Source organism: Rhineura floridana, chromosome 3 (genome assembly GCF_030035675.1).
Source record: "Rhineura floridana isolate rRhiFlo1 chromosome 3, rRhiFlo1.hap2, whole genome shotgun sequence".
NCBI classification, from domain to species: Eukaryota; Metazoa; Chordata; class Lepidosauria; order Squamata; family Rhineuridae; genus Rhineura; species Rhineura floridana.
This window is the reverse complement of record NC_084482.1, coordinates 203454149-203511478: the sequence shown is the minus strand read 5'-3', so window position 1 is coordinate 203511478 and position 57330 is coordinate 203454149. Positions and strand designations below refer to the sequence as shown.

Below are 57330 nucleotides of genomic sequence, written 5' to 3'. Positions count from 1 at the left end.
CCGGGACCTGGTGCGAGATGTAAGTGTTGTTGAACCGATTGGGAGCAGTGACCACAGTGCTATTAAATTAAACATACATGTAACTGGCCAATTGCCAAGAAAATCCAACACGGTCACATTTGACTTCAAAAGAGGAAACTTCACAAAAATGAGGGGATTGGTCAAAAGAAAGCTGAAAAACAAAGTCCAGAGGGTCACATCACTCGAAAATGCTTGGAAGTTGTTTAAAAACACTATATTAGAAGCTCAACTGGAGTGCATACCGCAGATCAGAAAAGGTACCGCCAGGGCCAAGAAGATGCCAGCATGGTTAACGAGCAAAGTCAAGGAAGCTCTTAGAGGCAAAAAGTCTTCCTTCAAAAAATGGAAGTCTTGTCCGAATGAAGAAAATAAAAAAGAACACAAACTCTGGCAAAAGAAATGCAAGAAGACAATAAGGGATGCTAAAAAAGAATTTGAGGAGCACATTGCTAAGAACATAAAAACCAACAACAAAAAATTTATAAATACATTCAAAGCAGGAGACCATCTAGGGAGACAATTGGACCCTTGAATGATAAGGGAGTCAAAGGTGTACTAAAGAACAATAAGGAGATTGCAGAGAAGCTAAATGAATTCTTTGCATCTGTCTTCACAGTGGAAGATATAGGGCAGATCCCTGAACCTGAACTAACATTTGCAGGAAGGGATTCTAAGGAACTGAGACAAATAGTGGTAACGAGAGAGGAAGTTCTAAGCTTAATGGACAATATAAAAACTGACAAATCACCGGGCCCGGATGGCATCCACCCGAGAGTTCTCAAAGAACTCAAAGGTGAAATTGCTGATCTGCTAACTAAAATATGTAACTTGTCCCTCGGGTCCTCCTCCGTGCCTGAGGACTGGAAAGTGGCAAATGTAACGCCAATCTTCAAAAAGGGATCCAGAGGGGATCCCGGAAATTACAGGCCAGTTAGCTTAACTTCTGTCCCTGGAAAACTGGTAGAAAGTATTATTAAAGCTAGATTAACTAAGCACATAGAAGAACAAGCCTTGCTGAAGCAGAGCCAGCATGGCTTCTGCAAGGGAAAGTCCTGTCTCAGTAACCTATTAGAATTCTTTGAGAGTGTCAACAAGCATATAGATAGAGGTGATCCAGTGGACATAGTGTACTTAGACTTTCAAAAAGCTTTTGACAAGGTACCTCACCAAAGGCTTCTGAGGAAGCTTAGCAGTCATGGAATAAGAGGAGAGGTCCTCTTGTGGATAAGGAATTGGTTAAGAAGCAGAAAGCAGAGAGTAGGAATAAACGGACAGTTCTCCCAATGGAGGGCTGTAGAAAGTGGAGTCCCTCAAGGATCAGTATTGGGACCTGTACTTTTCAACTTGTTCATTAATGACCTAGAATTAGGAGTGAGCAGTGAAGTGGCCAAGTTTGCTGATGACACTAAATTGTTCAGGGTTGTTAAAACAAAAAGGGATTGCGAAGAGCTCCAAAAAGACCTCTCCAAACTGAGTGAATGGGCAGAAAAATGGCAAATGCAATTCAATATAAACAAGTGTAAAATTATGCATATTGGAGCAAAGAATCTGAATTTCACATATACGCTCATGGGGTCTGAACTGGCGGTGACCGACCAGAAGAGAGACCTCGAGGTTGTAGTGGACAGCACGATGAAAATGTCAACCCAGTGTGCGGCAGCTGTGAAAAAGGCAAATTCCATGCTAGCGATAATTAGGAAAGGTATTGAAAATAAAACAGCCGATATCATAATGCCGTTGTATAAATCTATGGTGCGGCCGCATTTGGAATACTGTGTACAGTTCTGGTCGCCTCATCTCAAAAAGGATATTATAGAGTTGGAAAAGGTTCAGAAGAGGGCAACCAGAATGATCAAGGGGATGGAGCGACTCCCTTACGAGGAAAGGTTGCAGCATTTGGGGCTTTTTAGTTTAGAAAAAAGGCGGGTCAGAGGAGACATGATAGAAGTGTATAAAATTATGCATGGCATTGAGAAAGTGGATAGAGAAAAGTTCTTCTCCCTCTCTCATAATACTAGAACTCGTGGACATTCAAAGAAGCTGAATGTTGGAAGATTCAGGACAGACAAAAGGAAGTACTTCTTTACTCAGCGCATAGTTAAACTATGGAATTTGCTCCCACAAGATGCAGTAATGGCCACCAGCTTGGACGGCTTTAAAAGAAGACTAGACAAATTCATGGAGGACAGGGCTATCAATGGCTACTAGCCATGATGGCTGTGCTCTGCCACCCTAGTCAGAGGCAGCATGCTTCTGAAAACCAGTTGCCGGAAGCCTCAGGAGGGGAGAGTGTTCTTGCACTCGGGTCCTGCTTGCGGGCTTCCCCCAGGCACCTGGTTGGCCACTGTGAGAACAGGATGCTGGACTAGATGGGCCACTGGCCTGATCCAGCAGGCTCTTCTTATGTTCTTAACCCTGCTTTTAGACTGGAATTCTGGCACAAGCCGAATATACCTTGTCTCTCTTTTGCAAAAGATATATTGGTAATCAATAAAGGTGTTGTTTTATATTTCCTGGTTTCCCATCTGGTGTTATTGGAGTTTCCTCCAGATGTAAAGAGCCTTTTGGTGTAACACGTGCAGCTAGCAGTGTTGGGTGCCCTTCATGAGTCTCCCTGTACCCTGATCAAGCTTGGAACCCCTAAAACAATGGGAAACTGTTCCTTTAGGTCTTTGTCCCATGAGCTCTCATATACCAATATAGAACCACATTTTTAGTGAGAGCAAGTGGGGTGAGAGAAAAGGACAAACAAAGGATTCAGAATATTTGGGGTGTCATCAAGGGTCAAAAAGAGACTGCACTCCAGGTTGGGGCACTCCAGATTGGGGTACTTGTTGCCCTTTTTGCTCTCTCCTTTGCTTAATTATTGCTTTTGCTTAGCTCCTAGTCCTCCGAAGAGATTTTTGCTTCTTCTGGGGGTTTTGGAGCCCAGTTTTTTGTCTTTTTGCCTTCTCTTTTAAGCGAGGACGTATCTTGCTTTGAATCTGTCCCTTCAGTTTTGAAGCTGTTTGGAGGCCTTTTTCTCTAAGCTAGTCTTTCCTGCGAACCCACAGAAACTGGGTTCTTTGAATCGCTGCCTGGATCGGTAGCTATTATGTATTTCCCCCCTTTTTCTCCTTTCTTAATATCTAGGGATGTTATTATAGAACTGAAACAGCAAAACTGGTTTGAGCTGTCGGAAGTTGTGGGTTGGCAGTAGAAATAGTTACACAAATAGTGAAATATATTACTAGTTTTGCATGCCATAACTATTGTTTATAAAAGTTGTTGCATATTGTTTCTTTGAACAGAGGTAAGTTGCAAAAGTTACTCATATCAGATTTTGTCTCTCCATATAACCACTATTAGTGCCTTATTTCTCCCTTCCCCAATATTCATTTGTGTATAGTCTACTTCTGATGTCTGTTTTAATCATCATCACATTCTTCTTTCATTGATTGTAATGTGTTCTCTGGTCTTCAGCTGATGTCTTTAAGATAAATCATTCCATACAGATTTTGGCTTCTTGAGCCTTGCCTGGTTATCACTCTCTCGCCAGTTGAGAAATTTAAGAACCTCATTTTCACTGGTGCCAAAACCCAGGAGAGGTAGCATGACCCATATTCTGCCCTGCCATAAAAAGCAACTTCCTTTGTCTGAAGGAACATCTTCATATGATATCAAGACTGAGATGTTTCCATCCTCTAAAGCCAGTGTGGTGTAGTGGTTAAGGTGTTGGACTATGACCTGGGAGACCAGGGTTCGAATCCCCACACAGCTACGAAGCTTACTGGGTGACCTTGGGCCAGTCACTGCCTCTCAGCCTTAGAGGGAGGCAATGGTAAACCCCCTCTGAATACCGCTTACCATGAAAACCCTATTCATAGGGTTGCCATAAGTCGGGATCAACTTGAAGGCAGTCCATTTCCATTTTTCAAAGCCGGAATGGGGAACATCATGTGGGGCCGCCAGTTGTTGGATTACAGTTCCCATCATTCTTGAGTACTGGCCAGGGCTGATGAGAGCTGTAGTCCAGCAGCACCCTCATCCTTGTGCTAAGGCAGGTGTGGGGAACCTTCAGCCCTCCAGATGTTGAAGGAGTACAGCTGTCACCATCATCCTTGGCCATTGGCCATGCTTGCTGGGGCTGATGGGAGTTGCAGTTCAGCAACATCTGGAGGGTCAAAGGTTCCTCACATCTGTTCCAAGGTTAGGTGGGTGGAGACTACCAGTGACAAGGCCTTTTCTGTTGTAGTGCCTCAATTGGCCGGCCCTCCCCCTATTAACCTGGAATCTCCTGCAATTTGTTGAAGCCACCAAGTAAAAATGGTTTTATTTACTAAAGCAGGCTTTAACTAAGATGTTTAACAAACCGCAAAACTACACTATTGTTATGAAATTGTAAATTTCTGTGCATTTGTTAACCTGTGTGCATTTGTTAACCTGGGTTTGTGTATCATGGCTCAGTTACAAGGAACTCTGGGAGTACATCTTGGAAGGAGACAGGCCTCTGTGAGAGGAAAATTTTAAGTTTCATTCCAGCTGCAAGCAGTTGGGGAGGCCTGAACAGAAACACCTGTTTAACTCTGCTAGTCAGTAGGAGCCTGGTACTCAAGGCCATGCAGGCTTGAGAAGGTTGAGATCAGAGATGGGAGGGGGGCCTGCAAGGCGCAAAAAAGTGAAGAAGCTTCGGGAAGAGGGTTACATCAGAAAGCCCCTGATTGGTTAATTCATCCTGGATCGATAGGGTTCTTTTTCCTTAAGTATAGGGTCTGAGCCCCATAGCCTTTGATCCCTTGGGTGTCCATCTTGCTGGTGGTTACCTATGTGGGGTTCCATTGCTTCTTGTTTCCTGATACCATTCTCTCTGAGGAGAGATGAGACTGACCAACAACTACCTCTAAGCGAGTAGATGAGGTTAGATAGCTTATTTTTCTGTTGTGTGTTGAACTCTCTTATGTTATACCTGAACCCCTGGTCGGGTGTGTGGTTTTGAGGAATTGTGTTGCTGCTATAGATTAATGTGCACTTATATTTTTAATAAAGCTACTTCTACTTAACCTGGTGTGTTCATTGAGGGGGAAGGGTGGTTCTGAATCCAGCACCTTGATCATTTGACCACAGGTCTACCAAAGACGTTAAGCCTAAGTATATTTTGGGGTTTTACCAGAGGTTTCTGGACAAGGAGTGTAAGTTTGGCTCTTGTCTTACTGAACCTTGGTTTACCTATTTCTGGGCTCTGAGTTCCCCTAGCTCAGAGTTGAACCAGTGAAGGGGTGGTGGCAGCCTATCTTCTACCTTGCAGGGTTGGTGTTAGTTGCACAGCCTTGGCAAGGGGAATTTGGTGATTGGGTTCCAGATCAATTGCCGTAAGGGTGGGAATTGGGTCTGAAGCATGCACTCCGTAGCCTGTGGGGCCTGAAGGGCATGACAACTATGGAATCTGATCCCACAAGATGCAGTAATAGCCACCAACTTGGATGGCTTTAAAAAGAGTTTAAACAAATTCCTGAAGGATAAGGCTGTCAAATGGCCATGTTCTGCCTCTGCAGGACATGCTTCTGAATGCTAGTGATTGGGAAGTGCAAGCAGGAAGTATCGTTGTACAAGTCCTGCTTGTAGGCTTGCCGTTGGAGCATCGGCTTGGCCGCTGTGAGAACAGGGTTGAAGTTGTATGTGTATAGCATTTTAACCGTTTTATTCTTAGTTGTGTCTTGGCTTTTCATTTTTACAAGCCACCTTGAACTTCAGTTTGATGAAGAGGGTTTAAAAAAACATTTAGAATTCATTGATAGGAGTGCAAAGGATTGCAGTCTCAAGTCTTTACAACTAAGTTTCCAAAATATTCTAACATAGCAGCAGTAGTAAAGAAAAAAAGATTCATTAGATTTTAAAATTGAAAAATTCTTTATTGATGAGAATTTATGTCCACACATTCGTCCACAGCTGCCACAATTTATACAAGCAACGTGGCGCTGCAGGCCTCCCAAGTTTAAAAGTTTTGCATTTCTTTCTAGCATAGACATACAACCCCTCCCCCCGAATATATAGCTACGGTACTTCCCAACTCCCCTGCACTTATGCCTTCAACAGCACCAGGACACAAATAAAATTATACAACACTTTTCCCCCCACCCCCATATCTTCCTGCCATCCCTGAATATTTCTATGAAACTGGCTATCGAGGACTATTAGCCAGGCAAGCTAAATAGAACCTCCATGTTCAGAGGCAGAACACCTCTGAATAACAGCTGCTAACAAGGCAGCTGCAGGGGGAGGACTATTGTCCATGTCTTGCTTACGGGCTTCTGAAACAGGATGCTAACCTACGTGGATCTTGGGTCAAATCCATTTGTTCTTATGTCTACAACCTACTAAAAGAGAGCATATAAACTAACTGGGGCCCTTGCCTACAAGCCTAGAATATTAAAAAGAGTAGTCATGAGGCAAAAGGAGAAGTGGAGATTCAGGAAAGCTGAAGGGAAAGAGGTAGGAAGAGAGCGAGGGGTATTATGTTACAAGTGTGAAGTCCAAGACAAGGTCGTCAGCTGATCAGGACCTATACAGCCTCGCTTGCTACTGAGCCTTTAACCCACCATTGAAGTACAGAGAATGACCATTTCTACCTGAAAATATCTGCAGACACTGAAAGCAGAGGAGCAAGGGCCAGTAAAAAAGATGGCAATCATACTTAAAACCACCACCATGCCCACCACTCCCAAAAGGGTTGCAGAACAAAGATTTTTGACTTCTTAATTTCTCATGCCACTCCCTTTTAGAGACTAAGAGAGAGGACTGCAAATAATTTCAATGCTTGCGGTGGTGCAGCCTGGTCCTATCCATGCTTACTCAGAAGTAAGCCTCAACTCAGTGCAGTTCTCTGTGACCTGTGCTCACAACAGCACCCTAAATATATACTTACCACAGCTGTCAGCAGGTCTTGCTTCTGAGTTACGCCTCCTTAGGACAGGACAGTTCATGGTTGAGGAACAGGTGGCCTTCCTGAGGCTGCTGAACTCCAATTCCCATCAGTCTCAGCCAGTTTGGCCAACAACCAGGGATCATGGGAGTTGAAGTCCAACAAAATCTGGAGGGCCCCTGGTTCCAAATCCCTGGGATAGTCAGTGGGACAACTTGGGGCAAAGTCTCACAACTAGATTGGAGGTGGATTGCTTTTCTTTCCTGTGTGTTTCAGCCATCCATCCCATCTCTCCAACTGACACCTCACCCGCACCCAGCGGCATTAGTTAAGCATCTTGTTCTGTGTGCGTTTGCTCTTGCCTCCTGAGCAGATCTCCCTCGTCAAAGCGCTTACTGCACTCAAAGCCATGGGTTTTCTGGTGGGCTGCCAAGAACTCTTTCCGAAAGAAATCTTTCCCACACTCAGAGCAATGATATGGTTTCACCTCCGTGTGAATGCTCTCATAGGAAAGCACCTTGTCCTTCAACGGAACACACTGCCCAGACTCGTGGCTCTCGTTTGGCCTCTCCTCCGCGTGAGTATTCTGATGGTCATCAAAGTGTTGTTTGCTGTCAAAGCATTTCCCACAAACAGAACACAAACAACAAGGAGACTTCTCTCCCACCTCGGCCGTTTGACTGGCATTTAGCTCCGACTGACTGTGATTTGACTCCCCACTTTTGGAATATGCAAACCTTCCCAACATTGCGCGGACTGCCGCTTCTTTCTCTGCGACATCTTTTGCACTGTTGATGGAGCCGTCTGTTGTACCTTCAGCAGAAGCATGTTCTGCACCTTTGGCGGGCCTGTCCTTGGCACCTTCGGCGGGCCTGTCCTTGGCACCTTCGGCGGGGCTGTCCTTGGCACCTTCGGCGGGGCTGTCCTTGGCACCTTCGGCGGGGCTGTCCTTGGCACCTTCGGCAGGGCTGTCCTTGGCACCTTCAGCGGAAGCACTGCAGCTTTCTCCTTGTTTCGCCCTTTGCTGCTGTTTGGAAAGGCGCCATCGCTCACGGAGCGCCGTCAACACAGAATCATCTATATGGGTTATTGTTGGGGGAGCATTGCCCATTTTAATCACCAGAGGTTTCATTGTCATCATCTTACTTGGCTCCACAATGCCTGCAGGGACAGAGGGAGAAACAATCCAGGCATGAGATCACCCCATTTCAAGGAAAGGAGGAAAAGAAAGGAGGAAAGAACTCCACGGGCATTAAGACTTGCCAATGAAGCCCTGCTCTGGGTTCCAGCAAACGGGGACGAGAGGTGGCCCTTGATAAGGAGCATGGCCTTGTTCACAGTGGTCTCTCTTCTTTGGAACCTATTGGAGATCCAGCAAGCAGTCTTTCCGCCCTTTTTGGAGGGAGTAAAGACGGGACTTTTCACTTTAGTCTTCTGTGAGATTTTGAAAAGTGACTTGCACTATATATACCTATATCTAAATTGTTTTCTAGCACTCAAGAATGACCACCACACAGGTTTTATTTTTATTTTTTGTTTTGGTGATACTTTTCTATTATCTCTTTGCTGCTGCTAGGATAGGCATTTTGCCTATTGGTTTAAAGGTCCTGTTCCTGCTTTGATATCCTGTGATAAACTGTGGTTTGAACAAAACAGCATTTGCCAAGTTTGGACACCTACAACAAACTGTGGTTTGTTCCTCACCAAGAACAGAAGTGTTAAAAATCTCTTCTATTCCATACAAGATGGGGGGTGGGTGGGTTATGTAACACAAAATGTTTTAAGCATTTATCTTCACAGTCACAATGGCTATGTACCTGGACGCCACTATTCTGAGAATAAAGAATCCTGGGTGCACACAGCTGTCCCTTCAAGGGAAAGGAACAGGGAGGCTTAACTATATATGAGTCCCTTGTGGTCACAGCAACATACAAAGAGCCAGACAGTTATGCTGGAGGCAGCTAATAGAGGAGCTGGGCTTTATGTCTTTGTTTTTAGAGTTCAAAGTGGACAGTTGAATAATCGTTGCATATAGTGTATCTCAGTGGCTCCCAAACTCTTTTTCCTCTCCACAGACCACTGGAAAATTGCTGATGGTCTTGGCGGAACCACTTAAAATGACTTTTGTGCCTGTTGTGGCAATTGTAGTGCACTGGGCTAGATGCGCCGTCATTTTTCATGGTATCTTTATTGCTTCTTTTATTTCTTACGTATTGCATTTTATTGTATTCCAATTTGAATTCCACAGACTGAAAATTGTAATAAAATAAAATACGACAGAAGGAATAAAAGCAGCAATAAAACACGGGTGCAGGGACATGGGTGGGCAACCTCAGGGTCTAGGGGCCACAGGCTGCCCTGCAGGGCTCTCTGTTGGATTCTCGGGATTCTCCTTTGGTGAACCCCCCTCTGCAGGCCACACTCCTGACTGGTCCTGCTGGGGACCCTCCTCCAGTGCTTTGGCCGGGCTGCACTGGGTCCTTGAACTTGGACAGCGCTCATTGCTTGGCTGGCTGGAGCGGGGTGGCGCTGCGACTGGAAGGCAATGCCTGCTCTTTGGACTTTAGCACACAGCCCCTGGAAGGACCCTCCAGGAGGGCATGTGGCCTTTGGGCTGAAAAAAGGTTCCCCGCTCTGATGTAGCACCCACTGAACACAACGAGACTCCTAGTTTCTGAGAAGATAACAGGATTATGCTGTAACCCAAGGGTTGCCAATCCAGCGCCTGCAAGTCCTTGGCTGGTGGCCCTCGTGTCTTGTTTTTTCCAATTAAAAAAAAAAGGGCAGGCACTTCCTTGACCCATGGAGGGGCTTTTCTGAATGTGTGTGTGTGTGTGTGTGTGTGGGAAAACCAAGGTGTGTGCATGTGAGACAGAGAGAGAGGAATGTGTGGCTGTGGTATGTATGTGGGCAGTGAGTGTGTCTGTGTGCAAAAGAAAATGTGATGTGGCCACCTTATATATTTTTCCTGGTACTAGGGAATGCTCCCTGTTGTTATTAGACAGCAAAGCATAACAGCGCGTGTGTGTAGAAAAATCAGTATTACGCGATCTCCACAATCAGGATCAGCAGGACAAACCTTCCTGCAGCAAGCACAAGGTCGTCTAGGGTGGGGATGATGACTGTACTCAAAGTTTGAGTTATACCATGGCAGCCATGTTGGGTCATACCATGCCCTACGGCAGCCATTTTCTGAATGGCACCCACAGCACTCTCTCAAAATTGAAAATGTGGCCAGGGGTCCAAAAAGGTTGGCGGCCCTTGCTATAACTAAATGACAGGCTTTGTAATGAGAGAATATGAAAGGCTGAACAGCAAGGAAGTGCAGAGAAAAGAACATGGAGTGGTACTCAACACTAGCCCTACTCAGAGTAAGCCCACTGAAGTTAATTGAGATGACTAATTTAGGTTCATTAATTTTACTGGCTCTACTCTGAGTAGGACTCAGTTGAATACATGCCATGATCTCTCCAGGACGCTATAATAATTTACAATATTTACAAATACTAATATGCCACTCCACAAAAATGGTTCTCTGGGCAGCTCATAATAGAAGTATTTACAAAGTGACCACTTATGACGGTTTCCATTAGGAACTGTTTTGCCATTCAGGTCATATATCCATTTTATGACAAAACAATACATTGACCGTATGTGGTGAAACTCACATAGGGATGGCAGAGAACAAGCAGACCATTAGTTCTAGGCTGGGATTTAAATTTTGGAAGGCTTACATTAATCAAAATATAGTAACAGATATAGAGTTGTATCCAATGCTGGTCCTACTCAGAAGAAATGGACATGGCTATCTCAAATCCAGTAATTTCAGTGGGTCTACTCTGAGTAGAGATCCTCCGTGGCACAGAGTGGTAAGCGGCAGTAACGCAGCTGAAGCTCTGCTCACGGCCGGAGTTCGATTCCAACGGAAGGAGGTCAAATCTCCGGTAAAAGGGGTCGAGGTCCACTCAGCCTTCCATCCATCTGTGGTTGGTAAAATGAGTACCCGGCATACGCTGGGGGGTAAAGAAAGGCCGGGGACGGAACTGGCAATCCCACCCCATATATATGATCTGCCTAGTAAACGTTGCAAGACGTCACCCTAAGAGTCGGAAACGACTCGCACTACAAGTGCAGGGACACCTTTACCTTTTTTTACTCTGAGTAGAATTTGAAAAATGGGAATGGACTGCCTTCAAGTCGATTCTGGCTTATGGCGACGCCATGAAGAGGGTTTTCATGGTAAGCAGTATTCAGAGGGGGTTTACCATTGCCTTCCTCTGAGGCTGAGAGGCAGTGACTGGCCCAAGGTCACCCAGTCAGCTTCATGGTTGTGTGGGGTTTCGAACCCTGGTCTCCCAGCAGGGCCGGTCCCAAAGGACAGCCAGGTCAGGCCCTGGCTGAGGGCCCCTGGAGCCACAGAGACGCCTGAGGGGCCTCTCGATAGGGTGGGGGATGAGTAGCACTCCTTTTCCACAATCCATGGCAGAGTAGCTGCTGTGGATTGCAGGGAGGGAGCTTCTTTTGCCTGCCCATTCACTGGCTCCACCTACCCATCTCTCCTGTCTTTTGCGGTTGTGCAGGCTGCGTGCACAGGACTGCCATTAACCAAGATGTCAGCCGAGGTTTCCCTAAGGGGCTGAAGCCTCCACCGCCATCTTGGTTGGTGGCAGCAATGCGTGCGCGTAGCAGCCAACGCAGCCGCAAGACAGGAGAGATGGAGCCAGCAAACGGGCGGGCACAAGAAGCTCCCTCCCTGCAAGAGACAGGTCGTAGTCCAACACTCTAACCACTACACCACACTGGATACAAATCATACTCTGGTTCTGGGTTTTCAAATCTAAAAGTAAAAACTGTGTGGTTGGTTATACTGAAGTGAGGGGGGAAATTCCCAATTTTATGGGATCCCTTTGGATTTTTTCCCGTTAAATCTACTAAAATGTAAAATAGAGGTAATAATGGGTTGTATTTCATATTAATTAAAAAACCCTCTTGATTCAAATAACACGGCCACCTCTAATTGTTTGCCGATGGTTGGAGAGAGAGGTCTTTCTGCTGTTGGAACCATTGTTGGACTGGTGGGTTTTCTTGTGTCTAGAAAGATTTGAACTCCACTTGAAGGTTTGCCCACATTCAATGCATTTAAAAGGCCTCTCTCCCATATGGACTTTCATATGTATAAGCAGGGTTGATAATTTATAGGTTTTATGTCCACATTTGGAACACGTGTGTTTTCTTTCCCCTTGATGCTTTTGGACTCTTTTTATGGGGTTCTTCCTACTGCTGGACAGGTGGATCCTCTGGTGTTGGCTGAGGGAGGCGGCCTTTGAGAAGGTTCGTCCACATTCACGGCATTTATAGGGCTTCTCACCTGTGTGGGTTTTCATGTGTCTCAGCAGATCCGATAAGTAGTAGGTTCTATGCCCACATTCTGGACACTCATGCTTTTTCTCTAGCGACTCATATCTGCTTTTCTTCACAGCCATGGCTTTTCTTTGAAGACGGGTAGATCCTCGTTCCTTTGGATGTAGCTTGGACATGGCTTTGATCTTGGCAGCCTTTTGAGCCAGGGAATCATGACCTGGGGATTTCCCCGATGATCTCTCAATCCGGCTTCCTGGTTTAGCTCCTCCCCTCTGACGGGCCTTTGCCAGGATGTTAATTAACTCCTCATCATCTACAAGAATAGAGAGATAATTCCATTATAGGACAGCTGCCCAGGGAAAAAAAACAAGAAAGATATCCAGCCCCCACTCCCCTTATCTTTGAAGACTAAGACCTAAAAAACACCCTTTAAAAAAAGCTGCTCTGAATGATGCTGAGCTTTGTGAAGGACAGAGGCAGCCTAAGCCAGGATCAGTCTCACACAGAAGCAAAGTAACTGCAGCTTTTCGTTTCTTTTCTGGCCTAATTTGCTTGTTTTTTCTAACCATTCTTGCCTCACTCTTCTGTAGCTGGGTGACCGTCTGGGGTGGGGCACCAAAACAAACCAGGATCAAGCTAGAATGGCGGGTTTGGACACAACATGAAACCACTGTTAACGCCAGCCAAGTTCTGAAAGCCCACTTCAAACCGTCTTTTCATACTCTGGTTTGGTGGCCAAATAAATAAACCACATTTAAACTAAACCAACCACAGCTTAGCATTACAGCCCATGGCTTAGCATCATGCGGGTTATACCCCCACCCCACACAAGGGGTAAATTGGAAAGCTTACTTGTTGCGTGACTTCGTCCTTGAGCACACACAGACACAAGTGAATTAAAGGAGCTTAACATAACAGCTCTTTCAAATGCTTTTAAAATATAAATGGATTTGAAAAATTCATTTGTAAAGCAGAGTGTAAATAAAGCATTCATATACATGATTTGCTGAAAGCCTCACAATGACCCTGTAAGGTAGGTCATCATTATCCCCATCCAGCAGCTGGGAAAAAAGAGACTCAAGGCTGACAGTGGTTTGCCAAAGGCTGCCTAGTGAATTCATGGTAGGGGTGGGATCGGAGGTGGGAACTTCCCAACACTTAGCTCAGTCTCTTGGCCCCCGTGCTGTGCTGACTTTATACAGCTGTAGGAATAACGTCCATCAATGATACTCAAAGGCCAGTTCGAAAGGATCTATCATACTCTACCCAGAAATGGATCCCCGAGTTTAATGTGGTATTTGAGCACTTTATAGCATAATTCAAGCTGCTAGGAACTGTGTGGACTTTAACGTTTAGCATCTTTGAATTCTTTATGCATTTTCTAGTACAGATTTATTAACTGCTAGGTACTTTATATATATATGATCAAGCTGCTAGGAAATGTGTGGACTTTAATTTTTAGCATCTATGAACATTTTATGCACTTTATTTGTTATGTTTTGCTATTGGTTATATATATCATATTTGATGACACTGAAAATGTTATTATATCAGACTCTGGTTTATATATGAACGTAATATATAACGTTATATACGTTCATATATATATTTTAGGTGATTAACAGAATCCTTATAGGGATCCAGAGCAAGCTTGAGTGAAGTTCTGTTTGTTGCTTTCAAAACTGTCTTATCAGACTCTGGTTTATATATATATTTATATATATATATATAACCAACTGATGTCAAATAATATGTTTTCATGATCGATAGTTTATTTTCTAGTACATTTAAAATGTTATACTGGCCATATTATCAAAATTAATTATTTGAAAAATGGAAATTGACTGCCTTTAAGTCGATTCCGACTTATGGCGACCCTTTGAATAGGGTTTTCATGGTAAGTGGTATTCAGAGGGGGTTTACCATTGCCTTCCTCTGAGGCTGAGAGGCAGTGACTGGCCCAAGGTCACCCAGTGAACTTCATGGCTGTGTGGGGATTCGAACCCTCGTCTTCCAGGTTGTAGTCCAACAGTCTAACTGCTACCACTAGTTGGATTTTATTTATTGTTAAATTATATCCCACTCTTCCTCCCAAAAGGAGCCCAGGGCAGTAAAGAAGTGATAAAACACTTAAAACTTCTTAAAAACAAAAACAATGAAGATACAGACTGGGATAAAAGTATCCACTTAAAAGGCTAGTTGAAACTGGATTGTCAGATTATGTTTTGAAATCAGTCAGCATTTAGACTTTTCTTATAATGATGTATTGATATGCATTTTAACCATTGTGTTGTGAGCTGCTGTGTACAAGTGTATGTGGAAAGGTGGCATACAAACTGAGATAATAAATAAGTTAGGATCTCCAATTTGATGCAGTGAGCTCCTGCTTCTCTGGGAGCAAGTTCATTTCCTTGAGGCCATGGTGGCTGAGAGAGGCAGAGAGGTTGGTGGAGGAGGCCTTTGGGGACACTATAGCTGTGTCTCACGCCCAGGATGACAGCTCTCTTGCTGTCATAGAGAATGAAGGCCCCGGGGAAGGAGACAATCAGTCTGAGGAAGAGGAAATGATCCTTAAGAAGGAACCCATTCCTTGGGGGATGAGCAGCTATCCTCTCATGCCAAGAATGCTTCGCCAGGGGTGGAGGGATCCTGGCAGTGGGTGATTCGATCGTTAGGAACATGATGGGTGTGCAGACTGCAGAGTGATTTGCCTGTGTATACCCTGTACCAATTTGTTATTGCCAGCAAGCAAGAGGCCTATAGCAAGATATTATAGCCTTATGTTAAGCATAGATTTAGAATGTATTTGTTAGTGAGCCTGAAGGTTTGTATCTCCCCTTTCAGGCCCCTGTATTTTATAAGCACCTGAAAGCCTAAGATAGTCAAGGGCATGATGACCTGCCCAGTACCTTGTTAGAGAGGCATCAAAGGAGCCCTATTAGGCATATATCCAAGAATATATTATCAGTGAGGTGTTGTATAGATGATTTAAGTCTAGGTTATACTCCCAAGGATGACGGTTAATGAGCAGGTGCTTGTTAGTATAGCCAAGTGGACGAGTCAAAGTACGGTCAATGATGAAGTTGCTTGTTAGGAGAGATATATGGCCAACATATAGCTTGCCAAAGAAGTGCCAGGGAGTTTCCATATAGTTTTCTAGCAATTAGTTGGCTTTTGAAGATGTCTTGTGAGAAGGTCAACACCCCAATTATCGTTGTTACGCTGTAACGTTTAATGCATGAAAAGTATTATTTGTGTATGTAATCCTGCCAATAATTGTATGTAATCATGCCAATACCACGTGCTAGTTTCAATACTATAAAAGTGTTGCGTGTGCCCCAATGGGGTGTTCAGTCTGACATGAGCTACTGCAGAGCTGTGCGGCTGGTCCACTTTTATTGGGCTACTTGGCTGTATGCTTGTAAGTTACTCAATAAATTTTAACTCTTTGTAAGCAAATCTCTTGTCTGCATCTCATCTCTGGCAACCCAAAACAACCTGGAGGTAAACAGCCTGCCTGGTGCAAAGGTTGTGGATATTTCCGATTGTCTAGGTAGCTTAGTAGATAGTGCTGGGTCAGTGGTCGTAGTGCCCATTGGCACCAATGACATGGGGAAATGCTATCATGAGGTCCTGGAAGCAAAATTTAGGTTGCTAGGTGGGATGCCAAGAGCCACGACCTCCAAGGTAGCTGTCTCTGAAACGTACCAGTTCCACATGCAGGACCACCTGCACAGGCGCAGCTTTGTAGTCTCAATGCGTGGATGAGACGACAGTGTCGGGAGGAGGGGTTTGGATTTGTCAGGTGCTGGGGAAAATTTTGGGATAAGCTGGACCTGTACAAAAGGGACAGGCTCCACCTGAACCGGGATGGAATCAGACTGCTGGCACTTAAAATAAAAAAGGTGGCAGAACAGCTTTGGAACTGATGAAGGAGAGAAAGGTAACAGGAGTTAAGGAGGATCCAGTTTGGAACAAATCTCTCCCCCGGGATAAAGACAAAAAAATGATGAAAACTTAAATAGGGAAGGCCTAGAACTTGGCCTTCTGATTGCAGGGGCACAGGATAGCAATCCCGAGAGACCAAAGTCACACAGGCCAAACCAAAAGTACAAAGAGAAGTGCTTATACACTAATGCTAGGAGCCTCCGAGGCAAGATAGGAGAACTGGAGTGCTTGGACTTAAGAGGACAGCATTGATATAATGAGCATAATAGAAGCCTGGGGGAATGCAGAAAACCAGTCGGATATGGTTATCTCTGGATATAAACTATATCAGAAGGACAGGGAAGGATGTATTGGAGGTGGTGTTGCTTTATGTGAAAGAGGACATTGAATCCAACAAGTTGTAAATCCTAAGAGCAGACTCCTTCACAGAATCGTTGTGGGTGGTGATACTGGGCCCCAAGAATAACTTAGTACTGAGGATGTTCTATTGCACCCCTGACCAAAATGATGAGAGGGGTCTTAAGATGAAAAATGAATTCAAGGAAGCATCCAAACTAGGAAATGTTGTAGTAATGAGCGACTTCAATTACCCTGACATGGACTGGCCACATATGTCTTCCAGTCATAACGAAGAAGTAAAATTTCTAGATTCCACAAATGACTGTGCCCTAGAACAGTTGGACATGGAACTGACCAGGGGATGGTGACCCTAGACTTAATCTTAAATGGCACCCAGGACCTGGTGTGAGATGTAAGTGATGTTAAACCGATTGGGAGCAGTGACCATAGTGCTATTAAACATATATGTAAATGGCCAATTGCTAAGAAAATCCAACACAGCCACATTTGACTCCAAAGGAGGAAAGGAAGTTGAAAAACAAAGTCCAGAGGGTCAAATCACTCCAAAATCCTTTGGAGTTGTTTAAAAACAAAGTATTAGAAACTGAACTGCAGTGTATACCGCAGGTCCTGAAAGGTACCACCAGGGCCAAGAGGATGCCGGCATGGTTAATGAGCAGTGTCAAAGAAGCTGTTAGAGGCAAGAAGGCTTCCTTCAAAAAATGGAAGTCTTGTCCAAATGAGGATAATAAAAATAAACATAAACAATGGCAAAACAAATTGTTACAAATTGTTGTAAACCTCCCAGAGAGCTTCGACTATGGGGTGGTACACAAATGTAATAAATAAATAAATAAATAATAAATAAGACAAATGCAAAAAGACATTAAGGGATGCTAAAAAAACAATTTGAGGAGCACATTGCTAAAGACATAAAAACCAAGAACAAAAATTTCTTTAAATACATTCAAAGCAGGAGAGTACCTAGGGAGGTGATTGGATCCTTGGATGATAAGGGAGTGCCAAATCAGGATAAGGAGATTGCTAAGCTAAATGATTTTTTGCATCTGTCTTCCCAGTGGAGGATATAGAGCAGATCCCTGTGCCTGAACTAACTTATACTGGAAGGGAGTCTGAGGCAGAAAGTGGCAAGAAGAGATGAAGTTCTAGGCTTAATATACAAACTGGCATTGTTAAAGATAAAATAAGCAAACGTATAGAACAAGCCTTGCTGAAACAGAGCCAGCAGAGCTTCTACAAGGGTAAGTCTTGTCTCACCATCCTATTGGAGTTATTTGAGAGTGCCAACAAGCATATAGATAGAGATGATCTGGTTGACATAGTGTACTTGGATTTTCAAAAAGCTTTTGACAAGGTACCTCACCAAAGACTGAGTAAGCTTAGCAGTCATGGAATAAAAGGAGAGGTCCTCTTGTGTATCAGGAACTGGTTAAGGAGAAGGAAGCAGAGAGTAGGAATAAAGGGAAAGTTCTCCCAATGGAGGGCTGTAGAAAGTGAAGCCCCCATTATTGGGACCTGTGCTTATTAACTTGTTCATAAAGAATCTAAAGGTAGGAGTGAGCAGTGAGGTGGCCAAGTTTGCTGATGATACTAAATTGTTCAGGGTCGTTAAAACAAAAAGAGATTGTGAAGAGCTCCAAAAGGACCTCTCTGAACTGAATGAATGGCGGTAAAATGGCAAATGTAATTGAATGTGAGTAAATATAAAATGAAGCCTGTCGGAGCAAAAAATCCCAATTTCACATTTATTTATTTATTATTTGATGTATATCCCGCCCTTTCTCCCACCAGAAGCCCTGGGCAGCAAACAAAAGCGCTAAAAACACTTTAAAACATCATACAAACAGACCTTAAAATACATTAAAACAAAACAACATTAAAAACATTTTTTTTAAAAGCTTTAAAAACATCTTTTAAAAAAAGGGGGTTAAAAACATATCATTAAAAAAAAACATTAAAAAGCAATTCCAACACAGATGCAGACTGGGATATGTCTCAACTTAAAAGGCTTGTTGAAAGAGGAAAGTCTTCAAAAGGTGCCGAAAAGATAGCAGAGACAGCGCCTGCCTAATATTGAAGGGGAGGGAGTTCCACAGGGCAGTCGCCGCCACACTAAAGCTCCGTTTCCTATATTGTGCAGAACGAACCTCCTGATAAAGATGGTATCTGCAGGAGGCCCTCACCTGTAGAGCGCAGTGATCGACTGGGTATATAAGGGGTAAGATGGTCTTTCAGGTATCCTGATCCCAAGTGTATAGGGCTTTGTACACCAAAACTACAACCTTGAACTTGGCCCGGTAGCAAACGGGCAGTCAGTGCAATTCTTTCAGCAGCAGGGTGACATGTTGGCGATACCCTGCCCCAGTGAGCAGTCTCACCGCAGCATTTTGCACCAGCTGCAGCTTCCAGACCAACCTCAGATGGTTGATGTCCAACCTGCCCTAGATGGGGTTACACTCCCCCTAAAGGGGCAGGTCCGTAGTTTGGGGATCTTATTAGATCCGCTCCTGTCTCTGGAGGCTCAGGTAGCCTCGGTGGCACGGAATGCGTTCTACCAGCTTCGGCTGGTAGCCCAACTACGACCCTATCTGGACAGGGAGAACCTTGCCTCAGTTATCCATGCTCTGGTAACCTCTAGATTGGATTACTGTAATGCGCTCTACGTAGGGTTACCTTTGAAGACGGTTCGGAAACTTCAGCTGGTGCAGAATGCTGCGGCCAGAGTTCTCACTCAAACTAAAAGATCTGATCATATAACACCTGTCCTGGCCCAACTGCACTGGCTACCAATACGTTTCCGGGCCAGATTCAAAGTGTTGGTTCTTACCTATAAAGCCCTTAACGGCACCGGACCGCAATACCTGATGGAACGCCTCTCCCACTATGAACCTACCCGTTCGCTGCGCTCGACGTCGAAGGCCCTTCTCCGGGTTCCAACTCACAAGGAGGCCCGGAGAGCAATAACGAGATCTAGGGCCTTCTCGGTGGTGGCCCCCGAATTATGGAACGCCCTCCCTGACGAGATACGCCTGGCGCCTTCTTTGATATCTTTTCGGCGCCAGGTAAAGACCTACCTCTTTGCCCAGGCATTTTAGTCTTAGTTTTTAATGTTATAGTTAATTAATTGTAACTTCTATTAATTTTGTCTTAATCTGTTTTTAATGTGTTTTTATTCTTATATGTTGTAATCCACATTCGCTGGTTTTATATGTGGTTTTATCCTGTTGTACACCGCTCTGAGAGTCTGTTGCTAAAGGGCGGTTTAAAAGTGCAATAAATAATAATAAAATAATAATAATGGTCATGCTATCCCAGTCCAGAAACGGCACCAGCTGTCTTACCAGCTGAAGCTGGTAAAAGGCACTAGTAGCAAAAGCAATAGATCTGAACTAGCAATGACTAATCAGGAATGAGAGCTTGGGGTCGTAGTGGATAAGCCTGATAAAGATGTCGACCCAGCGTGCAACAGATGTGAAAAAGGCAAATTCCATGCTAGGGATCATTAGGATAGGTACAGAACGTAAGACTGCCAATATAATGCCATTGTACAAATCTATGGTGCAACCACATTTGGCATACTGTGTACAGTTATGGTCGCCTCCCCTCAAAAAGGATCTTGTAGAGCTGGAAAAGGTTCAAAAAAGGGCAACCAAGATAATCCATGAGGAAAGGTTGCAGCATTTGAGGCTTTTTAGTTTACAGAAAAGGCAAGTAAGAGGCGATATTATTGAAGTGCATAAAATTATGCATGGCAAGGAGAAAGTGAGCAGAAAAAAGTTTTTCTCCCTCTCATAACACTAGAACGTGTGGACATCCAATGAAGCTGAATGCTGGAAGATTCAGGGTAGATAAGAAAGTACTTCACTTAGCGCATGCTTAAGCTACAGAACTTGCTCCCAGAGGAGGCAGTGATAGCCACCAACTTGCAACGGCTTTAAAAGAGCATTAGATAGATCCACGGGGGATAAGGTTATCAAAGGCTACTAGCCACGATAGCTATGCTGTGCCTCCACAGTCGGAGGCACTATGCTTCCGAATACTGCGGGAAAGGAGAGTGCTCTTGCGCTCAGGTCCTGCTTGCGGGCTTCCCACAGACATCTGGTTGGCCAGTGAAGGAACAGGACGCTGGACTAGATGGGCCACTGGCCTGATCCATCAGGCTCTTCTTAGCCATGCATACTGAATGCCAAGCCAGTCATTGGGAAGAGAAAATAAATGATGAAATATCCAATAGATCATAATGCAAGCGTACTTACCGCTAAGAGTGACGTCACATTCTGCAACAGAGACTGAAGGAACAAAAGGGGTGTCAGAAACAGAGGCATCAGGAATGGGTGTCTTTTGACGGGAGGAGACGTGGTGTTTCTTCATGTGTGACTTCAAGTTTGATTTCCATGCAAAGGCTTTCCCACATTCATGGCATTCATAGGGCTTTTCTCCAGTATGGATTCTTGTATGGTTAATCAAGTCTGATAAGGCCCTACCCCGGTATCCGCATTCTGAGCAGAAGTGCTCCTTTTTTTGATACTTCGCTGATCTCGCCATAGCAGCACTCCCAGATGGACTGGACTCTCCCTGATGTTCACTCGAAGTGGACTCATGACTCATCAAAACAGCTTCCGGAGATGTCTCAAACAGGTCTTCTGTTTTGATCTCGGGCTGAGAATCCTCATCACCTGCTGAGAGAGTATACAAATTTGATATACGATATCTCCAATATATGACATCAAGGGGATGGAGCAACTCCTCAACAAGAAAACACAACATTTGGGGATTTTTAGTTTAGAGACAAGGAGAGTAAGAGGTAACATTTGGGGAGGGGCCATAGCTCAGTGGGTAGAGCATCTGCTTTGCATGCAGAAGGTCCCAATTTCAACCCCTGATATCTCCAGATAGGGCTGGGAGAGACGCCTGCCTGAAACCCTGGAGAGCCACTGCCAGTCGTTGTAGACAATATTGAGCTAGATGGACCAATGGTCTGACTCAGTAGGCAGCTTCCTATGTAACGTGATAGAAGGATATATATTATGCACAGTGTAGAAAAACTCAGGGACATCCAATGAAACTGAATACTGGAATATCCAGGACAGACAAAAGGAAGTACTTCTTCACACAGTGCATAGTTAAATTATGGAATTTGCTCCATATGGAATTTGATGGCCACCAACTTGGATGGCTGTAAAAGAGGACTAGACAAATTCATGGAGGGAAAGGCTTATCAATGGCTACTAGCCATGCCATGATGGCTATGTTCTATCTCCATTGTCAAAGACGGTATGCTTCTGAACACCAGCTGCTGGAAATCACAGGAGGGGAGAGTGCTATTGTGCTTAGGTCCTGCTTGTGGGCTTCCCGTAGGCATCTAGTTGGCCAATGTGAGAACAGGGTGCTGGACTAGACAGGCCACTGGCCAGATCGAGCAGGCTCTTCTTACATTCTTATCAGAGGAAGAGAGAAGCCCCAAGGATATTGGATATCCTGCTCAAACTACCTCCAATCTACAATTCCCTTAGCCAATATTCACAATTTTTTCTGGCTTATCTTCCAGTCCACAAAGACTAGGAATATGACCTTAAAAAAAGGGGGGGGGTTATTCCCTATAGATTGGGAATCTGTAGCCCTCCAGATATTGCTGGCCAGGGCTGGTGGGGGTTGGAGTCTAACAAGATGTGGAAGAACAATAGGTTTCCCAGGTTTCCTGCTCTGATATAGACTATATGGGACATCTCCCCACACAACAGATATTTTGCAAGAAAGCATACAAAGTCAGGATAGAGAAGAACACGTCCAACAATGTTGGTAAGAATACTTATGGTTCTGCCTGCTTTGATGTGAAACTTGACTATTATTATTGTTGTTTATGGCAGATAAAATGTAAGGGAAAGGGAGGGGGGAGAAGAGAGGAGCTGCAAGAATTAGGTATCTACCAGTTTATTATACCCACGTGTTATCTGACTGTGTTCAAGAGAGGCGTCTGTAACAATCCTATTTTGTTGACATGCATTTCTTTTGCGGTGTTGATTAAGGTTCGATCTCCACCGGAAGGTTTTCCCACAGTCAGTGCACTGATAGGGTCTCTCTCCTGTGTGGACTCTCATGTGACTAATGACCTCTGATAATCTTTCAGAGCTGTGCCCGCATTCAGGGCAGGTGTGTTTTCTCCCTTTGCGAAGGTTTGCAAGTTTAGTCAGCACCACCCTCACAGTCTTTGTCCTATACAGAGAAGGAGACACACCCTGCCCTTGAGGTTTCCTTGGACGTAGATTCGAAGCGGGGCTTGCTCTATAGATCTCGGGGCTCAGCGAAGCAGCATCGGTGGACCCTGATTTGGTCAGCTGCAGCAGCAGAGAATTGTTTTCAGTAGTACTTGGCCCATCAGCACCTGCAGAAAAGAGAGAGAGATGACCTCTTCCCCACTAGAAGATATGAAAACAAAGAAAAGACGACACACTATGTGACAAAAATGGAAATCTGTATGATGAACAGGAAGCACAGCACACAGAAAGCCAAATGACTGACTCAAGAGGAGTGAGGAAGTTTTTTGGCTCCATGGGTCAAATTTGACAAGTGGGCAGTACTGCCTACCTGTCAATCACCTGACATCACAACATCAGATGACTGGGTGCCAGGACTTCAAAGCACCATCTGCAGCTGATTCAGCACTCTGCCCATGGACTTGTGATGGGTCGGAGAACCTAAGCCTGCTTTCCTTTGTCAATGCACCATCAGGGGGACTTTAAGGCTCCCAAATGTGCACTGGCAGCAGCGTCTCTACCTGCCCTACTCCCAACATCACATATGCCATCAGGTGTGGGGAAGGTGGGCGTGGTTTGAGGAAAATGGCCTCGCGAGTCAAATTTGAACCCTTGGAGAGCCAAGACTGCCCCACAGGCCGGATGTTTCCCACCCCTTGACTAGAAGATCTTTCATTGGTTGGTACCCCTAGTACTCCAATTCTCTGCGTAACAGGAGCGAGCAATCTACAGCACTCAAGCTCAGTTTCAAAAGCAATTTGCAAGCGAACAGTTTTTATCTCTAGCCAGAGCAATCTGCTCCTCCTCAGCAGCCCCCTGGGCAAGGAGTGAGTGAGAAAAGAAGCGCGTGGCAGAAAAAGGGATGACCCCACCCACTGCTGCCATGTGTCCCCCGACAGATTCCCTGAGATAATGCAACTCCTTACGAAGCTTTCCCGCCCCGATGAATGAAATGAAATGAAAGATGTAATGTAATGAAATGCAGAGCACAAGCAGCAGCAGATTTGTGGGCCAAGAACAGTTCTGAGATGAAGCTACACTGAAAACACAACACAGACGGCCTTGTATCAAAGCAAAAGGCCTACCTGCGCGCGCTCCAGAATGCGCTGAAAACTTTTTTCGGTATGTGTGGAGCCCCCGGTGTCTAGAAAGATTCGACTTCCACCGGAAGGTTTTGCCACACTCTGGGCAGTCGTAAGGTTTCTCTTCTGTGTGGACTTTCATATGCTCAGCGAGGCTCTCTTGGGTAGCTTTGCTTAGTCCACACGTGGGGCACGTGTGCTGTTGTCGCATTTGAACATTTGAAGTTCTTGTCCCATACCTTTTGTTGCTGCTGGAGTCATCTGAGGGTGTGTGGATTCTCTGGTGAGACTCCAATGATGATTTCTCTTTGTAGGTTTTCCCACATTGAAGGCACTTGTACGGCCCTTTTCTCAAGTGCGTGTTTATGTGTCTAAGCATATCAGATAAGTAATAGGTCTTGTGCCCACATTGAGAACAACTGTGCTTTTTCTCCGGTGGATAATATCTGCCTTTCCTTTTCACACATTTCCTCCGTCTTCGAGTGCGCTTTCCCTGACCCTCACCTGGGTTTCCTTCAGGACTAAACTCAGAAGCCTCGAGACTCATGGAATCAGCTTCTGGGTAATCTCTTGGGAATGCCTCAAAGCTGTCTTCGGTCTCTATATCTTCCTCCTGGGAATTCTCAGTTTTGATCTCGCTCAGAAGTCTACCACCTGCGGTGAGGGTGAGAAAATACACAAGGAGTTGCTTCCAGTATGAGAGCCAGTACAGGAGTTCAGTTTGGTGAACAGGGAATTGGAGTTAGATCTCAGAAATGGACTTATTAGGTAGCCCATGGCAAGCTGTTGCTCTCTCAATCAATACCCCAATTTGTACAGTGGGAAGAAAAGTGCCCTTTTTTATTTCCCACAGGCTTCTGGTTGGCCACTGTAAGAACAGGATACTGGACTAGATGGACCATTGGCCTGATCCAACAGATTCTTCTTACAGATGTCAATGAACCTGACAGAGGGACAATTCAACTGGCTTCCAGGGGCACTCATGGTGGCTAAAGCACTGGAAGGAGAAGTCCACCCCCTCAATTGTACAGCGGACAAAGGACATGATTCAACTGGTAGCATATGAAGTGACTTTCCGTAAACACAAGAAAGATGGGAAGTTGTCCCATCTCCTATCACCAAACCAGTACTCAGACCTTCAACCAAACAGATCTGTTTAAGGAGTCCATGTATTTGCTTGAATGTCTGAGCACCAGGTTGGTCTGGACCACCAGCTATCCCCCCCCTCACATGTTAGCACAGAGCACATCATTTTGATTTATTGCATTTTATTATGTATTAACTGTATTTGTGTGGTTTTGTGTGTTTCTTTTTGAATTTTGTTTTAAAAAACTATTAATTAAAAAATCAACACTACATGATATTGGGAAAGGACGATGCAATAATCACAACAGCAATCATACAAACCACTTCAGCAAGTGGAAAAAGGGAATCCACTCTATGTAGTGTCAATTTCGAGTAATCGGATCAGAAAGGTTTGTGTTAAATGGTGCAGAAAGGAAGATTTTAACAGTTACCAATGATTGACACAATAGGATTTAATGCTATATATAAAAAGAGAGGAAGTGTTGCATTTGGCACATTTATGCTAAAATTAATCATGCTGACTCAGAACAAAAAAAGCTCCTCAAAATTATATTCTTAAATGAGGATTTGAATTAGAAGCGGCAAAGAAAGAAAATCAACAAGATTAAAACGCACGGAGGATTATCAAAATTTCATGCATATATTTTGGAGTTGCTCAACTATACAAGTATACTGGATTACAATCTGCAATTTTATTGCAGAAGTGACTGGGTACTGATTACCAAATAATCCTAAAACATTATTACTCAATTATTTAACAGGTATAGTGTTAGAGGAGGACCTGGAAGTGATTTTAAATCTATTATTTGCTGCAAAAATAAACACAGCCAAAGAGCTTTGGATTTTTTTTTAAAAAAACACAGCGTTTCTAATTTCAGAACAGTTTGAAAGAATCTGGAATATTGTAATAATGATACCGTTAACGTTTTATAAAAGAAGAGATAATGGTCAAACCATTTTTTAGAATGGCAGGCACTGTTTTTTATGTTTAACACATTAACACATTTCAGGAAATTATATATATCCATATAAATTATTTGCTTTTATTGTAGTAACAGGTATGCAAGTATTGTGTAAACTCTGTAAACAATCATAAATTGTAAAACCGAATTACAGAGCATTCAGTAAAATTGGAGGGAGGGATAAAAAATGCATGCAGAATTCTATTACAGTTATATAGACTTGATGGACTTAGAGTTATTGAGAAAATATACACATGGTCTCCTCTGAAAGTACAACAAAAGCTGGTATGCAAAAGTGTCCTAGGAGGAAAAGAACCACCAATCACCCTTATTTGCAGCCCGCAAATTAATTCACCTACTCTTACTGAATGATTTCTAAAGCAGTGGTGGAAATCTGTGGCCTCCAGATATTGCTAGACTACAACTCCCATCAGCCCCAGCTGATGAACACTGTTGTTATGGATTAGCTGGACTTCCAACTCTGTAATTCTATCACACTTACCTAACAGGTTATCTGGAACCGACTCCCTGTGCTCAGTTCTCTGGACATGAGCTTCCTGATGTTCAGGCTGGGAGATCATCTCAGGTGTGGAAATGACAAGTCCTTCTTGGATAGGGAGAGAGCAAAAAGACAACGAATCAGGAGAGCTTGGACTTTCCTGGCTCATCTGTACTCAAGGATTGCTGCCTAATGATTTTTGGCACTTGAGAATTCAAGAAGCAGATTAAAAAGACTGCGCCAAGACTGTGCCCCTCGACCTTTCTGGGACATGATGGGGATGAGCTTGTGGTATATTCAGTATCAAGAGAAAAAGCACCCAGCACAAAAAAGAATCTCTGTGTACCCAAGCTGGGAAGGAGGGGGGACAGCAGAAGCAAGTTCTCTCTTTCTGCCCCCTGCTTGTATGCTTATTTATTTTCTTACATTTATATCCCGTCTTTCTTTCATCAAGAAAAACAAGGCGGCATAGAAGTAGTTCCCAGGTGGTCTCCCATCAAGGTATTGACCAGACCAGACCTGCTGACTTTCAGCAAGGTGGTGGCATTGTGTACTTTCAGACTATATCCAGGGACAGAGAGGCATCCAATTGGCCACTAATGGAAACAAAGTTCTGAATTAGATGGACTTAGATGGTTTAATACAGCAGGGCAGCTCTTTGTCAGGGGTGGGAGACCACAGGCCCATAGGCCATATGTGACCCTCCAGACCCCTCTCGCCAACTTGTAGGACGCTTCCCCAAGCCATACCCCTCATTGGCCTGCTCAGCATCCTCTTCCTTGTGCCTGGCTGGAACATAAGCTTGAATTGTGACCATGCCTCTTGCTTACCTGGATGGAGAGAGAGGGGTGTGTGTGTGTGTGTGTGTGTGTGTGTGTGTAAACCTCTGGTTTTTGCACGGCTAGAATATAGCCTATGGTACAAGGGTAAAGATCACACCCATCATCCCTATGCCTGTAACAGGCTATGCGGCCCCTCCAAGGTTTCTCGTAAGGGAATGTGGCCCTCGGGCTGAAAAGGGTTCCCCATCCCTGCCTTATGTCCTTTTCTGTAGGGACAACCTGGCAGCAGACCCTGGCAGCAGAGTTCTCCCTTGCTTTCAGCCTCTTTGAACTCATGGGGATGTAAGTGCATGCTTTTTAATCTGAGAACAGAGCTTTGATTAATTTGCAAAGGCATGAAGCCCAATGAACAGAACCCTGACTCCCCCCCCCCAAGGGAAGAGGCTTACCTGAAGTACTGCTGCTACCGCCAGTCTCCCGCATGATTTCCCAGTGTAGAGGTTTCACATCCTTCACATCCTCAGGCTCCTGAAACAAGAAAGCAACCCCTGGCCTCAAAATGGGTCTTAAGGGACATAAACACAGAGCAGAGCAGGGGTGGGGAACCTCCAAGCCTAATTAGGCTCACCCAGACCACTCCATTTGGCTCACAAGGCCATTTTGGCTAAGCCACACCCTCCTGCGGGGCTGGTTAAAAACACGGCTCAGGAAAAAGTGGAATTGCAGGCACTGCCAATCTGCTGTCTCGCGCAGCACTTTGCAAGGGGCTCTCCAAGACCCAACAACCAGCTGATTGTCCCCTTTCAAAGTGCTATCTTGTAGGGTGGAATAGTCACCTGAAGAAATAGTTGCTGACAGATCAAGTGATTTACAAGCAAGCAGCCTTGCCCGACTGTTACCCCAGAGGGGTAGGGAGAAATCCAGTTCCCCCATCTCTGGGCTAGAGCATCAGTCTCTAAACTAGCAGGTCGAAGCCCACCATCAAGGTACAGCCGGAGCAAAAGTGGACTGCGCAAGAGGCAGCGTGGCTGCAGACAGACTATTTAAACCACATGCCTTCCTCCAAAGAATCCCGGGAACAGTAGTTTCTTAAGGGTGCTGGGAACTGTAGCTCTGCCAGGGGGTGAACTACACTGCCCAAGATCCTTTGGGGGAACCATGTGCTATAAATGTGTGGTATGTACACAGCCTATGTTGGCTTTTTTTGATAATTCTTTTTAAAATTAAATCTGAAATCCTAAAGGCAGAGGTGGGGGAGGAAGAGCCGGGACAAACAGCCACATCTAATGCCCCACCAGACTCTGACCAGCAGGGCGGCGGTGAGGGCAGAGGATTGCGTTCATCTTCCTCCATTCTCTCCCAGGGTTTTAATTTTACTAATTTCCTCCCCATTGTTCCCAAGAAGAAGAAAATTCACTATACCAGCTCCAGAGCTGATGTAGTTTCCTCCCTGGTTTGGGGTGGGGGACTGGGAAGGCTATGGATTCTTCACCTCCATGCCTTCCCCTGATCTGCCCCTTTTCTCCTCTACCAATGTCCCTGCTGCAATATCAGTGAGGTGGTCAGGAGGAGACCTGCAAGGTCAGGACTCCCCTCCCTGGAGAGGGACACCTGCTCTATCCTTTGGCCCCTGGAACGCCTTCCTAGGGACCATAGGACAGCAGAGCTCTTGTATTTATATTTAAATATATCCTCACCACCAGGAATCAAACACACAGATAACAACCTTTCCAAATTTACTTCCAAAACCACTTCAGACAGCAGAGGTAAAGACTCAGTTACAAAATAGGGCTTCCTTCTCTATCAGATTGAAAAAGTAATTTCATTTTTAAATGCCTGAGAAAAATAGAAGTGTTTTCAATCTGGTTCCTTAAAAGACAACAATGTAAGCACCAGACGAACTTCCCTAGGGAGGGAATTCCATAACTCAAGTGCCTCCAAGAGAAAAGGCCAAACCCCTTTCTCTCAGATTTGCCTGAGCACCACAGATGAGCTCTGCCACAAATTAGACTCCACCTCTGCTTCACGAAACCATTATCATATCTTCACATACCTCAGTTAGTCCAACGCCAACCATTTCCTGTCCCTCAGGAGGAAGCATGGCAGCAGAATTCCTTGTAGACACCAGTTCACTGGCTGCAAAACAAAGGGGGGGGGAGAGTGATTTCAAAAACATAAGAACCCTGAGAAAGGTCCAGCCGTTGGATCAGACCAAAGACCCATTTAGTCCAGCACCCTGTCCTCACCGTGGCCAAGCAGACACCGATGGGAAGCCCACATGCAGGAGGTGAAGCAGGTCTCCCGCGGGACTTGAGTGAAACAGCACTCTCTTCACTTGTGATTCCAAGCAACTGGTATATTATACTGGAGGAAGGCCAGTGGTTTGTCCAGCATTCTCACTGATGCCCTACAATCTAACATAATGATCCCCCACAATGATCACACAGGAAGCTGCCTTCTGCCGAGTCAGACCTTTGGTCCATCTACCTCAGTAGTGGCTACATTGACCGGCAGTGGCTCTACAGGGTTTCAGACAGGTCTCTTCCACCTCTATCTGGAGATGCCAGGGACTGAACAAGGGACCTTCTGCTTGCAAGGCAGATGCTAATATCTGCAGATCAACCCACATTTTCCTCCTGCCACCTGGTTGTTGTAAACTTTTATTTTATTTATTTATTTATTCCATTTATACCCCGCCTTTCCTTTCATCACAGAAACCCAAGGCGGCTTACATGTGGTTCCCAGGCGGTCTCCCATCCAGGCACTGGCCAGACCTGACCCTGCTTAGCTTCAGCAGGGAGCTGGCCTCATGTGCCTTCAGACCATAGTCTGGGACCTAAACTTTTCTAGAAATCCTGCCTGACTTAAAGCATTCATTCACACTTTTCAGGTACTATTGCCTTCACACAATGAGAGGGGAAGAGCAAGAGCACTCCCCCTGCTGTGTCCCTATTGACTGCCCCCTCACACCCACACACATTGGGTATGGAACATCTGCAGTGGGAAGCCTATGGGGTACTGCAAGCTCCTTGCTGCAGATATTCAGCCTGCAATGAGTAGAAGGAACAGGGCTGATGGGAACTGGAGTCCAAGAACATCTGAGAAGGCAACAGGTTCCCCACACCTGTCTTACAGAATGATACTCTTAATAATAATTTCATACCACATTGCCAGAAAGTAAGAGAATCCCATAACTTCTTACCCATCACGCCAAGGTCCTTATCACCCTTCCGACTGACCCCCACGTAGAGCTGTCTCTGAGCAGGGTCCAACAGAGCTCCCTCTGCCTCCAGGGAGCTTGTGGCTGGCACCTGAAAACAGCAATAAAGACATATTGTTGGAAGGCTGAAGGTTATGAAAATTGGCCCTGTTGTGGTCCTCTCCAACTTGCATTTCCTTCTGGTCAAAACTGCAAATGCTTTTTATTTCTATGTATGCAGCTGCATGTTAGGATGCAGGCACAAAGGGTTGGAGCCAGACTTGATCATGCTTAGAGTACACCCACTGACATCAGTGGGGCAAATGACTAACTTAAGCCCCAATGATTTCAAAAGGCCCACTTTTAAGTATGAGCCTTAAATTCAACCCAAGGTCAGTTAACCAGGACTGCAAGTTTTAAATCAGCAGATTTTAGATTAATGCACCAAAGCTTAATAATGAACGAAGACAAATGTTAACTGCTACAGCTGATATCCCTTCCCCCAGGCTATTTTGGACAACAGTAACTTTTCTTTACTAAATATTAACACCTTTCTCAAAATGTCTTGAAATATTTGTGCAAGGGCCCATATATTGATGTGATATACAGATTTATTACTCCTGTAAACCACCCTGAGAACCTTGTTTTTGGGTGGCCTATAAATTGTAATAAACAACATTATCTTTTTGGCACCAGACTAAAGTTGTCCTGTTCTCTTGAGGCTATTCATTCATTTTTCATTTATTTCATTTATTTCATTTTTAAACCGCCCATAGCGAGTAGCTCTCTGGGCGGTGAACAAAACAAGATTAAAATACAATATTACAATAAAATTACAATAAAATCAGCAACAAGTTAAACGAAAAAAAAATTAAATGAAACACATTGAACATTAAAATGCCTGGGAGTATAGCCAGGTCTTAACCTGGCGCCTAAAAGAAAGTACCGAAGGCGCCAGGTGTATCTCCACAGGTAGGCTGTTCCACAGTTCGGGGGCCACCACAGAAAAGGCCCTAGATCTAATAACAATCCTCCGGGCATCCTGATGAGTTGGTACCCGGAGGAGGGCCTTGGATATTGAACGAAGTGAACGGGTAGGTTCAATGCAGACCTTTATTACTATTACTTTAATTTATTAATTGTTTCCCATGAAACATCCTGAAGCAATTAATAATAAGAATTTATTTAAATAAGATTTCTATTCCAATGCGGATAAAGACTGGGATAAAAATCTCTACTTAAAAGGCTTGTTGGAAAAGGAAAGTCTTCAATAGGTCTAGAAAAGACAACAGAGACTGTCCAATACGCAACGAGGGAATTAAAAGGGTAAGTGTTGGCATGCTAAAGGGACAGTTCCCACATCGCATGGAAGGGATCTCCTGATAAAATGGTATGTGCAAGGAGGTCCTTTCTTGAACAGCACAGTGATCAGTTGTGTATATAAGGGTTGAGACAATATTTTACGTATCCTGGTCCCAAGCTGTATAGGGCTTTGTACACCAGTACCAACACCTTGAACTTAGCCCGACAGTAAAACATTTCCAGCAATGTTAATAGGATGATATTCTGTCCCCGTTAGTAGTCGAGCCACCGCATTCAGCCTAGCTGCAGCTTCTGAACCAATCTCAGGAGGAGTAACACACAGAGCACATTGCAGCAGTCCAGGCTCGGAAGGTCACCAGCACATGGATGACAGTGGTCAGGCTATCCTGGTCCAGAAACAGCTATAGCTGTCTTACCGCCAGCTGAAGCTGGTAAAAGGCACTCCTGGCCACTAAGGTCACCTGGGCCTCTAATGACAGAGATGGATCCAGGAGCACCCCCAGACTACAAACTTATTCCTTCAGGAGGAATACAAACCCATCCAAAGCTAGCAATTGGCTAATTATCTGAACTTGGATTGTGTCAAGTGCTGTTTACTACCACTATTCCGTATATATCTTATTTATTTATTTATCTAACAGAATTTGTATACTGCTTAACTGTAAAAGCCTCTACGTTGTTAACATAAAATATAAAATAGATGTTAAAATTATCAATAAAAGTCAGGAGTTCAAAAGAAGCTGACATAAATAAAATCAGCAGTTAAAACTATACAAATAATACTTAAAAATTACATATTACAATGCATGTCAGCTTTGCATATCTGAGTAAGTCTGCCTACAGACAAATGTTTTTGCAGGTGCCAAAATTTTGAGATTTTTGCCTGTACTGTTTTAAGCTGGTCTGAATTTGCATTTAAGTATTTGTAAGGCCAGTGTTGATGACACATCATGATTTTAAAAAATAAGTAATATATTCACATTTATTTCATAAACAAATATTCATTAACTGCCAATTTTGCACTCAACATTGTGGAGTAGTGTACAACATTTTAAAAAATGTGGCAGCCTGGGAATGAGAGTCAAGAAAATATGTTAAAGGTATGGGCAGGACCAGTGTTAATGGCAGGCCCTACCAGGTTCCTGAGCCCCTGGGCAGTTTTCTCAGCAATTCCACCCAGTGATCCCAGGCCTAGCAGCATCTAAGAAGAGGTGTTCCCTCTCACAAGAGAGAAGGGGGCATGCCTCCTTCAAGAGGAACCCCCATAATTGGCAGGTTATTGTCAGTACTCCTATAAAAATGCAGCATTATATGCATCCAACTAAAAGCAACGTCCACTGGCACAATGGAACTTCCTCTCCCTCTCCTCTCTCCCCGTCCCCCTATCTGCTCTGGGAGTTCCCCCAACCCTGGTGTTCCATCAAGAAGGGAATGCCGTCTTAACTTTTCGAATTGGATACAAGAGCTGTCCCCCGCTTACCTTTTTCTATTATTATTATTGGACATTGTTGGCAGATAGCAGTAAGGCCTAACCACATCTTGTAGACAAGGCCTTGTTCTTCTACCACTTAATATAGGAGGAGAGTATCAGTAGAACCAACTGACTTCACTGATTCTACTTTCTTAGTCCTCCAGAGGAGCTGCCCCTTTTGTGTAGGGATGGGGAGCCTATGGCCCTGCAGAAGTTGCTGGACTACAACTCCCATCTTCCCTGACAATTGGCCAACCTGGCTGAGGCTGATGGGAGTCCCAACAACGTCTGGAGGGCCACAGCAGACTCCCCACCTCTATGTAACGGCAGTGTGATGTGCAGATCAATCACCCACTGCTCCTGCTTAGGCCTGTGCCCCTGAGAAGATTCACCACCCCATTTCTGCAGATCCCTCCCGACAGAACCATCTACCAACTACCCTGTGGTAAGGATCCAAAGAAAGTGAGAAACGCAGGCAAAAGACCCAGTGATCTGAGAAAGATTCCCCCCCCCAGTTGCTTGATTTTTCCTGTAGAAAATATTCCATCTCTACAAAGACATCGTTTCAGTAAAATTCATTAGTTAACAAAGAATGGATGCCAATACAATATTAGGCAAGCCTGGAAATCTCAGTTATCAGTAATAGCTTGTACTCAACATCAGTCATGCTCAGAGTAGAACTTAGTTGGCCCCATGTTTTTCTGGCAATTATTCCTAGGAAATGCGTTGAGAGAGTTCAGATACATTCTATTGATTCCTAGCAGACAAGAGAGGTAAAAATGATAAAAATACACATAATAAATCTAAACAAATATCACGTTATTAATTCACCCCATTGGTCGTACAGGTCAAATCAAAACTAAAGTTACAATTCTTTATATTACCTCAGACTGGAAGCTTTTTAAAGTTTTGCTTACTGAAATATAAGTCAAACAAGTACAAGTTTAAAGCACTGGAATTTTTTTCTGGAAAATCCCTGTCCCTGAAAAAGAGTTCAGAGCCTGCTTCAGCTCCTCCTCTCCCACAGGACCATCTACCACCAACTGGCTGTAGGAAAGATCCTGAGGACTTGCTTGGTTGATACTGGTTTATTTCTTTTTTCTTTTAATGTGGTTTTTGAGGTTACCTGTAAGCCACCTTGGAAAGACGCGTAACCTGAGACGTACGTAGTATCTAAATAATAGTAACTAAATAGTAACTAGGTCAAGGCAAAAAGCAGGCCATTTTCTTCTGAACCCTTGCCGACTCCTATCCCAACAGACACCCAGGAAGCCCATTTAATATTCAGCACCTATCTCTCACCTGCCAGTCCCACGTCCTGGCTGTGTGGTGCCCCATCAGGAAGTCCTCGGCCAGAGCCACCAACTCAATGCAGTCCTCCGGCCCACGCTCCTTCACCCAGTTCTGGACTTCTGGTGGCAACATGGCCAGAAGCTGCTCCTGGATGATCAACTCTAGAATCTGCTCCTTCGTGTGCTTCTCCGGCTTCAGCCACTGACGACAGAGATCCTGGAGCTGGCTGTAAACCCGGCGCGGCCCTTCCAGCTCTTGGTAGCTGCACTGGCGGAAGTGCTGGCGCTTCGACTCCCTGCAGAAAGTGTCCGCCCGCAAGATGGCAGCCTTCACCTTCAGGTAGTCCCCCCTTTCCCGGGGATCCAGCCGGCAAAAGAACTGCTCCACACCACCCCTCAGGGCTGGCAGGAGGCGGCCCACCCACTCTTCCCGGGGCCACCGGCAGGCTTCAGCAACTTGCTCGAAGGCAGACAGAAATGCCCTTGCATCGTCCCAGGGCACCTGCTCTGTCAGCAATGAATTAATCCTTCCCGGTTGCAGCGTATTTAGAAATTCTTGCCACTGGGCTTCCCACTGCTGGGGCAACCCCATGTCGGGCTGCTGATTCACCTGTCTTGGGAGCCCTTTGAAGTACATCACCTGGACAATGCGAGGGACTTTACCTGAGCCCTCTAAACCTTTCTCCATGTCTGCTCTTTGCACTTAGGAACTGCGAACTTCACAGCTATGCTACTGCTGCTATCTTGGGAGTACTGTCCAAAGGGTTAGGGTCCCCCGAGTGCAACTTATATTAATACGCTGGCCCTGCAAATATTTTAAGGGCACCTTTCAGAGGCCTCAGTGGGTCTGTTCTTCAAACACGTCCTCTGGAGGGGAGGCTCGGGAACGGGGAGGAGATTTCTGAAAGATAAGCAGTATCACTTCCTGCAGGAAAGAAAAAGACATATTAATATTCAATTATTTATTTCAGGGGTTGCGACTGTGATGCCCTCAGCAGGTTGTTGAACTACAACTCCCAAGTAGCCCTAGCAGCTTGATCAGGGATGATGGAAGTTGTAGTACAACAACAATCTGTGCTCTCCCCAATTTTATTTTACTGATAAGAACATTTATAAACAGCCAAATGATTAAGACATCATAAAATGAGAATCATAAAATGCAGAACAAATGACCATCGCTGGTCATTTTAAGACAAATTCTGTCTTTCAAAAAACGCTTGGCAAAACAAAAACTTTTTCCCACCAGGCAATGAAATATCAGAATCGTAGGTGCCGGTCTGATTTCAATAGGGTTTCAAAATTACTGGGCGGGAAGGCTTCGGAACACCAACTTTGAAAGACTACCTTTTTTCCCCTACAGACCTTCCTGGGTGTTAAGATCAGCAGAGGAGGCCCTCTCAGTAGTTCCACCGCCCTCAGATGTCCGGGGGTATGGGTGGCCCAGGAGAGAGCATTCTCTGTCGTGGGCCCTAAGTTGTGGAACTCCCTCCCCACAGAGATATGTCTGGCACCTTCGCTATACAGTGCTGAAGGTGCACCTCTTTACCTTGGTTTTTGACACTTGAGATCTATCTATCTATCTATTAAGACTCATTCTAGTTGTGACTGCAGCTTGGTTTCAAACTGTTTGTAATACTGTATTTTAATATTGTAACATTGTGACCTGCCTTATTTTATATATTTATTATCTGATTTATATCCCACCCTTCCTCCCAGCAGGAACCCAGGGCGGCAAACAGAGACACTAAAAATACTTTAAAACATCATAAAACAGACCTTTAAATATATTAAAACAAAACAACATTAAAAACATCTTTTAAAAAAGGGTTAAAACATTAAAAAAAATATTAAAAAGCAATTCTAACACAGACGCAGACTGGGACAGGTCTCAACTTAAAAGGCTTGTTGAAAGAGGAAAGTCTTCAAAAGGTGCCAAAAAGATAGCCTGCCTAATATTGAAGGGGAGGGAATTCCACAGGGTAGGTGCCGCTGCAGGCTGCTGAGTCTCACTGTCTGGTGTTTTTCCAGAAAGACAGAAGTAGAGAAATGACACTCAAGGGTTAAACTGTGTTAAAGACTGCGAAGGCCGTCTAGAAGCAGATGTGGTTGGCAAGGGCAGCGAAAAGAGATATAATCCTTGAAACCGAAAGCACAGTGTGGGGGAAGTATTTTGTGAAGGAAAGAGGTTTGTTAGGAGAAGCGAAGGAGAGCAATACATGTCTGACAATACCTATTGTCAGTAAAGACTCTTAACTTTAACTACCTGTCTCCGTGGCTACCTTTCGACTGGACTATCTCTAAGCTTGGGTACAACCAGGCAACTGGGCAACTTCTGGGTCGCACCGCTTCACTACACCACAGCCGCCACACTAAAGGTCCATTTCCTATATTGTGCAGAATGGACCTCCTGATAAGGTGGTATCTGCAGGAGGCCCTCACCTGCAGAGCGCAGTGATCGACTGGGTATATAAGGGGTAAGATGGTCTTTCAGGTATCCTGGCCCAAGCTGTATAGGGCTTTGTACACCAGAACTAGAACCTTGAACTTGGCCCAGTAGCAAACGGGCAGCCAGTGCAATTCTTTCAGCAGTGGGGTGATATGTTGGTGATACCCTACCCAAGTGAGCAGTCTCGCCACCGCATTTTGCACCAGCTGCAGCTTCCGGACCAACCTCAAGGGCAGCCCCACATAGAGTGCATTACAGGAATCCAGCCTGGAGGTTACCAGTGCATGGACAACAGTGGCCAGGCTATCCTGGTCCAGAAAAGGCTGCAGCTGTCTTACCAGCCGAAGCTGGTAAAAGGCACTCCTAGCCACAGAGGTCACCTGGGCCTCTAGCGACAAAGATGGATCCAGGAGCACCCCCAGACTACGGACCTGTTCTTTCAGAGGGAGTACGACCCCATCCAAAGCAGGCAACTGACCAATTATCCGAACTTGGGAACCATCAACCCACAGCGCCTCCGTCTTGCTAGGATTCAGACTTAGTTTATTGGTCCTCATCCAGTCCACCACCGAGTCCAGGCAGCGGTCCAGGGCTTTCATGGCCTCTCCCGATTCAGATGTTACAGAGAAATAGAGCTGCATATCATCAGCGTACTGCTGACACCTCACCCCAAAGCTCCTGATGACTGCTCCCAAGGGCTTTATATAGATGTTAAACAGCATAGGGGGCAAGATGGTACCCTGCAGCACCCCACAGCACAACTACCAGGGGGCTGAAAGACAGTCACCCAATTCTATTCTCTGAGAGCGACCCTGGAGATAGGATCAGAACCACTGTAAAACAGTGCCTCCAATACCCATCTCATCAAGTTGGCCCAGATACCATGATCAATGGTATCAAAAGCCGCTGAGAGATCAAGTAAGAATAACAGGGTCACACTCCCCCTCTCCTTCTCCTGATAAAGGTCATCCATCAGGGCAACCAAGGTCGATTCAATCCCATAACCAGGCCTGAACCCAGACTGGGATGGGTCAAGATAATCTGTTTCATCCAAGAGTACTTGCAATTGCTGCACCACAACCTTCTCAATCACCTTCCCTAAAAATGGGGTATTTGCAACCGGTCGGTAGTTGTCACAAACCAATTGGTTCAGGGTGGGCTTTTTCAGGAGTGATCGGATCACGGCCTCTTTCAAAACAGCTGGAACCACTCCCTCCCACAATGATGCATTGACCACACCCTGGATCCACTCGGTCAGACTCCCTCGGCAAGCTTTAATAAGCCAAGAAGGACAAGGGTTGAGAGGACACATTGCTGGCCACATCATCACAAGCACCCTGTCTACGTCATCTGGCCGCATCAACTGAAACCTTAAGAAGTTGCAGGAGACATTGCACTGGACACCTCATTGAGGACCACAGTAGATGGGGCATCAAAACTGCTACGGAGGCGAGCAACTTTACCCTCAAAGTGCCTTGCAAACAATTCACAGTGGGCCTCCAAAGGGTCTAAAAATCCATTTCCTGGATTTGATGTCAACAGACCCCTGACAATACAGAAAAGCTCCACCGGACGGCTACTTGAGGATGTGATGGAGGCAGAGAAGTGGGTCTTCTTTGCCGCCCTCACTGCCACACAGTAGGCATGGTTATGTTGCTTTATTCATGCCTGATCAGCCTCACAGCATGTCTTTCGCCACTTGCGCTCTAGCCGTCGTCCAGTCTGTTTCATTGCACTTAGCTCACTGGTGTACCAAGGTGCAAGCCGGGCTCCACAGTGCCGGAGTGGGTGCTCGGGGGCAACTGTATCAAGAGCCTGACGTGCCTTGCTGTTCCACAGTGTGACAAGGGCTTCAACAGGGTCACCTGTCTATCTACTGGGAACTCCCCCAGACCATTCAGGAATCCAATGGATTCCATTAGGCTCTGGGGGCGGACCATCTTAATCTGTCCACCACCTCTGCAGGGAAGGATCAGAGCCACAAGTCTAAACTTCACCAGGAAGTGATCTGACCATGACAATGGGGTGACATCCACCACCACCCCCATCTCCAGACCACTCCTCCCCTCCATCTGGAGCAAAAACAAAGTCGAGGGTGTGCTGTGCCCTATGTGTTGGGCCAGTAACAACTTGAAACAGTGCCATGGTCATCATTCCAACAATGTTCCTAACGACAAGAAAAATGAAATCTTACCTGAAGAGTTCTTTCTACTTGAGTCTTACAAAGATTTTACTCTAGTTGAGCAGTCAGAGATAATTACCAGACTAAAACAACTATTATTTGCCCTTGAAAGTAAGAAGTTTTCAAATAATTCTTCTTTTTGCCCTGAAACAACTGCCAGGGATCAGAAGCAGTCATCTCACTCAAAAGCATTCTCATCTAAAGAGAATCAACAGAAAATCTCTCAATCTTCAGAAGAAACCGATCCAATAATAAATTATCAAGAAAAAAATCCACAACAGTGCCCAAACTGACTAAGAACCAATTCTCCAGCGCTTAAGGATAGGGGCATATGTAAATCCGGGGGTGATGTGACAAAAAGGGATGGGGACCAATGTATACAAACGTTGGGCGGCAGACAATGGAGTGGTGCTGATGGCAGACCATGTCAGACTAGAGGAACAAGGGATCGATGTGTAATATCCATCCCCTGTTCCAGGTCTGCCTATAACCTGAAGATAACTGGGGGATGCAGGATTCCAACCAACCTTCGTTTGCTGTTGTGCAATGCCAGGTCTGTGGTACAGAAAACATCTTGCATCCATGATACAATCTTGGATGAATCTGCAGACCTGGCATGTATAACGGAGACCTGGTTGGACGAAGCCTCGGCACCTATTCTAGAGGCAATGTGCCCGCCAGGTTTCCGTTATGCACAGCAGCCGAGGGAAGGAAGGCGGGGAGAGGGAGTGGCTGTCATCTGTCGGGAGTCCTTGGTTTTTGCCAGGTCTCCTCTCCTTGGGACCAAGTTTGTTGATTGCATGTATTGGAGGTTGGGCCCGAAGGGCAGTTTAGGGATCCTGCTTGTGTACCGCCTGCCTCGCTGCACGGCAGAATCCCTGGCCGAGGTGCTAGAGGTGGTCTCGGGTGTACGTATGATGTCCCCAGAATTATTGGTGGTGGGTGACTTCAACGTGCATGCCGAGACCACTCTCAATGGGGCCCCTCGGGATTTCCTGGAAACCATGACTTCCTGGGAACTGCACCTTAGTAACACTGAGCCCACCCATGTAGCCGGTCATGCTCTCGACCTTGTATTTGTCCTGGAGGAGGAGAAAAGTGCTCTGAAGTTAGGGACTATTACTTCTACCACTGTGTCATGGTCAGATCACCATCTGGTAAACGTAGACTTCTCGATGCCACACACCCTCTGCAAAGGCACAGGACCTATTAAAATGGTCTGCCCCAGGCGCCTGATGGAGCCAGAAGGATTCCTGAATGCGCTAGGGGAATCGGAACCTGCTGAAGGTCACTCAGTCGAAACCCTGGTGATGGATTGGAATACAAAGATCACCAGGACATTAGACCGAGTGGCTCCGAAACGTCCTCTCCCCCTGGAAAGATCCCAGACGGCACCATGGTACACACCACGGTTGCGTGTTCTGAGGCAGGAGGTGAGACGACTAGAATGCCGGTGGCGTAAGTCCCGCTCCGAAGATGCCCGGACACAAGTTAGAGCAGCAGTAGCTGCCTATCATGTGGCAATAAAGGCAACAAAGAAAGATTACTTTGCTGCCTCTATTGCGTCGGCAGAGTGTTGTCCCAGAAGGTTATTCCAAGTGGTCCGAAGCCTGGTCGGTCCAGTTGCTCGGGAACCCTTGGAATTCTCAAAGGCCTCCTGTGACAGTTTAGCAAAGCACTTTGCTGATAAAATCGAGCATCTAAGAAGCTCGATTTCGCATACCGTGAATGCAGATAATGGACCAGAGTTGACCAGTCATAATGTGATCCAATGGGATCGGTTGTCTGGAATCCGTGAGTGGATGGATGGGAAGAAACAGGCTAAAGCTGAATCCTGTTTTCAAGGGTAACCCCACGTAGAGCGCATTGCAGTAATCTAAACGAGAGGTGACCAGAGCGTGTACTACGAGTGGGAGCTGATGTACAGGAAGGTAGGGTTGCAGCCTTCGTATGAGACGCAATTGACCCCAAGCTGCTCGGCACACCGATGAAACCTGGGCCTCCATAGTCAGCCCGGAGTCAAGGATCACCCCAAGACTGCGGACCTGGTCTTTCAGTGGTAATCTTACCCCATTAAGTATCAGGTCGATGTTTCCCAACCTTCCCTTGTCTCCCACGAGCAGTACTTCAGTTTTATCAGGATTCAGCTTTAGCCTGTTTCTTCCCATCCATCCACTCACGGATTCCAGACACTTGGACATGGTTTCCACAGCCGACTCTAGTGAGGACTTAAAAGAGAGGTAGAGCTGAGTGTCATCCGCATATTGGTGGCACTGCAGCCCAAACCTCCTGATGATAGCTCCCAGCGGTTTTACATAAATGTTAAATAGCATGGGAGAGAGGATAGAGCCCTGTGGCACACCACAATTGAGAGGCCAAGGGTCTGAAACCACCTCTCCCAATGCCACCTGCTGTTGTCTATCGGAGAGAAAGGAACGGAACCAGTTTAATACTGTGCCTCCTATTCCTAATCCCTCCAGATGATCCAGCAAGATACCGTGGTCGACGGTATCAAAAGCCGCCGAGAGATCCAGGAGGACAAGAAAGGTGAATTCTCCCCTATCTAATGCCCTCCTCATATCATCCACCAGAGCGACCAAGGCTGTTTCAGTTCCGTGTCCAGTCCTGAAACCCGATTGGTATGGATCTAAATAATCCGTTTCATCCAAGTGCGCTGACAGCTGATTGGCCACCACTCGCTCAATGACCTTGCCCAAGAATGGTAGATTTGAAATTGGTCGGAAGTTGTTTAAATCTTGGGGATCCAAGGAGGGCTTTTTCAAGATGGGCTTTATAATTGCCTCCTTGAGGGCTAATGGCAATACACCCTCATTCAAGGATGCATTTACCACCGTCTTGATCCCTTCGCCCAATTTCTCTTTACAGCTCATTAAGAGCCATGACGGGCATGGATCAAGGAGACAGGTGGTAGGTTTCACAGTTGACAGCACCTTGTCCACATCCTCGGAAGGAAGAGGCCGAAACCGATCCCATTGGATCCCATTATGACTGGTCAACTCTGGTCCACTATCTGCATTCACGGTATGCGAAATCGAGCTTCTTAGATGCTTGATTTTATCAGCAAAATGCTTTGCTAAATTGTCACAGGAGGCCTTTGAGTATTCCAAGGGTTCCTGAGCAACTGGACCGACCAGGCTTCGGACCACTTGGAACAACCTCCTGGGACAGCACTCTGCTGACGCAATAGAGGCAGCAAAGTAATCTTTCTTTGTTGCCTTTATTGCCACATGATAGGCAGCTACTGCTGCTCTAACTTGTGTCCGGGCATCTTCGGAGCGGGACTTACGCCACCGGCATTCTAGTCGTCTCACCTCCTGCCTCAGAACACGCAACCGTGGTGCGTATCACGGTGCTGTCTGGGATCTTTCCAGGGGGAGAGGATGTTTCGGGGCCACTCGGTCTAATGTCCTGGTGATCTTTGTATTCCAATCCATCACCAGGGTTTCGACTGAGTGACCTTCAGCAGGTTCCGATTCCCCTAGCGCATTCAGGAATCCTTCTGGATCCATCAGACGCCTGGTGCGGACCATTCTAATAGGTCCTGTGCCTTTGCAGAGGGTGTGTGGCATCGAGAAGTCTACGTTTACCAGATGGTGATCTGACCATGACACAGTGGTAGAAGTAATAGTCCCTAACTTCAGAGCACTTTTCTCCTCCCCCAGGACAAATACAAGGTCGAGAGCATGACCGGCTACATGGGTGGGCTCAGTGTTACTAAGGTGCAGTTCCCAGGAAGTCATGGTTTCCAGGAAATCGCGAGGAGCTCCATTGAGAGTGGTCTCGGCGTGCACGTTGAAGTCACCCACCACCAATAATTCTGGGGACATCATACGTACACCCGAGACCACCTCTAGCACCTCGGCCAGGGATTTTGCCGTGCAGCGAGGCGGGCGGTACACAAGCAGGATCCCTAAACTGCCCTTCGGGCCCAGCCTCCAGTACATGCAGTCAACAAACTCGGTCCCATGGAGAGGAGACCTGGCAAAGACCAGAGACTCCCGATAGATGAGAGCCACTCCCTCTCCCCGCCTTCCTTCCCTCGGCTGCTGTGCATAACGGAAACCTGGCGGGCACATTGCCTCTAGAATAGGTGCCGAGGCTTCGTCCAACCAGGTCTCCGTTATACATGCCAGGTCTGCAGATTCATCCAAGATTGTATCATGGATGCAAGATGTTTTCTGTACCACAGACCTGGCATTGCACAACAGCAAACGAAGGTTGGTTGGAATCCTGCATCCCCCAGTTATCTTCAGGTTATAGGCAGACCTGGAACAAGGGATCGATATTATGCATCTATATATATATTATGAAGTCCCGAGCTGGAATATTAGAGACAGCCTCAGCATGGACATTTAAATCACCCAGCACTATTGTTCTGGGCTCCTCCAACACCACAGCCAAGACGGCCTCTGCCAGCTCGGTCAGAGAAGCTGTCAGGCAGCAGGGTGGACGATACACCAGCAGCAACCCTAGTTTACTTCCTCCTTGGCCTGACACCAGGTGCAGGCCCTTACAGCCAGCTCCAAGACAGAGTGGTTTCCTGGTGGCAGAGATGGAAGTTCTGTAGACCACAGCAACTCCTCCCCCCTGTCCCTGCAGCCTGTGCTGGTGTTGCACCGAGTATCCAGGTGGGCAAAGTTGGGTCAGATTAACTCCTCCAAGCTCATCCACCCTGGTCTTGGTAATGCACACCAAATAAGCACCTTCATCCACGATCAAATCATGGATGAGAGTGATCTTATTGTGTAAAGACCTGGCATTAAACAACAACACACACAGGCCAGTGGGCACAGCAGATGAGCGACAAGGAACCCATCTATGAGAGGAGTGGCAGCAAGGAACAAGGCGCAGATAGCCTTGCCCTTGTCTTCTATGGTAATTCACCACATCCCCATGGCTATATTTCCCTCTGCCCGTAATCACTGAAATTGCGGTGGCATCACCCATGTTCCTCTGTACTAAGACTCCTCCTAAACACCTGATATGGACCCAACAAAAGCCCACCAACAAAACCTGCTGGAGCCAATTATCCCAGTAGGCCTCTGCGAGAATTGGGAAGTCATACCCATTCAAACTTTTTCACACAGGGCCCATCTACTCCCCCTCCTGTCTCACACCCAGGGAGGCCCCACCTTCTGCCAGTTACAGACTCTCACTCTGAAGGCATCTGGCGACTTTCTCTTATCATTCAGTTCACTGCACAGGCTCCCAACCTGTGCAGGAACTACACATGCACCACACGCCCTCCCCACCACCAATCTCCTCTAGATTGGTTTAAAAGAAAGCAAATTAAAAAGAAAAAGGGAAAAAAAGGTAACAGAAGGGGGGTAGCGCCCTTGCCCTCAGGACTCCCTAAGGGGCTGCCTGGTGGCGACCCCGCCGGCAGACCCACTGCCCAAGCTGGGCTTTTATGCCTCCTGCCCCAGCCAGCAGCTGATGCAAGAGGCTGCAAGATTAACTGCAGCCTCTCTCTGGAGCCAAGGGTCAGGCAGGGGTCCCAGTCCTTGCAGCACTTACTAGGGATTTCAGCTGTCTTGAGGGACAGCAACCCAAAGGAGTGAGCAGCAAGCACCCAGATGCTCAGATACTCACTCCCAGGGCAGGTCTTCTTCAGTCCCCTAGGACTGCAGCTGTTCCCCGAGGACCCCAAGGGCAGCTGGGCTTATGGTGAAGACCAGGTAATAAACTGAATTAATAACAACAATGGCAACAACTTTCTTCCCACCTTAAGTGTAGTGAGGAGCCCTGAAGGGGCAACTTTATCTCCTGCACCTTAAAAACAGGCACAGGAACAATTTATCATGACACCAAGGAAAAAATCTTCCCTTGCTGAATTCCTCCATGTATGGATCTTTGCCTCTTATTACCTCTACATGATGTCTATAGAAGAGCGATGGAGTCTCTCTCTCTCTCTCTCTTAAACCATCCCTACCCTCGGGCTTTCACCACAGTTTTATTTCAGTGTCAGAAAACCCTTCACACCTGCTCCATTTCTGGGTGTTTGGCTGCTTTGAAAGCAGGTTCCATCATTCATTTATGCCTTTAAAAAGCCTTTCTACCACTTTTTTTTTTTTTTAAAAACTAAAAGTGGTGTACAAAAATAGCATAGGAACAATAAAACGGTATCATAAAAACAGATATATATGACATAAATAAAGGATAAAAGGAGAAACGCAGTAATAACAGAATCCAATCTTATCAGTGAGGAAAAGCCTGGGCAAAAAGATATGTCATTACAAGACATCTGATGCAACTGATAGTTGATGCAGAAGGAAGGGCATTCCACAACGAAGGGTAATGGTAGAAAAATACCAATTTTGGGAACCCTGCCCTGTGATATTCTGTAGGGTGTGGTGCCACAAGTAGAAGTGTGGCCCAGATGACCGAGGCGATATTAGGGGCAAGTGGTTTTTCATGTAACCCGGTCCCGAGTTGTTCAGGACTTTGTACATTAGGAACAAGACCTTAAACATTGAGGATAATGTGAGGGGGCTAGTTTCCGCCATTGCGAGGACTCCATTTTTATTGATGTATTACTTCTGGTTTTGGCTTTGCCAAGTCTGTTATTAAAAAATATTCCACAAGGTTCCCTTCTTTCCTTGCAATTAGGGTTATTATCCTGGATCATTCAGACCATGGTATTCCCGATCTCTATGTATGGATGTGAAAGTTGGACAGTGAAAAAAATGGATAAGAGAAAAATCAACTAATTTGAAATGTGGTGTTGGAGGAGAGCTTTGCACGTACCATGGACTGCAAAAAAGACAAATAATTGGGTGTTAGAACAAATTAAACCAGAACTGTCACTAGAAGCTAAAATGATGAAGCTGAGGTTATCATACTTTGGACACATCATGAGAAGACATAATTCATTAGAAAAGACAATAATGCTGGGGAAAACAGAAGGGAGTAGAAAAAGAGGAAGGCCAAACAAGAGATGGATTGATTCCATAAAGGAAGCCACAGACCTGAACTTAAAAGATCTGAACAGGGTCGTTCGTGACAGATGCTCTTGGAGGTCGCTGATTCATAGGGTCGCCATAAGTCACAGTGGACCTGGAGGCACATAACAACAAACTTACCAAAGGCCTACACTAATTTATTTCCATATCAAAAAAACCTTCACCCCCAACACTTGTTTGGGGGAGGGTGGCTTGGTATAGGAGCAGACCCAGGAATGAAAAAATGCCCATCTTCACCCCCTTCAGAAAAGGGCCAAGAAGAAACAGAGGTGAGGGAAGCAGGCCCCACCTCCTTCTGTATCCTGAGGAGACATTTTGTGGACATATTGTCCCCCTTCAGGATCTTCAACAGCTATTATTTATCCTGAGCCTGTTACTTAAATATACCGTAGCCTGAGAGGCGTCTCTTTAAAATCCAAATGCTCCTAAACAAATTTTAAGCAGCACAACAGGAAAATATTTGGAAACCTATTTATCCTATGTTCGGTTTCCCTGTCAAATGTTAGCTAAACAAAAAACAAACAAACAAAACTGAGGAAAGGTCTCACTAAGGAAAATAGTACTGGTTCTTTTCTTTAAAGCAAACCCACAATGCCTTAAAAAAAATCAAGTGACCTTCATGAATTCTGTGAGCTAATCTACTTCACAGCCAAAGTCAGGGAAGGCGACCAAAGCCGTCTCTGTCCCATAGCCAGGCCTGAAACCAGATTGAAATGGATCCAGACAATCCGTATCATCCAGGAATCTCTGGAGTTGGGCGACCACCACACGCTCTATTATCTTGCTTAAAAATGGAATATTGGAGAGTGGCCGGTAGTTACCTAGTAAAGAGGGATCCAGGGAGGGCTTTTTCAGCAGTGGTCTTATAGCTGCCTCCTTTAAGCATGATGGAATTCTGCCTTGTTGTAGAGAGGCATTAACCACTCCCCTGACCCAATCGACCAGTCCCTGACTTTGGCTGATTCATAGGGTCGCCATAAGTCATAGTCGACTTGGAGGCACATAACAACAAACAATTAAGGAGACCATTGCAGACTTTATGGCTTCAGCACCAAGCCATCTCCCCACTCCTGACTGCTTAACATCCAGGCTGGTAAGCACTTCTGGAGAACTCAAAAGCTTGCTCGCTGTTTTGTGGCATTTTGATTGGTCCTAACAGAGGCATTGCCTAACTGTGCATTTTGAATTGTTTCCTCCATGGACACATCCCTCAAGCTTTACGGTTCCCGGATGTCTAGAGGAGGGGCGGGCAGAAGGTAGATCAGAATGCACTGGTACATCTCCAGGGGATCTGCGGTAGATCAGCACGGGTTTCTGACCCCCAATGGTTTAACAATTGTTGTTGTCATATGCCTTCGATTCAGTGACCTCCAATAGCACTGAAATCAAAATCTTGAAATATACTTAAGTTAGCTTTGTAAGAGGGTACAAAACAAATTAAACTTCTACGTGTTCTAGCTATTAATCATTGGCATACAGTGCCACAGCTCAATACTTTGAATAAGGTAAGAATACAAGTGATATCTGCAGAACAATACTTCTCTCCATCCAGTTTCATTCTGTCCCTTAATTCAAGTTCTCACCCTGTATTCCTTATCCAGAGCACAAGGGCCTATCAGCAGAAGCCTGTCACAAAATGGCAGCCCAGTAGTTTCATTCAGAGCCAGCCAGTTGCAAAATGGCAGCTCACTAACCCGGACTCAATTACTTTCTGCACCCTCATGAGCCTTGTCACATCTGGCAACTTGTATACAGAAAAATAACCCTTTATCCAAGTTACTGCATATCAGGGGTTCAAACTGCAGGATATAAATATTTTAAATAAATTTAACAAGTGAACATAAACGCTCTAATGATGTACTAGGAGACTAACAAATAAGATTAGGGTTTAAGAAAGACTTTCCTGGAAGGTACAAATCACTGAACTTCAAACCCCTTTTCCCTAGTTATTATAGGACCTAGTAGTGATTCCTTGCCAATGACACATAATTAAAATTATTTCGTATTCTAAGGCTAAGCCTTGGCACTTGAAAGAGATCCTGAAGTCGTATTAGATTTAACAAGAATTTTGCTGCAGCTGTAACTGGTTTCCGGGGTGTGTGTGTCTATTTATTTCAAGGCCACCTTAGATGTTCAGTTGCTGGTCCAGCACCAGACTGCACGGCCCCGCAGTAGCAGTGGCAACTCCACAACCTCCAGGGACTGAAATAGGCCCAGATACATCAGTGGATTAGCGCGCTGTGCACGCACACCTGCCATAACCCAAGATGGCAGGGGGCATGTTGACACCCCTGCAGCAATCTTGGGTGATGGCAAACACATGCACACACCATGTTGATGCAGCACTGTGGCACCGCAGGATGTTGCACAGCCAACCTGTGCTGGCAGCGTGTGTATGTGTTGCCCAGGAGGGTGGTTGCTGTTCTGCAATCTGCATCAGCATTGGGTTGCAAGATGCATGCTCCATGACCCAATGCTAGCACAGATCGTGGAATGGGAGCTACACCCACCCAGCAGCAGAGGCCCCTCTCAGTGCCAGGGGACCTCAGCCAGTGCCCAACCTGGCTGCCTACTGGCACCGGGCCTGGTTGGATTGCCTTCATTAGGCCAACCCCAAAGTGAGAGACACCAAAGGGAAAATTACCCCCTTGGGCTCCTCCTTTAGGGTATGGCAAGGGCACTCCCCATGGGCCACTGGTTGTAGACGGGCTTGCTCCTAAGTGAGAGACTGGAACAGGCAAGAAAGATGTGAGCTAATCTGGTTTTCAAGTGATGGGTGGAATGCTAGGCCGCTGTGTCTGTGTGTGTGAATGTAGCTCCCGAACACATATCCTGTGTGATTGGTGGGTATTTTGTAATTTTGCTGTTTTATATTGTTTTGATTGCGTTTATTGTATTTTTATTATACCTTTTTGTATTAATATGTGGGGGGGAGACTTTGAGCCAAAAAGCAGTAGATAAATAAATCATAACATAACATAAAAAGCCACACACACACACACACACACACATCTAAGTGCTATTATCTAAAACATACAAGGAATACTGGAAGCTGTCTTATACCTAGTGAGTCCATCGGTTCATCTAATTTAGTATGGCCTACACTGTTAGGCACGGAGTTTTTCCCCAGTCCTACCTGGAGATGCTAGAGATTGAAGTTAGGATCTTCTGCATGCAAAGTGTCTGCTCTACTGCTGAGCTATGGTCTTTCCCTTTAGTTCAGAAAAACCTTCAATACTGACTAAAAAAGGCATCCCTGGTTATTAAATGTATTGCCTGATTAGATTTAATAGTTACATTTTAAAAAGCATAGATGGCACACTTACCATCTTAGGTCCAATCTGCACTACACATTTATAACAGTATTATTCTACTTTAAATAGTCCCCCCCAAAAAATCCTGAGAACTGTAGTCTCTTAAGGGTGCTGAGAGTTAGGAGACCCCCCCTTCTCCTCACAAAGCTACAATTCCCAGAGTAATTTAACAGTCAATCTTTCTTCCCAGGGAACTCTGTGAGGGGAATATGGGTCTCTGCTAACAACTCTCAGCACCCTTAACAAACTACATCTTTCACAATTCTTTGGGAAAGCCACAGCAGTTTATAGTAGTATAATACTGCTTTAAATGTATAGTGCAGATGGGGCCTTAGAACACAGAGACAGACAGACACACAGGCCACATTCACACTGTACATTTATTCCACTATTATTCAATTTTAAACAGTCATGGTTTCCCCCAAAGAATTCTGGGAAATGTAGTTTGTGAAGGATACTGAGAGTTGTTAGGAAAGCCACAGTCCCTTTACAGGCTGGCAATTCCAAGAGTTCTCTGGGAAAAAGGACTGACTGTTAAACTACTCGAGGAATTGTAGCTGTGTGAGGAGAATAGGGGTCTCCTAGCAACTCTCAGCACCCTTCACAAACTACACTTCCCAGGATTCTTTGGGGGAAACCATGACTGTTTAAAGTGGAATAAATGTTCAGTGTGAATGTGGCCACACACACACACACACACCCTCTTCATATGCCTCTTCTAAGATAGGGCCTACTGTGACATATACATGCACCATCTAAAAATAAGATATGAAAGAGCCCTGCTGGATCAGACCAAAGGCCTATCTATCCAGCATCCTGTTATCACAGAGGCTAACTGGATGCCCATGGGAAGCCCGCAAGAAGGACATGTTTCCCCCCAGAAATGCTGTTATAGTCTAGGGATGAGGAATCTGTGACCAGATGTTGCTGAACTACTGCTGGCTGGAGCTGACAGGAGTTGGGAGTTCAATAACGTCTGGAGGGCCGGATTCCCCATCTTTTGTTTCAGTCATACGAAATTGTGTCAAACTTAATTTTTGATGTGTTACAAGTTTCCAAGACATAGCAAGAAAAGGTGAATCTTTCCTGCTGCTACTCAATAACAGTTACACATCAACATTGTTTCTAAGCAGCCAATTTGTTTATTAAGAAATTGCTGCCCTGGGCTCCTGCTGGGAGGAAGGGTGGGATACAAATTAAATGAATGAATAAATAATGAATAAATAAAATGAATGAATAAATAAAATAGTTTGTGCTCAAATTTTAATTCCCCCCTCTATTTGCCAAAAGGCAAAAAAGATATGCTTGGGTACCTTATACAGCAGTTGCAGCTCCACCTAATACTGAGTCTATTTGGAATTATAATTTGAATAAAAGAATGTCCATTTTTACTTCATAAATATACAAAAAACTATTATTTTATGTAGAATTCAACTCTATGTATGTTTATTCACAAATAAATCCCACTTAATTCAAGAGGCCTAAGCATATGACCATGTGCTCATAAGAAATTATATACAAAAGAACAGTCACTGTCTCAGCCTAACCTACAGAGTTGTTGTGACTCGTGAGGATAAGGGGGAGAACCATGTATATCACCTGGAGCTTCTTGGCTGATAGATCGGATATAAATGTAATAATAAATATATAAGAATAAGACCACAAGCCCGACATAAACGCACCAGTACTCTCCCCACTGGTGATTCCCAGCTACTGGTATTTGGAGGGAATGCCACCTCTGATAATGGAAACAGTCCCTCTTGAATCTCATTGAACTTAACTGAGCTTCTCCCGTGTAAACGTGCGCAGGATCACAGCCTTCACGGTCTTATTAAAGCTGATTTATATAATTCAACCGGCACACGTCAGTATCGCGTGTATTTCAACCCGCCCCTCAAGGTCTCTTCCCCCACCCCGCCATTTTATAGGACTTCAAAATCCCAATAAATTTTTTCTGTTCTTTGCGTAATACCTAACATTGACATCTGATAAAATAAAGCAGTATTACACGCCTTTCAATTTACTCCCCACGCCTCCCCACAAAAAAAAAACCCACACGTTTTTTTCCTTCCAAGAAAAAAAAAAAGACACAGGCAATGGGATGCAATCCAGGCAAAATTAACCACTTTTTACGGTTCATCGATTTCAATTGGAGAGATTTAAGCATACTCTTATCTATTTTTCTCTTTAAAATCTATGGGATTTAAAACAGCATTTGGCTGGATCGTGCCCAATCTCTCTCCCTCCCGCATCTCAAAATTGCTGGAGACCTTGCATTGGGGGGTGGGGCGTAGGGCAGATAGCAATCTTATTTCAAGAAAAAAAATAAAGAATAAGCAATTAAAGAGGTGGTAATGGTTACATTAAATCAGAATAAAATCAACCGGCTCTCGCGTAATATCCTCAGCCGTTAGCCACAGCCCGCCTAAAAGAACCGAGAAAAGGCTTACAGTTGCTTCCGGAATCGATCCCTAGACTCGGAATTTTAGCACATTTCTAGCACCGCAGCATCTTGCAAACTATGCCTCTAGGAGAAAAAATGTTTTTCTTTTAGCCAGATGGGTTTTCGCATTTTGCAGTTCAAAATAAAAAGAACATTTTTTTAAAAAGCGACGTCCATAAGCACGCCGGCCTTTCTCTTTCTCCTCTCCCTTCCTTCGCCCTGAGCATGCCGGGAATTGTAGTGCACCCAGCAGCAAACTACGGAAATCTGGAGGGACAAACTTCCCAAACCAAAGGAGGAAAATGTGAACGATTTTGAGATTATCTGGTGATCGTTGCTGAACCTAAGTAGGTGCGGAATTGAATTGAATTGGCAGAAACCTAGATGGCGAAACCATTCTTTTTTAAATTTTTGTTTACGTACAAGTACTTATCACAGCACCGGGGGAGGGGTTAACCCAAATGTGTTTAAAACAGCATACTGTATAACAAATATGGATTAAGCCAAAGTACTTAGAAGGCAAATCACAATACGATTGCTGCCATAACGATGGGAGGCCGCTGAGGGAAGGAAGCCAGTGTGGGGTGATGATTAATATTACACATGGATGGACTGACTCAGCAATAAATTTACTAATGGACTGAATCAGCATGTCAGCAAACACCCCCTCCCTCAAATCAACACATTTAGAATGACAGGCTTGGAGGAGAAGCTTTGCTAGAAAATGAAGCGGATAGGTATTATGTTCTTTCTGCTATATTTATACAATGCTATCCATGTATAGGAGAGATGGGAATTTTTTCAGACTGATGGCTGCATTCCCTTCTGCACAGCCTTCCAGAGACCACATTCCAATGGTAGGTGGAGCCAGAGGAAAAAGTGGGCAGCGCAATGAATGCAATTTTTACCTTTGTATAGAGCTTTGTGCATACCATGGACCGCAAAAAAGACAAATAATTGGGTGTTAGAACAAATTAAACCAGAACTATCACTAGAAGCTAAAATGATGAAACTGAGGTTATCATACTTTGGACACATCATGAGAAGACACGATTCACTAGAAAAGACCATAATGCTGGGGAAAACAGACGGGAGTAGAAAAAGAGGAAGGCCAGACAAGAGATGTGTTGATGCCGTAAAGGAAGCCACAGACCCGAACTTGCAAGATCTGAACAGGGTGGTTCACGACAGATGCTATTGGAGGTTGCTGATTCATAAGGTCACCATAAGTCGAAATCGACTTGAAGGCACATAACAACAACAACACCCCTCTTGAGCCTCTATCCAAGGAATAAAAAGGCATTATTTTTATTTGTTTGTCTGTTTGTTTATAAACAGATTCAAGGTGCTGGTTTTAACCTATAAAGGCTTACACGGCTTGGGACCACAATACATGATGGAACGCCTCTCCCGACACAAACCCACCCGTACACTACGCTCAACATCAAAGGCCCTTCTCCGGGTGCCTACTCCAAGGGAAGCTCGGAGGATGGCAACAAGGGAGAGGGCCTTCTCAGTGATGGCCCCCAAATTATGGACTGATATTGTTGACGAGGTGCGCCTGGCGCCAACACTGTTATCTTTTTGGCGCCAGGTCAAGACGTTCCTCTTCTCCCAGGCATTTTAGCATGTTTTTTTAAATTGCTTTTTTAAAATGTGTTTTTAAATTTGTATATTTGTTTTTTCTGTTTTTAATTGTTGTAAACCACCCAGAGAGCTTCGGTTATGGGGCGGTATACAAATGCAATACATAAATAAAAGTATTGATATACTGCCCTCTCATGAAACATCAGGGTGGTGTACAGCAACATTAAAACCTTTTTAAAAGCAGTACAGAAAAATATTACAATTAGTGGCTATTAAGAAGATTTTAAGCAAGTCCGCAGGCCTGTGAGCATCAAAAAAAGTCTTCAAGAGACGCCTGAAAGTCGAAAGCAAGGATGCCTGCCAAATTTCTGCTGGAAGACGGGGTTCCACAGCACATTCCAGGCAGACAAAAAAAACCTCGAGGATGTAAAGCTGGGCCCAGAACACCAATGGATGTGTCTGCGAAGGGGATGTGGCCCTGGGAGAATCCTGAGGGCCAGATTGAGAAGTTTGGAGGGCCGCATTTGGCCCCCGTTCTGCGATTCTTCTGACGTGGTGACATTGCCATGTTTCATAGGTTAAAAAACGAAATAGGTCTCTGCCCACAAGGAGCTTACGATATACAATACACACATGGAAAAACAACAATATTTTCGTATTTTAGTTGTGGTTTTATCTTGTGTACACCGCCCTGAGAGCTTGTTGCTATAGGGCAGTTTAGAAATGCAATAAATAAATAAATAAATAAATAAATAAATAATAAACAATAGGGAGAATAGAGGGGGAGACAAGGGTAGTAAAGGATGAACATTGGGAAATCCAGGTAAAGTATCACTGGCAAATGTGAACAGGCAACTGAACATTTTATTTACATAATGGCTAATAAGTTTGTGGAATCATCTCCCTGCTGAAACAAGGCAGACACCAACTCCCAGGCATTTGCTTGTGAGAAAGAATTTGTAACTCATTGATTTACCCTATTGCTCATATATTCAGTGTGGCTAACCAGCTAAAGCAGCTTTAAAGAGGAAGCAGCTAGAAACTGAACAAGGAGAAGGAAAACAGGAAGTTCTGGTCAAGCAAAGGAATGTCGGTTTGAATGTCAGGCCACAGGCAGCTGGTATGATAGGTTAGGGGGAGGGTACCAGCTACCTGGCACATGGATGGGCAGGATAGCAATGTGAAAAGTAACCACCCTAGGGTATAAGATATTGCTATATAAGGTTATAAGATGTGCTTTAAGCTATGACATGTATTATGACAGCCTTTCCCAACTAGTGGGCCACCAGGTGTTGTTGGACCACAACTCCCATCAGCCTCAGCCAGCATTGCCAATGGTCAGGAAAGATGGGAATTGTGGTCCAACAACATCTGGTGGCCCACTAGTTGGGAAAGGCTGTATTATGACGTATCTTCGCTTTATAAAGCTATGTACTGGCATATTTGGGGAGAGATGGTCCCTTGGTGGTCCCTTTCCCAATGGCCGTTGATTTATGTATCTCTGGGCAATCAATAAACTCTGTCCTTTGGAGCATGACTAAATGTCCGAGGAGTCTTCCTTCTACACTAACGTTGTAGGAAAATAAACGTTCAAAGTCAATTGTAAATTGACTGCCAAATGGACAGAAGTTATTGATAAGCAAGAACAGAATACTGTTGGCCATCAGGAAAGAGTGCCCAATAATGGCCAGCAAATCTCTCTACCACTGATATTGGTACACAGGGTTATATAGTCACAGCAAGCATCAATCAGAATGCAATTTTCCATATATGGTAAGCAATGTATCTATTTGGGTTTGGTCATCCCTACACGTGATGTATACCCTCATGTTGACATGTATCCAGTTCTGGCTGATACCAGTTTACCTTCTAGAAGTCCCTAGGCTCACAATGGAATCTTTCATTAACCACAACTTCCCTTTTTCTCCGGATTCATCTGGTACAGTACAATATTTCTCCACTTTCCTTACAAGCAGGATGCATTTTGGCGCCTTTCCTTTTTAATTTTTTCATTAATGACATTGTCTCTAGTATGGCCTTGTGATGTTCCTATATTAATGTATATATGGTAAGTGTTGTTGTTTAGAAGATACATGGTAAGTGGAGTGAAAGAGGAGGGGGAGTGAATGGGCTGTAGAATGCTAGATGATTGGCTGTTTAAAATGGCTGAATGTATAAAAGGAAGAGTGAGAGTGGAATCTGGGGGTGAATGAGGTGAAACTGAGTGGGTTGCTTGGTGGGGTTTAGAGAGTTGTTTGCCAGGAGAGAGTGGAGAAGGAGGGGGGTGGAGTTCGGATTAGTATTGAGTAAAACCATATGCTTATGTGCCTTAAGAAGAAATCTTGTTAATCTTGTTAGCTTTGTTATCTTTAATAAATACTTAATTTGGTTTACCAAAGGCCTGATCCTTGGCTGGGGTTTCACAGACCAGAAGGGAGGGTAAGGTAATGACCAAGGCTGAAGGGGAACTGTAACAAATGGTGGCAGCGGTGAAGAGAATAACAATACCAGTATTCAGAGTCTCTGGGAATACTAGTATTAGGACGTGACTGGTGGTTGCCTAGCAGGGGGATCTGTTGAGATCTGTGCTAGAGCGGGGAGAGAAACAATAAAATAAAGGACAGTCCGGACTGGTGGAGTCCCTGGTGGTGCCTAGTGACAAGCAGTAGCCACGCGCAGGTAGGAACCTGACAGGGAGAGCCAGGGAAGGACGCATCACAGGCCTCACTAGCTTTCTTTCCGCCATGGATCAAAGAGAGGAAAATCCCAGTGCTCTTATATGCTGATGACCTTGTTCTGATATCTCAAAATAGGATAGGAATTAAACGCATGCTGCTCTCTCTCCTAGAATTCAGCAGCCAGCACAGGTTGCACGTTAACTACGCCAAATCGAAAATAATGATATGTGGTAAAAACAGCAGAACCAAATCTACCTGTTACCTTAACGGTCACCACCTAGAACAGGTAAATACTTTTAAATACCTAGGTATCCATATCAACAATAACCTGGCTTGGTCTCATCAATTAGCACATATCAAAACTCTGGCAACTAAGATCTTAGGCCAACTGAAAAAAATTTTCTATATTAGGGGAGGGCAATTAATAAGACCTCTCCTTAAGCTTTATGTTACAAAATTTATTCCGTCAATTCTATATGGTGCCGAAATTTGGGGCCCAGCTTTACGGCACGCCCTAGAACAGATTCAAAACACCTTATTCAAACAAATTCTGGGGCTACCCAAGGCTACTCCAGCAGCTCATGTTAGATCAGAACTTAGTGTTCCCTCCTTAAAGGCTAGATCAGGCTTGGTATTTCTCAGGTACTGTAAGAAACTAATTACATCTAATCCCCGACTTCTGATTAGACTGTGGAGAGGAACAGTCGCAAAACGGAGCCTGGGAGACAAATTTTTCTAGCGTCGCTAAAACTTATGATTTATCAGATAATCTCCTCACTAATCTTGATTCGAAAGCATTGCGTATCCATATCTTTGAACATGAGGCACAAAGAGACAAAGCACTTATCACTGCAGCTCCATTCTCTCTCTGGTTTCCACGCATTAAAACCACCCATGAATGGCCACTTTATCTTGATATCCTAACTAAGGCCGCTCTTCGTAGAGCGTACACGGAACTAAGATTTCAGGTCATGCCCTCTGCGTAATACGGCAGATACCTCGGTACTCCATACACAGAGCGCTTATGTCCTGCTGGGTGCAAGGCCCCCGAGGATTTAATTCATTATATGTTAGTTTGTCCCTTATTTGATGGCCCTAGAAAAAGATTTCTGGATCCGCTGATTCAAAAGAATAAAGATCTAAATGAAGCTCAGATAGT

At 45.0% G+C, this 57330-nt stretch overlaps 1 protein-coding gene and 1 non-coding gene across 7 annotated transcripts; both read right to left on the bottom strand.

The window, feature by feature from the left end:
- Positions 1 to 5888: 5888 nt before the first annotated feature.
- Positions 5889 to 52150, bottom strand: LOC133381192 (zinc finger protein 287-like). 6 transcript variants are annotated; one of them, XM_061619894.1, is made up of 12 exons: positions 51914 to 52150; positions 46156 to 46243; positions 34549 to 35463; positions 30456 to 30564; positions 29307 to 29389; positions 27703 to 27781; positions 26475 to 26579; positions 23928 to 24578; positions 22533 to 22970; positions 20845 to 21267; positions 12288 to 12593; positions 5889 to 8080 (listed from the first exon to the last, which is right to left on the bottom strand). In XM_061619894.1, the coding sequence occupies exons 3-12, from the start codon at positions 35224 to 35226 to the stop codon at positions 7248 to 7250; spliced, it is 3705 nt and encodes a 1234-aa protein (XP_061475878.1). In that variant the 5' UTR covers positions 35227 to 35463; positions 46156 to 46243; positions 51914 to 52150; the 3' UTR covers positions 5889 to 7247. The 6 variants fall into 6 exon arrangements, with proteins under 6 accessions (XP_061475878.1, XP_061475877.1, XP_061475883.1 ...); XM_061619893.1 differs by lacking the exon at positions 46156 to 46243; XM_061619899.1 differs by lacking the exon at positions 46156 to 46243 and having other exon boundaries at positions 24429 to 24578.
- Positions 33279 to 33410, bottom strand: LOC133382661 (small Cajal body-specific RNA 15). Its single transcript, XR_009762045.1, has one exon. It is a non-coding gene; the product is annotated as a small Cajal body-specific RNA 15 (non-coding RNA).
- Positions 52151 to 57330: the final 5180 nt, after the last annotated feature.

Excerpts from the sequence above, each read along its gene's own strand:
- LOC133381192 (XM_061619894.1), bottom strand. The coding sequence starts at position 35,226 with ATGGAGAAAGGTTTAGAGGGCTCAGGTAAAGTCCCTCGCATTGTCCAG. Across the intron at positions 26,580-27,702 it reads CGGTAGCAGCAGTACTTCAG|AAGGACTTGTCATTTCCACA; the intron begins GTAAGCCTCTTC and ends TCCCTATCCAAG. Across the intron at positions 24,579-26,474 it reads GGTTCCAGATAACCTGTTAG|GTGGTAGACTTCTGAGCGAG; the intron begins GTAAGTGTGATA and ends CCCTCACCGCAG.